The 60,948-nt window shown below is 46.4% G+C and overlaps 1 protein-coding gene across 1 annotated transcript; it reads right to left on the reverse strand.

Annotated features, from left to right (window-relative positions):
• Positions 1-8,090: 8,090 nt before the first annotated feature.
• Diras2 (DIRAS family GTPase 2) lies at positions 8,091-36,315 on the reverse strand. The gene is made up of 2 exons (XM_021643583.2): positions 35,851-36,315; positions 8,091-11,981 (listed from the first exon to the last, which is right to left on the reverse strand). The coding sequence occupies exon 2, from the start codon at positions 11,943-11,945 to the stop codon at positions 11,346-11,348; it is 600 nt and encodes a 199-aa protein (XP_021499258.1). The 5' UTR covers positions 11,946-11,981; positions 35,851-36,315; the 3' UTR covers positions 8,091-11,345.
• Between the last annotated feature and the right edge of the window lie 24,633 nt (positions 36,316-60,948).

The raw sequence follows: 60,948 nt of genomic DNA on the forward strand, positions 1-60,948 counted from the left end.
TGCTTAGGAATATATCTATGTATCAATAATATCTAGATAGTAATATAATATATAATATTAATATATAATACATAATATTAATATATAATAAGTGATATAATATAATTATAATATATAGTATATATTAATAGCTAGATATTATTGATATATAGATAAATACCAGTAAAAAAGAGGCCATGAATTTGAAAGATAGTGAGGGAGAGTGGGGAGGAGTATATGGAAGAGGTTGGAGGGGAAGAAAGGTAAGGGAGAAATGTAATTAAATTGTAATCTCAAAAATTAAATGTGATGTAGGCAGGGCCTGAAGCACTATAGTTAAGAAGCAATTGCCTCATAACAAGATATTGAGCGAAAAGTATCTTTGAATATGGAGTCAAAGCTTGACCTTAAGAAAAGAGAAATAAAATTCTTATTCAGAAGTAGGACTTAGCTTGACTTTTGATTTGCTTTGTTAAAGGGTTTTAGTTTCCTACAACATCCTGGTGATATGATAGGCGTCAAATACTGCAGCCATTTAAAGAAACAATTCATAATTCAGTGAACTGCACCCTTCTGGAAAGTAACATTTTTAAATATAGTAAAATAGAGTAGATCATTTAGAAGTAGAATAAGACTTTTGGAGGCAGGGCACAGTGGTGAAATTTTGATATGACACAATGAAAGTATATCATTTAAATTTATAAAGTATGTTAACTTCTAAAGATGTCAAATACATAAGAATTTAAAATGGTCATTTTTCTTCAACTAGTCTTTTCCTTCCGTGTTTATGATAGACAGGCTATTTTTCCCCTTTACATGAATAATACTTCAATTCTCTTTCCTTTTTATCATCTGGGAGGTGTGGTAATTCTTGGGAAATGTTACTTCCTTCTCTAACAACCTGAAGAAGTGACAGGGTTCACTCTTAGTCTTTAGTCAGATGGTTAACACTCAGAATAGTTCATGAAAGATCTCTCTTCTGTTTTCTGGGAAATAGTACAACTCCCTTAAGAAGCCAGGAAATCGCAAGCCAGCCGCAACCCATCCACGCAGCCTGGGGCACGAGGATCTTAGAGAAGTTTTCATACCTCAGGGTTAGAGAGCCCTTGCCATCCGCCTGATGACCTGGTTTAATCCTTAGACCCAACTTCCACCTCTGCATGCACTCCACAGCACACACGCGCTTTCCTGAAAAATAACCTTCAGGAAGTGAATGTTCCCGTGTGCCACTGATACCAGATCTGGTTAATGTGCAGGTGGGACTCTACATGAAGTACGGGATTTTCATCTCCATTCATGGTCCTGAAAGGGCTTTCCCCTCCTGCCTCAGAAGGTCAGTGAAGTTCTTTGAATGAGAATGGACCCCATGGTCTCATATGTTCAAATACTTGGTTTCCAGTTAGTGGAATTGTTTGGGAAGGATTACGTGATGTGGCCTTTTTTAGAGGAGGTGTGTTCCTGGGAGCAATCTTTGAGGTTTCAAAAGTTACCATTTCTAAGGCATGCTCTCTCTGTCTCTGTCTCTCTCTCTCTCACTCCTCTTTCTCTGTCTCCTTCCTTCCCTCTGTCTCTCCCTACTTGCATATCAAGATGTGAACTCTCAGCGTTCCTGCTACCATGTCTTTGCTCTGCCATCATGTATACTAATGCTCTGAAACTGTAAGTCCAATTAAATTCTTTTTTTGTATAAATGGTTTTGGTCGTGGTGTTTTATCACAGCAATAGAAAAGTCACTAGTGTTGAAGGGATGAGAAGAGAATTCAAAGAGAGAAATGGGATTTGATTCTGAAATAGGAATGGATGCAAATGACTTTTCAGGGATGGAACTGGCACCCCCTCGGTCCCAAGCACAGAACACAAGTAAGATCTCACATTTTGTGAACCACCGTTGCTTTGCCTCTGTAGCTTGTGTCGGATCTGTAGAGGGTCTCACTGTCCAAATGATCTTGCCTCCCACTTCAAACCCGTCTCAGATGAAGAGTCCTCTTGAAAAAGGAGGCATCACCATTGGCTCCTATACTTTAGATGGCTAGAACTGAAGTCTTTGTGTTTGTTTGTTTCGATTGGTTTTTATATGTGTTGGTGGTAGAGGGATCATGTTTGTAGTAATGCTCCAGAAAATATAGGAATCCTTAGTCACTACCCTCCATCACGACTTAGCACCCAGCACCTTCTGGTGACATCCTTCACTCTCCCTAGTCACTGATGCAGTTGTGTCTTCTTGTATTTCCTCCATAACACACATTGTCCTCTATGAACCACCATGTGTGCCAATAAACAGCACACATGGTGGCTGCTGATAATCATCACCTTGAAGGAGTCTGGAATCTTCTGGGAGACAGGCTTCTAAGGGTGCCTGTGGAGAATCATTTTGTTAAAGTTGCTTAAGGTAGGGAGAATCACCACCTTCCCTGTCTCGGATCCTAAAAAGGAAAACAGCCCAGTGTGGGTTCACTGGCCTCTGCGTCTTACTGTGGGCACAACATGAGCAGCTGCTTCACGCTCAGATGCCTTGACTTCCCCCCATGATGGACCCTTGATCTGTAATTAAAATAAACCTTTTATCCCCTAAGCTGCCTTTGCCAGAGTATTTTATCACAGTCCACAAAAAGACACTAAGATACTATGGAATGAAGATACGCCCAGTAGCTCCTGTTTACCACCTAGGCCCACAGAACTTCGTAAAGATTCAAAGTATACTAGCAGCATCCTACCCGCTCACTTTTGGGTTTCTATTCTGTTTGTGGGTGCCTATGCCTTTATTATTTTTACTTACCACTGACTGAAATAGCAAAGATGCTCACTCTGTATTATTGTTAAAAATCCACTTCCAATACAACTAGGGCCCGTTGAGGCTGCCTAATTTGTAGCTTAAGATTTTCAGTTTCTATTGTAGCTTCCTCAAGAAACTGTCATGTTATGACCACATTCTGTAAAGAACCATAAGGAATAAACTGTGTCTAGTCAGAAACTCAGGACAGTGTAGTTCATGCTGCTTTGTAGTTCATGCGTCCAACTTTGGAGTTGGAAGTCATGTTGGGAGTATTTATCCATTCAACATAGCTGGTGCATAGAAACATGAAGAATCATGGAGTTCACAAAAGTTCCCTCCTTTGAGACTCAGGAAGTGAACAAATGTCAAATGTCTAGGAATACTAACAGAATTTATAGGGACCCCTCCTGAGATGGTAGAAGAAACAAACACCGGCTGGCAAAGGAGACTGGCTGGCTGCCTTTCAGAGGTGTTCCACCTGTTGAAACTCCAGGCAGACTAGACAGAAGGTTTCATGCTGGGGTGGGGTTTTCTGGGCTGCAGCTGGCTGCCCCTCAGCCTTACTCCTGTAAGTAACTCTAGCAAACTCAGGGGTCCACCAAGTTAAACTGTGGTGTGACTGTTACTTTGACCTGTTCGGGATTCCCTTTCATGGATGAGTAGCTGTGTTTGTGTATGATGCAGTTAAAGTCTCACATACAGCATAGGTCATATTCAAATATCGTAAATCCTTGGTTCCTAGTCTCTTGATTTATAAAAGTCTTGTGTGTGTGTCTCTGGAGTTTGCTTCTTTTGTAATTTGATGTGAAATGTTCCTTTATTGGAGCTGGTCTCTGGCTGCTGGTGCTGAATTGGGAGTTTGTAGAACGTTTAGGAGATGAAGCCTAACTGGAGGAAGTAGGTTTGATAGTTTGGACCCCACTTCCCGTGTGCATTCTCTTTCTAACTTCAGATGGAATGAAACCAACTTCTCATAAGCCTGTGATTGTACCTTCCATGATATGATACACTGTATCACCTCAAGCTAGACTCTCACCACTTGTATTGTTTCTTGCCAAGGATTTGGTCACAACGATGGCAATAATACAGTGTTCCCTCAGTTTTCCACTCCTATGTTTTTGTTTTTTTTTTTTCTTTTTGCCTTTGGGAAAGAAGTAGACATCAAAACTTTGCCAGATTTTGACAAAGTACCCATGGCTGCTAACCTGGCCCATGTTTTTCCCATGTCTCATAATGAAACAGATATTATAAACAAAACTTTAAGCGGCATTTAATTACACTTCCTTAATTACACTAGATGATGTGGAAGCTGAATGTCTAATTCCTCCACATGATCTAGGACCCTTCTTTTGAGAAATGGCCTCACCATCCTGACTAATTGCCATGGCAACACGTTTTAATATTTAGAATCCCTCTCTGCTCTTGAGCACTATTTCAGCATTGGCTACCCCAGCAATTCTTAGATGAACCTACCTCATCTTTCCCACCTTTTCCCTGACTTTTCTGCTTTTTATTATTGTTCTGAAACAGGCCGCTGTCCATTTCAAACTGGCCTTCAACTCCTTAGGCATCAGAGGATGACCTTGGGTTCCTGATCCTCCTGAGTGTTGGGGTTACAGACAGGCATCACCCCACCCAGTTTATTAGTTTAAACACTAAGCAAGCACCCTATTGACTGTGCTATAGCCCTGCTCCATCACTCCTTTTCATTAACAAGAAACTACACTACTTTTCTTCTACTTGCTGGGTAGGCATTCTCTTGCTGCCAAAACCTCTGGCAAGCCTCTCCCATGAGATTTTGACCTTCTGTTTGACCACAGCAATGGGAACTGTGTGAAAACTGGACATAACTGAGACCTAGGGACCATACAATGTGCCGGGATGGGAGGAGTGACTGGCACACGGGCACCACCCTGTCATACCATGTGGGATCCCGTGTCTCACACCCCATGGTGCCCTGCATCCTGCTCTGCACAGACTTGTGACCCTCCTCTATACAGGGATATCTCAGTGAAAATTATGGATTCCAGGTGGGTAGACCCTCCCAGAAAAACAGTTTGAGTTTCCAGCCCCGATGACATTTTGACAGGATTCAGGGATGCTGCAAGGCTTGAGAAGGCAGTCCTCTGGATGTGCCTGTAAGGATGCTTTCGGAAGACACTGGCACGGAGATGGAAGCACTGGATACACAGGAGACACTTCTAGTCAGGCAGCACTGTCCACTTAGGAGGGAGTCCGATGGAACACACATGCAGGTCTCTCTGCCCATGTCTCTCTCCTCCTTCCTCCCTCTCTGGTTGGATTTTGTTGGGGGTGTATTTGGTTGGGTTTTGAGATGTGGTCTCATTCTGTAGCTCATGCTGGCCACCAGTTTATGATCCTCTTGCCTCAGCCCCTCTACCCTGCCCAAGCAGTAGGATTCCAGGTGTGTGTCACTGTGACTAGATTTTGTATTAAATACTTTTATTCCAGCATACAGGACTTGCAAATGAGGAGGAAGTGGGGTGCACATGCACAGATGCTGGGTGGACAGTCAGCCATGAGACATTGACTTCTACCTGTGGCTCCCCTTTTCCAGCAGATGAGGTGGCCACGTTAATGCCAGACAATGTAGTATAAGGGCAGGCCATTTCCCAGGGATTCTCCCATATGGAGTAATGACCTAGCCAGCATTTGTTCTTCTCCTTATTACCTGCTGCCTGTGGGCTGTCTGCTGTGACTGCCATTACCTGTACCTAGCTGGGAAAACACAGAGAAAAATCCCCAGGTCTCCCGGCCTGCCACATAACTCAGCTAGAAGACCTTACCCCAGCCCCTTGTCTTGGAGATTTCTGCTGCACAAACCTAGCTCGGGCCTTCTAGGGGATGGCACTCATTGCTGCTTACAGCCTCTGCTGCTGATGACGAGGAAAAAAGACCTTCAGGAAGACTCCACTCCTCAGCTGTGTCCACTGGTCCTGGCTGACCCAGCACTAGCGCTAGGGGCTTTTTGACATCAAGGGGTCTGCCCTGCACTGGGAGCCCACCACAGCCACCTCCACAGGGAACTCAGAATGAAGGCTTCTTTAATGGGAAGGTAAAGGGCAGCCTCAAGCTTCCTATATTTAGGCCTTCCTGAGGAGCAGCTATTTTGGGCTATGTGTGAATGGAAGCGGGCAGACTGGATTGGGAGTGTAGAAAGAAGCAGTGAGAATGTGACCTAAAAAAGACAGATCCCAGCAGAGCAATCCCAGACCACGTGTTTGAGACAAGTCCTCGCTGATTAGTGGAAAGCCCAGCCTTGCAGCCAGAAATGGAAAAGAAGGCCTGGGTTTTGACGCTGGCTGGCTGGCTGGCTGGCTGGCTGGGTGCCATCTCCACTTCTGGTCTGGAGCAGCTCTTTCTCAGGAGAACAGTGCCTATGCAGGGCTTAGTCTAGGACAACACAGCGCTGTTGTCTAAGTATTCGTGGGCTCACTCAATCCGGAGAAATGCTTACTAGCTTCCAACCACGGCTGAGGGAAGTGGAAGATCATTCCACACCAGCACAGCCCTGATTATTCCCTCTCAGAAGTCTGCACTACCTCCAATAAAAGCAGTAGACCTGCTCCAAAGACACTGCAAGGCTCATTTATCCAGAGGCGGTTAGGGAAAAAAATCTCAATTAGGAGGAGTCTTCAATTCTTTGAGTGTTCTGGATAATTGAATTCCCTTCTTGGCCTAATTAAGCCCTACCCAGTAAAACTTTTCCATTAAAAGTATATATTTTGTGTATGTATACACACATATATATTCTTGATTTTCTAAATCCAATTTAAGTTTTCTCTGATTAAGTCACCAATGGTGTCTAGAGATGACTGGTGTGAAAATACTGTTTTGCCTTCTGGGACACACAGAGCTCCATGCTGCCAGGTGTGTGTGTGGTGTTCTACTAATTAAGGTTGTAAGGACATCTCCTGCTGCTGGAGGGGATGGTCCTTAGTCTCGAGACCTTTGTAATACTTCATCTGCCCAAGGAAGTATGGGGAACCAATGGGACCTGCTCTTTGTGGCTGCCTCAATAGACAGAAAAGGCTGGAGAGAGTTGCAATGATCATGAGATGGGGAGTGGGATTGCAAAGCAGGAACTGAAAAGCATGGTGTGCAGTCAGCATGGCCAGAACAGCTGTCCAAAGGGACTTCTAAAATGGGCAGGGTTCTGTGGTTTTATATTTGCACAGATCGAATTTTGCACTGAAGACCTTCCAAAGAGTGTGTAGCCCTCAGCAGGGTTTTGCCTGCTTCTACCGAAGGCTCGGATGTGGCAAGCCAGCCAGCAGAGCTCTCTGTACACCATTCAGTGGACTCCATGCCCACCCTGCAGATTCTGGCAAACCCCATTCTGCTGGAGCACAGAGAATGTAAACCAGCCACGGCGACTCAGTCAGTACTAGAGTCAGGACTATCGGTTCTGCTCTGTTTCCTAGTTTTAAAAAGATGGGCTTTGTTTTACAGTCTGTGGAGTAAGAATGAAGAGGAGGCAAGAACCAAGCCCAGGAGCAAATGCTAGGGGCTTTGTCCTCATTTAATTACCTGAAGTCAGGGAGTGTGCAGAACTGAAAAGGAAAGAAAGAAAAAGACTTTGTGTTCCTTGCTATTTGGTCTCTGTGTTAGGACCCTTCCCTCTCCCCTGGTCCTTGCCTGAGGCATCTGCCTCGTTTCCACCCAGCTACATGGTGACAATGAGGAGAATACCCTAGGACCCCCTCCCCAGGTAGGCTTGTTTCTACTCAAGACATGATTGAGGGCAGAGCAGCTGGTCCACACCATGCCAACCAGAAATCAGAACCTGGTCTGGGCAGATGGCTCAGTCAGCAAAATGTAAAGATCCAGAGTTCTAATCCTTAGACACCCACATAAAAACCCAGACATGCATGGTACAACCTGGCTTTGTAGCTCTCTATGTCACAGCGCATGTGGCTTGAGTGTTTCTGGTATATGCACACATACACACATAATTGTGTATATATAAAACATTAACTTAAATGTTCTGTTTTAAAAACAGAGATTTGGGGCAGAAGGGATAGCTTACTTGTTAATATGGGTGCTATGGAAACCTGAGACTCTGAATCTGGACTCAGAAGCCATTTTGTTTTTGTTTTTTTAAAAAAATCTGGCCTGAGTAATAGGGAGGTGGAGACAGGCTGATCCTTGGGGCTCTCTAGCCAGCCATCCTAGTGCGATCAGCAACCCTAGGTCCCAGTGATAAACATTGTCTCAAAAAACAAGGTGGTTGGCTCCTGAGACTTAGCACCTGAGGTTGATCTCTGACCTCCAGGGGCACACACACACACACACACACACACAATGAAAAGCCAAGTGTGGTAACTGAGCTTTATTGTAACTGGTTCAATGGGCCGGGGCCATCCTGCAACTAGAACCTGTGAGAGGTTATCTTTATAACCATAAAGTACATCAGACATAACCGAGAATGGAACCGGAACAGCAAGTGCCTGAACCGGGAGCATGTGCCAGTGCATCTCACATGCCAGTGATCACTCTCTGCAGATATCTGATTGACACAAAGTCGTTGTGGGTAACTGAATCCCAGGATGGGGCTTGTAGGAGTTCCACGTGCCCCTTTGGCTTTGGATGTTTCCAGACAGCTTGTGTAGGAGCGACACTTTACAAACTCAGGGCAGGGAGGAATATCACAGAGCAATTTTAAAATATTTAATACATTTGTTTTGTTCTACAAAGAATGAGCAATTCTCAAGTATTACAAACAGTGAAACAGATATACTAGCGTATGGATATATAGAGATAGATATGTACAATTTACTACTTTATACTTCAAAAGTGCAGGAAGGTAAATTACATAATATATATATATAATTTTGGATCTATTGGACAATTGGATATTGCTCTTGTGTTGGACTTGATGCATTGGATGCGTGCCCATGGCTTGTCACTGAATGGAGAGGGGACCAGTGGGGATTAGGGAACTCATGGAGCCCCGTGCTTAACCCCAGAGTGCCATCTTCAAAGCAATATTTCAAGTTTTATAACGAGCTGGGGCTGGGTCACAAGTGTCCAGTCCCATGTGCAGTGTAGGATGTCACCAAGAACCTCAGCTTCGTGACATGGGGTGGGACCAAAGCCAAGCTGAAAGCCATTGGCCCAGTAGTACTGTGTACTCAGCCCCTGAGTCAGAGGGAAGTTTGCGAGTGTGGAGCCTCATCTACAGAAGGAGTGTCTGAAGGAAGCCAGGGAGGAAGGCTTCCTGACCTCCCACCCCCTCAGTGCACAGGCAGAACAGAAAGGAACAAAGACTGTGAACGGTGCCTGCAAGATGCTCATGTCAATGGAGACCAAAACAACAAAGGGCTGAAGGAGCCCTGACGTGTGGTCACCAGGAGCAGGGAAGCTTGTAGAAACGCTCACGTCTAAAGCCTGGCTACACTTGCTGTGATAAACAGGATTTTACTTCACGAGAAGGGATCGCCACAAACTTATATCATATATATGGATATATACATGCGATATATATGATATATATCATATCAGCCAGAGAGTCGTGTCTTTCCTTCACTATTTCTGCACCTAAATGACAAGGTGATAATTTTCTCTGAGAACAGAAATAGAAATAAATGGAACAGCAAATTAAAGACATTCCAGAAAATTCCACAACTCAATCTTACTGTGCTAGAGAATGGCCTTTGGGAACAGAAGGAGCTGATAGAAGAGGCTCAGAGAGGGTCTGGAATGGGCACAAGTAATTTCAGCTCTTGGCTGGCTCCTGGGCTTCCTCATTTCTCTTTGGGCCTGCTTACCCAGGTAGCGCCAAGGCTTTTGTTCTAGAAGTCCCTGGGGATGGCAAGATCACTGAGCCATACAAATTTCTGAGGGACCTCCCTGGCCCTCCACATATCACCAGGGTACGTTATAACTGACAGAGCAGAGGGGGCCAGACCAGACAAGGCAACTGAAGGAAATGAGGGTGTCTGAACACAGTGTGCTTCGGAGACATTGATGGAGCAAGAGGGCTACCACACCACACCAGCACAGGGACCTCTGCCCAGTGGTCATTAGACAACTGTATAGACCCACAGCGCTGCAGCTTCCTCTCCCTGCTGACCGGTCAGTGGCAGGAGGGCTGAGAGAATGCTCCAGCACTGAGGCTAGCATGGGTTTGTCCTACTCGGTGAAACAGGAGTGCCTTCCTGTTGGCTGTGGAAGTAAGAACTCTCAAGAATCAAAACTCAGCCAGACTCCAGGAGAGCAAGCAAGTTAGACTAAGCTGGGGGCACTGTGCCCAGAAAGGAGAGACCAGGCTATCTGCAGCCACCTCAGTGGCTGACCCTCAAGCAGTGGCTATGGTTTGGTTCAGAAGATTCCAGGGTGCATGCACAGTCCTTGGGAGACGCTTGCTGCACTGAGGAACTCTTCAGGACGTTTAGCAAGGAGCCAGGAGAAAATTTACTAGTGATTAAATGCATTTCCTAGCAGTCTACTTCCAGTATAGAGAGATCCTTAAAAACACAGCAAACAGCGTCTGTTTCAAAGTATTCCATGAAGGTGCAACGCGTAGCACCTACACGCCCTTGTCACTTAGAAAAATGGATGTGCTTCTGGTTATCCGACGCTCCTGGTTGGCTGTTTCCCAGCTGGGTACACGTGGAGTTATTTAAGACAAGAAAACCATCTTGGGGGAGGGGGAGGGGGAAGTCTAAAAAATGCCTACTTTATTGGCTTTTATTTAAAAATCTGAGGGCTGGAGGAAGTGGCAACCCTCCAAGGTCAAAAGAAAGAAAATTCGAGTTTCTAGAACCTTCAAAGTATAACACACACACACACATACACACACACACATACACACACACACACACACACACACACACGGGCGTTATTGCGATGTTTGCATGATGTCACAATGTCCTGACTCAAAAAAACGAAAGAAGTGCTGACACAGCCTCATGCCACAAGTGGCCTTGGCATTGCGCAGGAAGTGTGTGTACCACTGACAGGCTGACACGGAACTTGCTAAGAAGGCTTTGAGGAAGTGTCAGCATCCCCCCTCCCCCAGTGTGTCAGTAGGAATGGCGTGAGGATCACTTGGAGGGGGCTATGGTGTTTTATCTTTAATGCCACTAAAATGCATCAACGGGAACCACTGAGGCACACAGGTCCACGCTGGACCGGCCAGTTTCTCGCCTCCTTTAACTGTCTGCTCCTCCCCTGAGATGTCAGCGGCTTCGGAACTAGGTTGCCTGATGTGGGATGGTACCAGTGGCTCTGGGCTAACCTGTTGTCACACGCACATGCTTTACCCACTACTCTCAACGTCTCCTGTGTCCGCAGCTCTGAGTCCCCTCGCCTTCCAATGGCTGGAGCCCGCTCAGGACCGGCCTCGGCTTCCTAGCACGCCGAGAGCATGGCGGACTCCGCACCTCCTGAGGGGTGGGCTGATGGGGTGCACGGAACGCCTCTTGAGGACATTGCAGGGTGTCACAGCCAAATGCAGTGTTTAACACGTGGGCATCAGACATGCTGCCCTGACAACGATGGGGTTCACGGGGGGGAGGGGCGGGGGGAGGGGCCCTAAGGGCAGCAGCTTCTTCCGTGCCAAGGCCCCTCACATGACCACACACTTGCCCTTGAGCTTCTCCTTCCGCTTCTGCTGCTTGCTCTTCTTGCCGTCGATCTGGAGGCTCACGGTCCTGCGCTTCTCCAGGTTGAGCAGCTCCTGGAAGAGCTCCTTGACGTTGTGGTTGAGCTTGGCCGACGTCTCCATGAAGGCGCACTTCCACGTGCGCGCCAGGGCCTCGGCCTCGCTGCTCTGCACCTCCCGGTTGGGGCTCTCATCACACTTGTTCCCCACCAGCATGATGGGGATGCTGTCCACATCCCCCTTGATCTCACAGATCTGCTCATAGATGGGCTTGAGTTCCTCCAGGGACTGCCGGCTGGTGATGGAGTAGACCAGGATGAAGGCGTGGCCCTTGGAGATGGAGAGCCGCTGCATGGCGGGGAACTGGTGGCTGCCGGTCGTGTCGGTGATCTGCAGCGTGCATATGCTCTTGTCACAGCTGATCACCTGCCGATAGGTGTCTTCCACAGTCGGGATGTAGCTCTCCCTGAAGGTCCCTTTCACAAACCTCAAAACCAGGGAGCTCTTGCCAACGCCACCTGCCCCGAACACGGCCACCCGGTAGTCATTGCTCTGTTCCGGCATGTTGCTTCAGAAGCTCCGCTAGTGACCACGAGGTGCCTAGCAAAGGAAGCAGACATTGAGAGAGTGCATTTGAAAACACCCAAAGCATGTTTTTTTGTTTGTTTTTGTTTTTGTTTTTTGGGGGGGAGGAGTCTTAGTCCACAAATAATATATAAAATGAGGTGATCACATTTGTGTTCACTACCGCCACAAAAAACACTCTGGATTCCATTTAGCTCCTTCCACAATTTGAAACCCAAATTCCCTTGACTAGTCCTCAGTTTCCCTTGAAGAAGTCGATGCACTTTGTAGCTAACTGAAATCAGTCCATTTTCCCTGTTGACCGTGACCCTGAGCCTGTTTGCCCAGGAAGAAGATAAGGGGCCATCCCGAGACAGACAGAAGGAAGGCACAGACAGGAACATGAACAACTGTGAGAACAAAGTCCTCACAGCATCGCCTGTGCTATTACATACACAGTATCCTGGGCCCAAGAAAAAGGTGTGATCGTGTGGGGAAGATGGCTCAGTGTGTAAATGCTTTCTGCTCAAACACGGGAACCTGAATTCAGATGTCCAGTCCCATGCAGAAGCCAGGCACAGTGGCATACTTCTGTAAGCCCAGCACTGGGTGAGGGGGTTGGGGAGACAGGCAGATCCATGAAAGGTCACTGACCATATAAGCCTAGCTAGATGTGTGAGCTCCAGGTTCAGTGAGACACTGAGAGAGAGACAGAGAGAGGAGGAGGAGGAGAAATGGGAAGGAAAGAGAAGATAAGGGAAGATAAGGGAAAAGAAGGAAAGAGAAGAGGGAGAGGGAGAGGGAGAGGGAGAGGGAGAGGGAGAGGGAGAGGGAGAGGGAGAGGGAGAGGGAGAGGGAGAGGGAGAGGGAGAGGGAGAGGGAGAGGGAGAGGGAGAGGGAGAGGGAGAGGGAGAGGGAGAGGGAGAGGGAGAGGGAGAGGGAGAGGGAGAGGGAGAGGGAGAGGGAGAGGGAGAGGGAGAGCAGCTCACAAGTGCTTGCCACTCCAACTCCAGGGGATCTGATGCCCACTTCCTGACCCCATGGATTTCCAAAATTACATGCATATATCCAGACATAGACACACATAAACACACATATCCAAAAACACGTAATCAAAATTAAAGTATTTTCAACTGAACTTCCTTCATTTACAAACCATCAAATACCTTTCCTCTATACCTTCTTAGACAAAGAAAGGCACATCTCCCACGATCCTGTGGAAAATGAAACTACACCCACATTTTTTTAAACTAAAATCGACATTAGATATGTGCGTGTGAAGCATGGAGTCTGTCGCTTTGTGCAGGCAAACAGCATGCTAACTTTTTGCTTTCTCTGTTCTTGTAACCATGGAGCAGCAGCAAGCATCACTGACTGAAATCATTTTCAGGGCACAGTAATATAGGCAGGGGATGAGTCTGTGCCCCAGAACCTCAGACCCCAGGTGCCCAATGGCCCTCTTCTGACTAAGTCCTGCACACTTGCTTACAAACTGACTCTGCTATGTTTTTGGTGTTCTGGAATGTGCTGGAACATACCAAACAACTGATTCCATTAAGTTGTCAGTTTTTAAGGATACACTGGAACTTATCATACAACTGACTAATTATCAGTGCTAAAATAGAACAGGAAGCTGTCAGGTCATTAATTAATGGAAATCTGTGCGGGAGTTTGACTAAGTCTATTAGATGTTTATGAGATAATGAAGACCAAGCTAGGCATGCAGCATTATGACAAATTGTCCTGCAATTCAGATTTAAAAACAAAAGCAATGTTGAATCTGATTGGATTCAACATTTTCCAGGCTTATCATGGGAAGCCCTCACAGCTGGGCCTGTGTCCTCACTCTCTCTTAGATAGTGTCCTAACTACTAGCTCTGGCTTGAATGGAAGGACCCAGTTATAAGGTAACATGTCATTACATCTGAACCTTAGCATTGACAAAAGACTCTTGGTCCACATCATAGGAGTTTGAAGAATTTGCTAGCACATGGTTGCTTGTGTTGCACTACCTCCATAGTTCAAGTGGGCGCAGGAACAATGTGAAACCTACTAGTACCCGTGGCTACCAATGTTTATCTATGTAAAGAAATATCTGCTATGCTTTGGCTAGAGTCCAGGCTGGCAACAGGGCAAGAAGCCACTCTGCCTGCAAGAACTTGAGACAGGGTCTTGCTTGTCTCATGGAACTCAGAAAGAAATAGAGAACCCCACAAATTTTCAGTAAATTACAAGTGTTTCCTTGATGAAAGAGCGAGATCTGAAGGAGCTGAATAAAGGGTGGACTGAGAGGAGCTGTTTTCCTCCTGTAGTGCAGGCATGAACCTGGAAGAAGAGCAGGAGTCAGGCACTTAAAGGGTGTGAAATTTGATGTACAGTTCAATGGAAGAGTGTTACAAAGCTGTAATCCTATATCCAGCTTCAAACATAAGGGCTCCCACCTGAGCTGGGAGCAACAGTGCTCCACCTCAGAACCTTTTATCTATTTCATATCTATAAAATACCCCATAGGCACTGCAAAGTCAGTGTTTACCCAAAAGGGTCCTAGAGCAGTCTAGGGCCAAAAGGCACAGAGTGAATTCATTATGACCCATGTAGCATCTGCTGTTACACAATGACAGAAAAGGGCAGGGGGGTCTGCTGGAGCTTATGACTCTGCCTGGAGCCCAAGGAACATCTCATGGAGGACTGGGGTTGACCAGATGGCACTGGATGAAAGGCTTGTTGGTCCCAAAGCAGGGCCATATGGAAAGAAGAAAAGGCAAGAAAAACAGGAAATTTGTGTTTTCTGGCATCTGGGGGTTGCTGTGAGGAACTGTGTGAATACTAGCAGGGTGAAAGTGGGAGGGGGTGGGGGTACATATTTAAGGTGGAATTGAATAAAGAATAAAGAATCTAAAAAAACAAAGCAAAACTCAAAATTGGTTCATTTAAAATACAAGTAATTTCTCTTTAGCTAAGATAGCTATACAAACAGGTGGGGATACTTGAATTACTAAAATCAGAAATGAAATGGGAAACAAAATGACTAGGCTTACAAAAATAAAAAGACTCTAAGGAATATGAAGGGCTCCTGGTCCCTCATGTGCCAACAGAGCATATAACATAGAGAAAATATATTCAAATTGAAAACACTGACTCAAAAAAAAATGTAAGTATCCCCCTAAGGTATTAAATCAGTAGCCAGAAGGTCCCTTCAAACAAAGTCCCAGGTCTAGATAACTTTACCAGTGAGTTCCACAAACCCTTAAAAACCAAAAGTATCAATTCTTCCTAAACTCCTACCAAAAAGTTAAAGAAGAAATACTATTCCTGTTCTTTCTTCAGTCTAATATATTACTTTGATTTAAAAAAAAAAAAAAAAAACAGATGCTATGAGAAAACAATGTACCAGTATCTTATGATGATAGAAAAATCCTCAGCCAAGTATTAGGCACATGAAACCCTTGATTATAAATAAATTGTACGACATAAACAAGGGGGGTTTATATCAAGAAAGCATGTTACTTCATCCTTGAAAATTAACTAATATAATAGGGGTCAGAAGATGGTTTAGCAGGTAAAAGCTCCTTCTTTTAAAACTGATGGCCGGAGTTCAGTCATTCAGTCCCTGGGATCTACATAGTGGAAGGAGAGACCTAACTCCTGTCAAGGATTACCACCAAGTATGTGTCACAGTAAGCAATGCACATATGCATGCACAAGCACAGAAATACACCAAACCCACCAAATCATACATTTTAAGTTGGTGAATTATTCCTCTGTGGAGCTGTCACTTAAGAAAGGCTCTGAGAGAAGCAGTAATGGTCTGTGTGTCTGCTGGCCCTGAGTACGGAGAAAGAGCAATGGGCCCTTTGTGAAAACAACACGTGAACTACAGCAGGCTAGATCGTGTGCCTAATGGACAGATAATGGGGTCGACCTGAACACTCAAAATGAAGGGCCTGCTGTGAGAAGCCACACGCAGAGCAAACACATTCCTACAGAGAGCAGAAGAGCTAGAGAGAGTGCGCAGGCCACAGCCTGATTAAACTTGACAGTTGCCTGCTGGGGAAGGAGAGTGGAACATGTTGGCATGGGGGGTGGTGAGACTGACGGTAACACTGTGCCATTATGTAAGGTGGTTATCCAGATCATTCTCAACGGCATTTTTATTCTTTCTTATTCTTAAAATTAGCGCGGAATGGAAACCTGAAGTTTTAAAAGGATTCATGAAGTTCTAGAGAATCCAGCAGGAACTGCTGTCTGACCCTGGGGTTGAAGGCTGGTTGTGCTGCGAAAGGGGGAAGGCGAGGCTTTGAGTTTGGAAAACTGGGAGTTCAGTGATGACAAAGTGAGCCTCACTCTGGAGATGCCCTGGTGAAAGTGAATGGCAGAGGACACCATCATGTGCAGGAGCGTACGGGCAGAGGGAATATGGAAGAGAGAGCTGCAGGCCAGACGAGGAATGGAGATTTCTCATTAAAGAAATGTAGCAGCTAAGGAAATGGGAAAGAAGAGTGCAGAGTCATATAGGGCTCAGAGGAGTGGGAGACAATGTATACAGATTTGGTGTTAGAAAAACCATCTGGGTGGGTCCAGGGGTCCCCTGAATCCATTATGAAGGAGGCAGGGCTGTCTTTACTCCTAGGAAGGACCAGGGGAAGGGAGAGATGATAGATACGTAAGTAGACGGACAGAAGATACATTGGTTATAGATAGATAGATAGATAGATAGATACATACATACATACATACATACATAGATACATAGATAGATACATAGATAGATACATAAATAGATACATAGATGATGGATCATAGATAAGAGTTAGATAGACCCTAGTATTTAAATTCTCTAACATCATTTGCAATTTGTTCTAAACTTTCAAGTCTGTTCCTTTTTTTGTCTTTGGGTTTTTCCAGCCCCTGTCAATAAACACCCTGGGCAGGATTTCACACAGGAGTAGACAACAGGACAGACCATCTGTGCAGGAAAGGACACCTGTTCCCATCACACTTTGCTGACTGAGTATTAATTTTGCAGTTTGCAACATTTGGAATTTCTTGGATTTCTTCCCTAAGTTGCTCTCAGTTGCCATTTTTTTTTAAAAAAAATGAAGTTTATCTGCTTCCTTGAATACACTGCATATTTGGGGTATAAACATGACTGGTAGGTTGTTGTATACAGGGCTGTGGCTCAGTGTGATTTCAGTGTCCCTTGGGTTTAATCCCAGTGCTGAGGAGTTGACAAGGCAAAACCTCATCATGGCTCTAGTGTGTATAGATGGGAATTTGGAAAACTGGTTCTGTGAAAATCAAGGTTGCCCTCCATACTGTATCTGGTGGTCTATACACTTTCCCTGCACTACTTGGGCTGCTACCATCAAGAAGGCTGTCACCAAAAGTGCCTGTCTGTCATGTGCCTCAAGACCCAGGAGCTAACATAAAGTAGCCTGCCTCAGGCTCTTCATCACGGTAACAAAACTTTGGCCAACAGTGACGGTTTCTGAATGTTTGTGCCGAAACCCTCTCACCTGACTGAATGCCCACCTCTCACACAGTGGCTCCTGTCTGTCAAGACTGCACAGCAGGCCTCCACAGCTTCTCCATCCCTGGATTCAACCTACCCTAGTCCAAAGATGTCAGGAAAGTGGTTGTCTATGTTTAACATGTATCACGTGCACGCTCATTTATTTGTCATTCTTCCATAAGCAACACGATTTAGCAATAATTTATCTATAGTTGACATCCTATTGAGCATAGAGCTTAAAGTCTATAGGGAGGTATGTGGAAGTCCCAGCCAAACACTCTCCATTTTAGAATTGGGGCCTGAGTAACCTGCGATGCTGTATTATGGGGAAGGGTGTCTTCTGGGACACAAGAATATCAAGGATGAGTTGAAACTAAAGATAAATGAAAGAGCAGAGGAATTCTGCTCTTTATGGGCACCATTTGAAAACACCCAATAACTCGGTTTCTCTCCCTGCAGACAACACCCACATCCTGAGCTCAGAGGTTGTCATGTCTCCTGCAGGACACAAACACCATCCCTGAGAAGTAGTCACCTTGTTCTACCATAGAACTTGTCCCCCATTGTAACACCAAACCATTATTCCCATTCTTATTTTGTTTTCCGTGGCAGGGTCTCCCTATATAGTGTTGGTGGGCCTGGAACACTGTGTAGACCAGGCTAGCTTCAAATGCACAGCTTCAAATCCACTTGCCTCTGCCCCCTGAATACCAGGACTAAAGGTATCCCAAGCCAAGCTCATTGTTCCCTGTAAATGTTTCCCACACTTGGGAGCACACCTCGACTATCCATAGAAGGCAAATGGACAGAGACTGTCTGTAACTGATACTACCATTCAGAAAAGGGTGGTTTTACAAGAAATGTAAAAACACATATACCAATTTTCTGGGTAAGCCACAGTATGTTAGATTATGATATGGATATGGACAAAGAAAATTTTGTGGAGCCCAGGCTGGACTCATACTCATGATCTCCCTGCCTCAGACTTTCAAATGCTAAGACTATTAGCAGGTAATCCCAGAAAGGTGGGCCACCACACCCATCCAACCCCAAGGTATACATCCATAGTTTTTTAGACTCTTCATGCAAGTAATGGATTGTTTTATGTTTCAGGTACCTTTCTAGTTTGCTAGAGCATCTAATACATTTATTTGATGGTGGGAAATGTTTCCCCGGTCGTCAAAGAGTCAACCATCCAAGCCTTGTCTTTCTCCAAAGTGCAAAGCCCTTTCGGTTGTTTTCTGTGGGGTGGAGACACCTGACTGGAAATGCTATGGCAGACCAGCAGAAAGGTGTGAGGTGCTCCTCATGACGTGCACAGTATCTGCCTGAGTGAAACAAGCAGAGAGAATAGGTCACTAGGAATGGAGGAAGTGGGAGGAATTGGTTTTGTGAGGCAAATAAACTCACAACTTAAGCTTGGCCCAAGCTCCTAAAGCATTTGCCTTTGGGGAAAGCAGGATGTCAGGAGCCAATGCATAAAAGTACCTTTTATTCACATGGTTCAATTGTTGTCTGGGAGGCTTACTGCCTCTTGCTGCTTACAGAGGCCTAGTCCTGGAAGCTTCTAGCCTCCATAATCTAACCTCGGCCTAGAATGTTTTCAGCCTCTGAGATTTGCTGCTGAATAAACTCACTCTTTCTTGTTCTTTATGGGCTCTGGGCTGGCTGGTTCAACTCAGCTGTTCTCACTCAAACTCCTCTCCCAGCTGACTTATTCAAGTTGGCTTCTCTCTCAGCTCCTGAATTGCTCCGAAGAGGTTAAAAGTAACAGGGCTAACTCCATTTTGTTTCTCAGACTCCATCTTAACTTGACTGTCTTTAGAGTAACTTGGCCCCCACCCTTGAGTTTCAGGAAAGGCCGCAGAATGTTCTCAGCAGCTTGCAGCTAGACACAGCAACTGAGGCTAGCCAATAATGACAGGGATGGTCAAGGAAAACATGAGTTTCTCCCAGGTCAAGATACCCCTTTTGGACTGTTTTTCTCTGTGATTTGACCAGATGCAATTGACCAATTTATTTACAGTGCATTGCATTCCTTTGCCCCTTTGTCCAATCATCAAAAACCCTATCTCACCAGGCCTCAGGGTCACTCTCCCAACCTGCTGTGTCAGGAGGTTTGTGACCCAAGCTTTAGCTTGAAAAAAGACTCTTGTGTGTTTTGCATTGGACACATGTTTCTGGCGGTCTCTTGGGGGTCCTGTGATCTTGGCATAACATTTGGAGGCCCTAGTGAGATCCCCAGAGCTCCAGGACCCTGACCTGGAGGGGTTTGTGCCAGCCAGTAAGTGCCTCTGTGAAGTGGCTGTATTTGTGTTTACTCTTGGTTCTGAAAAGCCTCGAGGCTTCTGTACAAGTGACAAGATGTGGATAGGAGTGGACATGCTAGAGTCACAGCCACAGGGGTCAGGGAGATGTCCCTGTCCCTAGCCAAGGGGTGGTTGAAGGAGAGCCCACCTACCAGTTGGAGAGATTTTTGGTCGAGGACGAAGAGCCTCACCATCAGCGACTCTCCTCTCTATGCTGCTTTTGGATTCCACAGCTGGAGAAACCAAGATTTTGGATCTACTTCTGTTTCTAGCTGTGCAGTGGCTACTTTGTTTGTATTTGTCTTTCTATTTTGTTCCTTGTGTTTGTGTATCTTTGTTTGTATTAGACTGTGACAGACACTATCGGACTGACTGCTTAACTCCCTAGACTTAACTCTTGCCCATTTCTGGGAGGCCCTGTTCTGGCAGGTTTCTGCCAATGCTCTGGTCTCTGCCACTGCTCGGGTCTCTGGAGGAGAGGTCTTTCCAGAGTAGGGTTTCTTGAGAATGCAGCCTGCCCTGCAGAGGGGCTTCAGTTCAGGTAGGCAACTCTTAATGGGGCCACAGCAGCTTCTCAGGTAAGAAAACTACAAGCCTCTGTGGTCATAAGAATTGCATTCAATAGGTAGCAAGATGTTCCTCCCTTGAAATTACAGCTAAAAGAAATAAAAATAAGTTTTGTCTGTCTGTTTTTAATATATAAGTTTACTATGTTTTGTATGTCTTTGTTACAGATTATTGGTGTTTGGGTATATTAAAAATCTCTAACAAAAAGTTAATTTAAACTTGTAATTTAGGGTTGGAGCCATTCTGAACAGCAAATGGCATGAGACCACTGAAAAACAAGTCTCCAAAGGTAATATAAGTTGGGATAAGATTTTACATAATTTTCGTTCTGTGTTAAAAACCAGGTTTATAAAAAATAACATTTGAAACTCTTTATATGAGATATTAGATCTGCACCTCTGTGTGTTTGTATATAACTTTTCTTGCTGGCAGCCAAAGTTTATAACATGAAAATAATACACTTGGTATTGATTTTAGAGGCATTGAAGTGTTTACAAAGATAAAATTTGGTATTGACTTCTAGAAACTATCGTTATGCTCTATGACTTCACTCTTAAAAAGGTACTTTATTTAATGCTGCAAAACAGGTTTTGAAGAATGTTTAAATGTTTAAGGCTATAAAAGATTTTAAAGTTTATCAAGCATTTTAAAATAATGACCTTGGTCAGTCTAACAAAGAACTTGGAACAGTTTCTTAACCCTTTGGGGGAGGTCAAAAGACCCTGGTATTTATTTTATTAATTTTACCAAATGAAACCAAGCCATACTGTTTGAGCCAAATTAAGAAAACTGTAGTTTTTACAGTATATCATGTCAGGATGGTAAAAACCTGTAGAATGAGTTAGTAAAGAAATGATGAGAAGGATTTTGATGGAAGTTTTCATGTTGTCTGAAGAGCAAGTGAGAAAACAAGAGACTGGAGTAATAAAGGAAAGGAAAGGAAAGGAAAGGAAAGGAAAGGAAAGGAAAGGAAAGGAAAGGAAAGGAAAGGAAAGGAAAGGAAAGGAAAGGAAAGGAAAGGAAAGACTAGCTTTTCTAAAAGCCTAACCTGAAGTTGTATAGAATGTTATGGAAGGACAGGGTATGTATAAAAAGCCAGAGGGCATATGAACTGTATTTGCTTTGCTTTTTCATACTTGCAAATATGCTTTGAAAGGACACTGTAAAGTATGTTGAAATTTGACCATATTAGATTGATTCTGGTTGGTTTTCTAAATTTAAAAGTCTGGTGATTCTTCAATGCAAAATGTTTGCTTATGGAGTGTTAGTCAGTCTCTTGTTTGTTTTTAAGGTTAGGCCTAGAATGAGTAACTACAAAGTTTGCCTATGTAGAGCTACTTGAAATAGATATGGTTCAAAAACAGTTATCTAAGGATAGACAAAAAGTAACTCATATGCTGGCCCTCAAGCTTGTCAGAGATCTGTGGAATATGACATTTTAACATGTGTAAGCTTATTATGACAGAGAGTCCCAAAATTCTGGCAGTAGCTCCTCAAGTCTTTGAGAAGATATGGGCACAATGATAGATGACTCCAACTCTGGATTATGGTATGCTAATCACTGGGCAAGACTGCCCCAGCTGGCCCACCGCTAGGGCCCAGCCTAAGCTGCAGACACCTGGAGAGTCATTGTTTCACATTACTGAAGGCGAGGTGAGATCAGTCTCTCATGTTCTTCTTTTTCACAGAAACAATCTCTCATCTTCTGTGGCTGATGACCAGACTGCCTCTACTGATGATGCTATGAGATCACCGGAGCCAGGGACAGCTGCCTAGGTGATGGACTGACTAGTTATCTCTGTCATTTTGATTGGTACACTTATTTAGCTTATACTTTATCCTTCTCAGGACTCTGATCACACTGATGGTTAAGCTAAGCTAATGGTAGCTTTACAGCGAAAGAGCAGACAGTTAGATCCACTGTCAGTTCATTGGTCAATTTATTAGCTAGTTAGAAATACTAGGTACTAGATCTCCTATTTAGAAAGGTAAAGAGGTTTGCCTTGCTCACAGGCTTCATGTTAATTGCCTTTGTCTTATGGTGAATAACTGGATAGAAAGACACAAAATTTATGTGAGGACTGAGGATATGAAAGTTTAAATTATGAGACTATAAAAAAATTGTGGGTCTAGAAAAATGTTTAAAAGTTGAAAAATGAAAGGAAGATTGGAGGGTCTAAATAGATTTTTTAAGATATATGACAATAAATTATAATTATCTAAAATAATTTAAAACATATTAAAAATGGGAGATACTTTAGATCTCTTCCCCTTCTATGCTATTGATCAGTAGAGTCCTGATAAGCTGATAGAGCACTGACATCTTATTATCTAGTCACAAGCTCAAGATTTTAATTCCACTTTGGTTGTCTTCTGGAGATAGACTTAAAGGAGCTTCTAATTATGTTAAAAACATCTCTGTCTAATATATATATATATATTTATAATATATATATATTAGATATATAGATCTGACCCAAAAGCCATAGCTTTTACTAGATCTTACTGGCATGATTCTACTTCTGCTGTCTTGTAGACACCTGTTACCTGCTTTTTCTAACGTATGGATCTCAATACAATGGTGATACTAATATACTTCCTTTTGTAAACTAAAATTCATGAGTTTCAGGAAATCAAAAACGTCAGAAGACCTGGATCTGCCACAGTCCAAATGGACCCCAGATGAATTTTCCCCTTGGTCTTGGGATTCTTCACTTTCCCCAGTTACTAGATAAATTTTAACTTCTGTCGCTAGTCTGAATTTGTCTCAGCAGATTTTCACCTGGCTGACAACTCTATCCAGGGATAAGCTGTGGACTGCAAGCTGAAATCTGGACTTGCTGAAAGCTGATGTGGTGTCTCTATGTCCAGCCAATGTGGTGGCTCTATGTCTCTTCAACCAGATGACTAAATAGAGGGTACCCTGTTGCCTAGCTTTTGACTAGCCTTTCAGCCTTCCTGGGTCCCTGATATCTCCACCCCATGTCACCCGGAAGAAGCTACAGAAGAAGAGAAATTCATCGGCTGTTATCCTACCTAACAGGCTGAAATGCTAAGTCAAAAGGGGCTCCCTGACATTAGCCACTACCTTGGGGACCTGTTTAGCTGGAGCAGGAACTGGTATTGCAGTGCTGGGCGTACAAGGCCAGAATTATAACAGCTTAAAGGCAGAGACTGATAAAAATATCCAATGCCTTGAGAACTCAATCACCCATTTAGAAAAGAGTGTTGATTCCCTGGCAGGAGTAGCAGAACAGAAGGGGCTTGGATCTGTTGTCTTTACAGCAGGGCGTGCTGTGTGCAGCCTTTAGAGAGAAATGTTGTTCTTATGTAAACCACTCAGGAGTGATTAGGAAATCCTTAGCAAAAATAACAAAAAGCCTGGAGAGACCCTGGAAGGAGAGGATTCCAGAGGATGGATTAAATCCTGGTATAATAGTCTTCCGTGGCTTACTTCCCTTATATCCACCCTTCTTATTTTACTATTGCTTTTAACTTTTGGCCCCTGCATTCTCAATAAGTTATTACAGTATATGAAGCAAAGGTTGGGAACTGTTCAGTTAACTATTCAGTAATGAGGTCCCAATATCAACAACTTAATACCCAATTATCAGATCTCTGGGGAGCCCAAGACTGGCCTCTGTAATTACTAGACGAGCAGGGAATGAAGAGGTTAAAAGTAATAAGGCTAACTCCATTTTGTTTCTCAGACTCCATCTTAACTTGACTGTCCTTAGTGACTTGGCCCCACTCTTGAGTTCCAGGAAAGGCTGCAGAATGTCCTCAGCAGCTTACAGCTAGACACAGCAACTGAGGCTAACTGATAATGACAGGGATGGTCAAGGAAAACGTGAGTTTCTCCCAGGTCAAGATACCCCTTTTGGACTGTTTTTCTCTGTGGTTTGACCAGATTTGATTGACCAATTTATTTACATTGCATTGCATTCCTTTGCCCCTTTGTCCAGTCATGTAATGCCAAGGCTTGGGAGTCCCTTCATATGGTTTTCCCTTTAAAAACCCTGTCTCCCCAGACCTCCGGTTCACTCTCCCAACCTGCTGTGTCAGGAGGGATTGCAACCCAAGCTGTAGCTTGAATAAAGATCCTTGTGTGTTTTGCATCAGACTCATGTTCCTCGTGGTCTCTTGGGGGTCTTGTGATCTAGGCATAACATTCTGCTTGGCCTCAAACTAACTCCAGCAATCTGCTTTAATCTGCTGGCTCTTTCTATTTTCTGGGTCATTCAGTCTTCACCTGAGTTCCCTCTCGGCAAGTCTCTATTACTGTAAAACTACCTCTTTCCCTTTCTTTATTGCCCCTTAAGTAGTTTCCTTTTCTTCTCTCTTTTCCTGAACATTGGGCATTTCCTATTCTGTCAACTCTTTTGCTGATTCATCACTCCCCGCCCCCCACCCCCCCAATTAGACATCACTTTCAAACATGGGTGCTTTTTTTTTTACAAACTAACTTTACCTTCATTGTTTGGGATTAAAGGCATGTACCACCACACCTGGACCTAAGCTTTCTTTACCTGAAACTTTCTCTATATCAGGCTGGCCTTGAACTCAGATCTGCTTGCCTCTGTCTCCTAGATTACAGGAGTGTTTGTCGTCTCGTCTAGCCGGATCACACAGACCTAGAAAGTCTTTGGATGTGATCTCCTTTCCAGAGCAGTCATGTTCTAAATTAATATTCCTCTACAGCAATGGAGGGCTCTCAGGGCATTGTCAAGATAGGCCAGATTCTGGCTGCATTTGGAGGGTCTTTATTTGTTTCTTTACTTTCATGTTGGTAAGAGCAGTGAACAGGAAAACTACATAAATAATGACACTGTCTCCTGGTCAAAGGACCAGCTATCAGTGTTCAGTGCAGCATGCTGACCCCTGGGGCATGGGGCTCTGTACATCTGGAACAAGGCAGTGAGGCATGGGGTGATGTTGATCTGAGGGCCTCACTCACTGTCAGAGATGAGAGCACAAGGCTGCCCAAGCATACAAGGTCAAACCCCTTCCTACGATAGCCAAATAAAATCCACCAAGTTGGTAAGAGATAGAAAGGGAGTTTAGAATTGTCTGCTATTCTGTAGTGCATTGTTTGGTTCTGTATCTGAGAATTCATCACCAAATGCAAGGTCATGGAGATTTCCCATGTATCTTTTAAGTTCTGTGGTTTTAGCTTTTATTGCTGATCCACAATGAACTAATTCTCAGACAAGGTACAGGCTGTTTCAGGCTTCATTATCTTCCTTAGGTCCAAGTGTCCCCCCATCATTCGTTCTGCCCTCATTTGTACCCAACTTTTCCAATTGACAGTGCAGGGCCCTTGTTAAAAATAAATCAGCTGGGGGCTGAGGAAACAGAGAGGTCTACATTTTCACTTCTGCCCGTTGGTCCCCACCTGGACCTAGGTCTCTGCATATGCTAATGCTACATTGTTTTTACTCCTGTAACTTTGAGATAATTTTGTGACTAGGGAGTGTGAGTCCTCCAAGTGAATTCTCCTCTTCTGAGATCATTTTGAACCACTCAAGACTCCTTACCATCCCATGTAAGTAGATAAGTTAGGTTTCATTCAACCTTTGCCCTACAATGGATGTTACTGAGAAAGTCAAGAGGGAATCTGTAGAAAAGGTGCCAACAATCTCAAAAGGATCTAGCACCCTCAATATGAGAAGAATGTCTGCAATTGAGCAAGCAAAAGATGAACAAACAGAAGCACCGGCAAGGAACGTCTACACACATTTCTCTAAGGCAGGTGGAGAGGGTCTAACACCAGCCATTAGACACAGAAACCCAAACCACAGTGAAGGCTGCTCTACACTCACTCAAAATACTTGATGGTGATGATGGTGGTGGTGGTGGTGGTGGTGGTGGTGGTGGTGATGGTGGTGATGGTGAGGTCCAAAAAAGGGCTCAGAAGTTAAGAGTGTTTGCACCCAAGTTAGATAGCTCACAATCTCCTTGCAGCCCTGCCCCCCCATCACCCATCCTCACATGCACAGGCCCACCTACAGACACACAGATATGCACATCATTTTCCTTAAAGATAAAAACAAGTGATGGCAATAATGTAGAAAAATGGAAACATTTTCATTATGGTGGTCGAGCCAAAATATGGTGCTGCCTCTTTGGAGAAAGCTAAATATAGAATTACCGTGGGATCCACTATCTCCGCTTCCCAGAACATGAGCCACCAGATAGATTGCTGGTCCCCAAATGCTTGCAGCCACCATTATTCACAGTAGCCGGAAGGTGGCAGCCTTTCAGATCCCACTAGCAAATGAAGGGATAAACAAGATGCAATATATGTCCTTCAGCAGAGGAGTGAAAAAAATTCTGGCATCGCACACCAATCTAGAGGGTGGTGCGAGTAAGGTAAGTTGCAAAAAGATGCTGGGGTTGAGGAGATGGCTCACTGGTTCAGTTCCCAAGACACACTTAAAAAAAAAAAAGAAAAGAAAACCCAGGTGTGCTGACACTTAACTCAGCACTGGGGAGGTGGAGATGGAAGGAGACAGGGCACTTGCTGGCCTGATTGGAGAGTTCCAGACTAGTGGCAGACCCCGTGTCTTCAATACATGCATTCACGCGTGCACTGCATACACACCAACACAAAGAGCACATACACAGATCTGTGATCTCATCTGTGAGGAAATGAAGGACGATACAACTCGAGGAGAAAGAACACAGAACTGGATTGCAGAAAGTGGAGTCATTGAATGGGTGTGGAGTTTTGGTGTCGCAGGATAGAAGGCTCTGGAAATGAGGTTTGTTCAGGATCTGTGGGGTGCAGCTGTCCAACAACAGGACCGGACTGATGCTAACAAACTGCGCTTGGAAACGGTCAATGTGGCAGATTTTATACTGTGATGGGTTCCTCACAATGAAAACATGTCAGACTCTGTGTGTGAAGTTTTTTTTGTAATACTTCAGCAAGAAATGTCAGTAAAAGTGTTGATGTTAGCCAGGCAGACGCTCGTCTTCTGTCTTCTGTCGTCTGCACTACACAGCATAAACAGCAAAGATCTAATCTGCTCTGACAGCCACGTCCCCGATCTAATTTCTCCAGAAGACCAATGAAAAGGCACACCTGTCTCCCGGCTCTGATTCTATATTGTGTTAATGACTGTGAGAAACGTGGCTGTTGGTGACAGCACTTCCAGCCAAGCCAGCTCACGCTTTTAAACTTTCTGGCCACCAGCTACTGGGAACCCATCTGGGTTGTGTCAGAGCTGGGAGTACTTGGTTTGAATGCTTTTGACTCAGCTCACACACAGTCTGAGATTGATCACACGTTAACATGATGATGGTCCCATCCTTATTTTTACACATCTTGCAAGTGGTTCAGCAGGTAAAGGCAGTAGCTACCACAACTGAAGACCCACATGGAGGAAAGAGAGAAATTGCTCCAAGTGTCCGCTGACCTCCACACGTCACTGTGGCACACACACATACACATACACATCATCATCATCATCATCGCCCCAGCTATGCTCAGGGCAGGCTCACTGCCTCACACTCATTCAAAAGGGCAACTTACTAACCTGAGTTTCGACTCAGTTGCCAGAAGCACTCTCTCTGAAATGTGTGAATGGGAAGGAAGGGGAATAGTCAGCATGCAGGTTAACGGCTTAGGCAGACACTGGAGTCTAGAGCTGTGGTGAGGTAACAGTCGAGCGGGCTGCAGCTGGGCAGAGGTCAAGCAGAGGTGGGAGTTAAGGACAGATCTGAACACAGCGCCCGAGCTGTCCAGTGCTGGCCTGCCGAGAGACAGTTTGCTCACTATCAGATGCACACAAGTCCATGGTGGAGTCTTTTACTCAGTCAGGACCCTTTTTGTATAAATATCTCATCTTAAAAATCCTGTCTGTAGAGGAAAATCCCTTGTGCACTGGACCGCTAGGTTAAGGAACATGTTCAGTGGTCCTCGACCTTCCGAACACTGCCGCACTTTAACACAGCTCCTCATGCTGTGTGGACCCCAAACCTAACTTATCGGCATTGCTACTTCATAGCTGCCATTTTGCTACTGTTGTGACTCATGATGTAAATCTTTTTGGAGAGAGATGTTGGCCAAGGGGGTTGTGATAATCCATCTTAATCTCAGTACATTTGTGCTTTCTGATTCATAGTCACCACCAGTTTCTGTCCACCTCACACTCCATGGGTGTGAGGGTTTATTCCTCAAGCTTGCCTGAGACAGCATGTTATTGGATCATTTGTTCCTTTGTGATGGCCGAAGACGTCAGCTTCTGGCCCTTTCCACACATTAGAAGCAGCTGGGTTTGTATCTCTGGATGCTGTAGATCCTTGCCCTCTGTTTACATATTCTCCAGGAGAATATTGTATTATCTTTTGTGTTTTGAAGTGGGTCTCTGGGAGTTTGAGGCCAGCCTGGTCTACACGATGAGCTCCTCTCAAACTCCTCAGGGCCAAGCGGCGTCACCAGCATCCAGATCTTGAAACAGACCCCCTGAATCAGCAGTTCGGCGTTTTTGTCTGTCCGTCTGTCTGCCTGCCTGTCTGTCTCTTTATTTTTCTTTTGTAGTTCTGAGAATCAAACCCAGAGCCTCTTGCATGCATGTCAGCCAAGGGCTGTATCACCGAACTATATTTCAGCTCCAAGTCTTAGAGCTGTGAGCCTGGTAAACCCCTCAAGGGATTCTGATGAGTCTCAGCCACGAAAAGCCCCTCGCTAAGAAATCAAACTCAACTGAAAGAGGAGGTAAATATCCACTTTGATGTTGCCATTTGTATTTGTGCATAATTTGCATGAATCCAACTTAACAATTATTTTTTAGTACCTCAGTTTAGAAAAATCCCCCCTACTCTGAGATTATTCTGCATTCTCTCCCATATATACATTTGCATTCTGCTTAGTTATTTGTTCCAGCAACCTGATTCATTTCTTCCTCTGTCCTCAAATTACTGAAATTACTGTACTTGTATATGAAGGGATCCAAACCAACATTCAAAGGAATGGAAGGATAGGGAGGCAACTCCCCATTCCCTTTCTATTCTAAATCAAAACGCAAAAAACAAACAAACAAACAAAAACAAAAAACAAACAAACAAAACCTTGCTTGGTCATCATGATAATGTAGGTAATTTAGGAGCTTTTTAAAACTAGGTCACCCAGCCATTTCCACCCTCCAGTAATTCCACACTCCTCTTTGCTCACAAGCGCTCAGACAGCCCTTACTACCATGGTCACGTGGGGTTCATGTGGGGCACACACATCCTCCTTCCATTCATTGTTTTTAATTGAATTCTAAATGCATGCATGAGAGGGTGAGTATGCAAGTTCGTGTGTGCACAGCTGAACCTGTGCGCACATGGAGGCAGATACACATCACCCTCAGAAATGCCCTCCACTACCTTGACATGAGGTCTCCCCTTGGCCTGGCAGCCACCTATTAGACTGGAATGGTTGCTCACTGAGTCCCAGGCATCCACCTGCCCCATCCCCTCAGCACTGGGGCTGCAAGCTCATGCCACCGCACTGCATTTTTCCTTTTTTACTTGCATTCTGGAGCTCAAACACAGACCCTCCTACCTGTGCATCGAGCATCTTCTGAAGCTGTCACCCTAGTTCATCCTTTTAAAATTGTAATTAAATCTTATTTCAATTATATATAAAAATAACAGTTACAAACACACGCACATACATGTTGCATGTTGATACTTGTAGATGTTGTGTAAATTAAGCGAAGCATGTCTCTCTCCTCAGATGTTGTCTCCAGTTCTTGCTTGCTGCTGTTTGCTTATTGCTATCTGAGGCTGCTGGTGAGCCATCGCCCATCAGGGCACTTAGCTCCTAACAGCAAACATGTACCAGCTTCTCTCCATCTTCCACCCTAGTGTCCAGCAACCACCAGTGAAGTCCAAAGTGGCCCTATGAGGGAGGTCAAAACAAAGCAGCCAGGTGCTTGGCCAAGCCACTGAGCAGTGGAGGAGCATTGTAGCTACCTCTCTTTCAGTCCCAGGGAACCATCTTTTTCCTAGGAGATGAGAAGGTAGCCTACTGACCTCAGGCAAGTGTACATGGGGTGGCCAAGGCTAGGTGGTCACTCTGAGAAGGTGAATCCATGTTCATGGAGGTCCGGCCTTGAGCTGGACTATTCTCAGGGTTGGATTTCAATGTTATAGAGAGCTGAGCGATTTCTGCCTGGCTTTGCCCTGAATGAAGGAGTATGGGTTCTGATCCCAAACTCAAAAGTATCAAGCTTTTAGAGACCCTGCATCAAACACTGTTGTAACCTGCTTAAATTCTCTAGCCCCTCTGTTGAGATCTACTTTAGTTCTTAGGCTCTATTAACACCTGCTGTAGCCTTTAGCATATCAGAAGCCATTTTGCTTTCAAGTTTCCATTTTGATTATGTCTCTGTGGTTTCATTTCTCAAACTTTGTATGCTTTGTTACCTGGACACTCTATAAAGTACCCCAACTGCAGAACCAATCAAATTGAAGGTCAGTTAGAACCGCTTTGTCTAGCCAAAGTGATGTAATGTTGCTTTCTACACCTGGATACTTGGTTGCATATTTGTTACCTGGTTGTTACTTAGTTGCGGTTTGTTTCCTACACCTGGTTACAGTTTTGTTATCTAGTTGTTACCTGGTTATTTTGTTTCTTTATTTGTTTGTATAAAAAAAAAAAAACCTGCCTTAGGAGCAGATCAAAGTCATAGTCTGACTCCGGAGTCCAGATTGTGGCCCTGACTGGTCAGTTCCTGTTTAGCATTCACTAAACATCTGTTGAGCTCAGTCTGGTGTCTGAGTGGTCAGTGAGCGGCTACTCCTGAACCCGTAACAAGACACATACAAAAACCTGGAAATTAAAAATAACAGGCAGGAGGCTCCTCCCTCCCCAAAGGATTCTTAGAGCTTTAATCATGTCTGAACCTTACTCGATTGGAGGCATTAAAGAAAGAAGTGTGGTATGTACCTTTTAAGTGTGTGTGTTGTGTGTGTGTGTGTGGGTATGTGTATGCAGATGTGTGGATATGTTGAATGTATGAGTGTGCGTGTATGTAGAACTTCTGGTATGTGTGCATGTATGTGTGTATGTTGGGGGAGGTTGATATGTGGGTGTGCCTGTGAGTGAAAATGTGGATGTGTAGGTGTCTGGATGTGTGGTTGGTTGTGTGTGTGTGTGTGTATGGGGTAAGTGGACATGTGGATGGATGAGTGTGTGCAGATGTGTAGGTGTGTGGATATGTGGGTGGGTATTGAGGTGTGGATGTGTGAGTAGTCAAGAGTATGGGTATATGCAGGTTATATACGTGTGTGTATGTGTGGGGGTCATGGTGTGTGGAAATATGGCTATATGAGTTTGTGGGGGTGTGGAGTCGTAGGGCTGAGTATGTTTGGGTATGTGGGTGTGTGAGTGGATGTGTGTGGGTGTACAGGTGTGGGGGGTGTGCACTGTGTAAAGCCCCAATGGAGAGAGTTCCTGCCCCCCCTTTTTTCTCTAGGCATTAACTAGCCTTGGGAAAATTGCCCAAAATTCTTTGACACAAAATGCTGCTCTCTTTCAAAGTTGCCCATGATGAATTCTGAGCCAGAGAGCCCCAGGGCATCCACAGGCTCCTCCCCAGCCCCAAGCGACCTGAAGAGCCACCCTTCCATTCCAGGCAGGTTGCCTGAGTCAAGTGCAGAGAGTGACATTTCACACAAACCTTATTTAGTGACATAAAACAAGCAGATTGAAACGCTGATAACACTCATGCTGATGGCAGAGTACCCCAAGATCAGAGCTTCCACATCTAGCCACACGGCGAGTCACCTGCCCCATGTCCCTCTGCTCAGTAGTGGCTCTGCTGGCACTTTTTCCAGTAAAGGGACTTAAATGTGACATTTGACTGAGGCAAATCCAGGCCAGGACTCCATGGGACAGAAGTTAGTGCCTGGCCCTGCCTCCAGCAACAACAGACCTCTGGTCTCCAGGAAGACTAGACACAGACAGCTAATTCTCACAGAACCACAGCAATCATTGGAGCTGGTCCTCTTCATTTACTGGCAGAGAAGTAAATACGAGGTCCGGGCAGACAGCCTAGTGAGTATAGGGCTGCTGTGCAAACAGGGCCCGAGTCTGATGCCCAGCACTCATAAAATGCCAGAACATGGCGCACATTTGTAAGCCCGATGCTGAAGTGGGCACAGCTGGGGCCTTGGGCCTTAGTGGCCAGCTAGTCTAGACAGCCAGTTCTCCAGGCTCAGCAAGACACGCTGTCCCCCAAACAAGAACTCCTGGCATGGCCCTCTGGCCTCCACATACACATGTACCCACATGCACACGCACACATATGCACACACACACACATATTCACACATGTGCATGTGCACATGTGAAGGGAAATAAAGAGGCTCTGTTTTCTGCAAAGAAGGAAGAGGCAGGTTTTATATCAGTGTGACTCAATTGTCTATTCACTTGTAATGATCTTAAATTGACCCTGACATTTTAACTTTTATTATTATTTTATATTTATATTACATTTTATTTCTTTATTTTGCGTGCATGGGGAAATGTATGAAGGCGAATGTTGGGAGGTCAGAAGACAATCTGCAGGAATTGGTTCTCTCCTTCCACCAGGGATAGCCCAGGGTTGACCTCAGGTCGATAGGCTCGGTGGCAGGCATCTTACCACCAGGCCATTGCATGGGCCCCTTTTAGAGTGGAATAGCCACTGGGCACACAGAGCACCTGGTCTGTATTGCAATGTCTTATGGGTCTAAGATTTAGCATAGTGAAAGAAAAAGGGAAAAAGTACTAATGTTTATACTGACTATACCCTTAAGTGGTTATTTGTAGTGTGTGAAATAGTAAATTTGTAAATACTAACACTGATCTCATTTACTGCTTTACTCTTTTGATGTGATTGCTAGTGCAGTCTGAACTGTGCATGTAGCACTCCCATTCCTGGGCAGCACTGCCAGTTTGCTACCCCAGGGAGAAGAATGTAAGAAAACCGTTTTCAGAACTTGCCAGAAGCAACAGCAAAGAAAAGACAGAGGACGTCTGCACCCATCACTTCAAACACTTCTCACCAGGTCAAGGAAGAGACACTTGCCTGTCAAGTAATGAGAGACTGAACCATTATTTGAGAGAAGTTGGATAACGTCATGCTCTTGCCTAATTATGTATTCAGGCATTAGGAAACTTAACTTTTAAAAGAGCAGCAGGGCTGAAGAGATGGCTCAGTGCGTACAGCACTTGCCAAAGAAGGAAAGCCTGAGTTCATACCCATGACACCCACATACAAAAGCCAGGCACAGCAGGTCCTGTCTGTAAGCTGAGCACACAGAGTCGGGAGGGCCCCTGGAGCTCATTGGCCAGCAACTTACTCAAATCAGTGAGCTCCAGATTAGGCAAGAGTGCCACCAAAGAAGAGAGACCCTTGACAGTGATTCCTGGTCTCCATATTAATGAATGAACAGGCATGTACACGTGTGCCATGCACCCACATGGACTTGCGTGTGCGCACATACACAGAATATCGGTAATTTTGATAACATGAGAACCATCATCTTTATTTTTGATAGATCAGCTGTTTCCTGGAAAAATCATTACCAAAATCAATTAATGTCATAGAAATCAGTTTAGCCCTGAAAAGACATCTGTCCATGGCCACTGTGCTCCTGGCAGCACAGGTGATCAATAGGCAGTTTGGAGCCTCTGTGAGAGGAAGGACGGGATACTGGTTATCTGTATTGAAAAGTCAATGCTGAGTGATTTCAGCACACCTGTGACAACAACTCTCTCTCTGTCCAGGAGAAACTCCCTGATGCAAAAAGCGTGCTGCATTCATCTTGGACACATGATGAATTTTAATCTAAGGCCATCAACTGGTTTAACCTCCCTTGGACGTTAAGAATAAACAATATGTTTTTGACTACAAGAGGTACAATTTCTCTCTTCATAAAACAAGCCCCATTATTTTTTCAGAGATTTTGGTGGTGCTAGAATAAGCCGTTTCTAGTGAACTATAGGCTTGCGGGCGCTGCAGAGAATGGAATACAGATGTGAAGCTGGCAGCAAGGTCTCCAGCTGCCCTTCTCAGGATGAAATATTTTTGTTGACAGGCTGGTTGCTAACCAGCGGCTGGAGTCTCCCCCTTGCCCAGCTTGCCTTTCAGCCTGTGTGTCTGAAGCCTCAGCAGCATCCCGGCTAAAGCACTTAGGAGAATGACTTCTAGAGCTTTCTCTATACGCTGTAGCTGTACGTGGGTTCCCAACACAAGAGAACTGAGCGGTGAGCAAGGATTCCGTGGCTGACTGCAGAATCAGTGCTAGCCCTGGCCCCATCCACTCCTGCCCGTGTGCTCCAGGGGACAGCCACCAGCACTAAATGTAACGTCCTCAGTCAAATGTGCCTCTTTCCCATGCCATCTTCTGTTTCCCTGGTGCGGGGGTGAGAACTGTGGGGTGCTCTGTCTTCTTGTGCCCCAGCACAGGGGCCTCTCCATTAGGAAAGGCTGACACAGCTAAAACTGGACAGTTTGCAATTTCAGGCAACAATAAAAAAAAAAATAGTATGATTCCCATGCAAATCTGTTAAATTTATTCTAATTTTATTCTCCTCTTTTCTCTCCCGCCCACTCCACCACCTCGAATCCAAATGCCAGTGGGAAAGAGCACATAATATCTTTTTTTTTTTTTTAAGCAAACCACAAAACTTCTGCTGGGATAAATGAGCATGCACGGGGCCGATTTAAAGGTAAAAGGGACCAGACTGGAAAGAAAGCCCTAAGCAAGGCCAGCTGGGCAGAAATTCCTGCACCCCCGCTACACTGTGATCCACCTCTGAAGGCATGGGACAACCGAGGCGCGGGGCGTCCAGTTCCAAAGACTGCCCCAACCCCAAAGAACCCGAACTGGGGCTGAAACCGCAAAACTGGGTGGAGATGTCCAACCCTCGGGCAGACAGCCGTCATTGTCCTCTGATGGAGACCCACGATCCTGCACCTAGGACGAGATGCGGATCCTGCTTGGGGCTCCCAGCCCCCGCCCCCGGGAGAAGGGGAGTCCCGCGGATACCCCAAGCCTGCTCTTTAAAATGGAGACGTTAAGGCGGGTCTCTTTCCAGAATGTTAAGTCTAGAGGCCGGGTCCGAGCGTGACCAGCCCCCGGCGGTCTCTCCCGGGCTCTGAACGTTTCTTTCTCTCGCTGTACCTCTTTCTGAGACTTTTCCTAAATCCATGGAATCGGCTTCCGCATTCATGACAACACCTGCAGTCTAAGAATTTTCCCAACCGCAACTCCTGTTAGGACGGGATCCCTCATCTTGCTCTTTCCAAGCAATGTTAGATGCTCAGTCTAACGTTCTCCCAACTGAGCTAAGGCTTCGTGCTCAACCTCCCTCCTGGAAGGATGCAGGAGGAAGCTAGCTGGTCCCCCTTTCCTAGTCTGGGATGCGTACTGATGTTCACACTCAGAGAGTAACCCGGCTCCCGGTACCTGCCCAAAGCGCCGGGCACGCGCGAGCTGCACCCAGCTCCAGCCGAGGGCCGCGGCTGCTTACCTGGGGAGAGCCGGCTCCGCGCGGCACGTCTCCAGGCGCTGCTCCGGACCCGCTGAGCGCGGCGATGCGGTGGCTGGCGAGGCGGAGCGCGCGCTGCTCCCGCCCGGTGACGCCGTCAGCTGCCCTGCGCCCCGCACCGCCCCTATGCACCGCCCCCAGCCCTGCACCCCCCGTGCAATGCCCAGAGCCCTGCACCTCCCGTGCACCGCCCAGTGCACCGCCCTGCGCCCCGCTCTGCCCCTCGCTGCCTCGCGCACCCGCCAGGGCTCTACGCAGCCTTGCAACCGGCAGCACCGCGTCCCGCACGGCCGGTGCACCGCCTGCACCCTCGCCCGGCCCTGCGCGATCCTCCCACGCGGTGCTCCTGGGCTCGGGCCTCGCTGCCTCCGGCTCCGCCCTCCTCAAGCTCTGGCTTTGGAGAGGCACCGTCGCTGCGGTGGCCACCGGGGATCCAATGGCGCCTGCTTTTCGCCAAGAGCCTTCAGCCGCCCTCTACCGAAAGCTTCTGGAATAGGTGGCAAGAGACTAGAATTTTCTGAGAATTAAATGAATCAAGAATTATTTCGTGGAAAGGACACTGGACCCTGGCGTTTAAAGCTGTGCGCCTACCCCAGTAGTCGGTCAGCGCTTACCGTACACTAAGCCTCACTCTGTTGCCGGACAGTGTCTTAGTTTCCGTTCCAAAAACATATCAACCTAAGGAAAATGGCTTTGTTCTGGCTCATAGGTCATGGTAGGGAGCCAGGGCAGCAAAAGCCTGAAGCACTTGGTCACAGCGCATCCGTAAGCCGACTCAGAAGGGTGTGGAAGCATGCTGCTGCTTCCCAGATGGAGTCGTATGGTCCGGGGGAAGGGTCTGGCACACAGTCAAGGTCCTGACACATCAGTTAAGTCATCAAGATAGTCTCTCCACTCACGTGCCAGATCCCTCTGCAGGTGAGCCTAGACCTGTCAGGGTGATGGTGTCAATCACGTGTGCTAAATGACACGACAACCTGCCACTTAGAGGTCCCAAGGAACGCCCTAAGTAGTCGCCAGCCATGCAGCGTGAATCAATGCGCTCTAACAGAACAGGACTCCGACAAAACCACCGTAGGTATGCTCGGGTCGCCACCTTTCTGCCCAGCAGCTTTCCGTGTGCATTTCAAAAATTAGTCATCTTTGCTTTCTTACACTGACAAATAATTTTGTCAAAGACCCAGAACTGGGAGAGAGAGAGGGAGAGAGAATACTGCAGTGTCATTTTGAAAATGTTGAGCAAGAGCGGGGAGCCACATCACTTTTGCACTCTGGGGCTGGGGGAAAGCCTTTTTTCAGCCTTACTTTGTTTGTCTTTTGGTGATGTGGTAAGAAAGCTACAAAATTAAGATTTTCTTCTCTGAATTTGGCTTAGCTTATAGAGTTTATAAGCTGTAATATTGAAAGTTCCTTTTCTGCTTTGGTGAGTTTCGGGGGTCCTCTAATTTCAGATGACATTGTCTTTTGAAATTGATTTCTGAAGTAAATCTCTGCCATGCTAGTCATAGAAAACACATTTTTTTTTGAATCTTACTCAAAGTATATTTTCACCATTTATAGTTAGGACAATGTCTTCGTTTCTGAGTTTAGCCTGATTCTGGACATGAAGCATGGCCACAAAAATATGAAAATAGTAGAGCACTTTGAAAAAGACATTTGGGCGTAGCCTCCACCAATATAGCCCTACTTCAATCATGTCTGTGAGAATGGCGTCCAGTGTCCAGTCTCTTCACCGGGAAGGGCTGTGTGGGGCTGGGGGATGGCTCAGTTGCTAGTGTTTGGTGACCACCGTGAGAACCTGAGTTTGAGCCACGGAAAACAGTTAACATCTTGACATTGTTGTAATCCAGAGTAGTAGAGCCAGAGGCTGTGTTAAGGGCCAGCTGACTCCACTTTTCTTCCTGTTCCTGGTTAAACATAATGGTAGAATTTGACTTATTTCTATATTATTTCTTAATGGTGTTTTTCTCCAAGCATGCCCTAAGCTGAAGGCCACGTTGGTTGTTTTTTTTTTTCTTGTTCTTCCTCTATAACCTTTTGATTTACACATCATAAATTGTTTCCGTTATTTCATGATATGTTCTAAGACTTGACCAACCATAAGCTCTTTCATGGTATGTTCTCATTATAAATCCACAACATGTGTTTTCCCCATGACCATAAAAATAGCTGCAAAACTCCGCTTTGTAGTTACTTGCTTGAGTGTCATAAAAAGGCCCTCCTGCTCTTAGTCTAGGCTGCTTTCTTCTCCCATTCTCTATGAGACTCTAAGTTTGGCCCAGCTGTAAAAACAAGTACCTTGCAACATCTGGGTGTTAGCTCCCGGTTTTTGACACCATAACAACAGGAGAATTCCTGTTTAGCCATCCTAAACAAAAAGCTGTGTTCCAGGTCAATGAGAGCCTTATGTGAAAAAAAATCTGTTTGACACCTGAGGTACAAAGCTAATGGCTGATCTGAATATGCTTACCCTCTTGTGCACACAAACACACTAAGGAGAGAAGAAAGGAAGGAATGAAGGAAGAATGGATATCTGTGACATTGGGGAAACTGACCCAGAGGAGGGAAGCCATGCTTTGGTAGGCTGCTGCTGAGTCTAAAATCTGAGAAAACACCCAGGCTGACAAGTTAGGTTGCTGCTTGCCATGACAATCAAAATGTACATTATCAGGTTAAATGATGAAATGAAACCTGAAATGTAAACAAGAGAGTAGAAAGCCTGAAGAGGGAGAGACCCTGGAGGCCAAAGCCTGATCCACCTTCTAAGCTGGAGCACAGTCTCTCTGAAGGGCCTGTGATCAGCCATAGGACATCACCCTTCCCTCTGAGAATTTGTCATAGGGGCCAGATGCCCCAGCTTATGGAGGAGCAACCAAAATAGGACCCTCATCTCTTCATTTGTCATGAGCCCCCGGCCCCGCAGGCTAGTCTAAGTTTCCTGTGAGTTGAAAATCAGAAACCCCACAAGAGCCTTTGCCTCAAAGGTTGCCAACATAAAACCCATAGTCCTTTTCTATGGAGAAGAGTGTTAAAACAGCCATCAACCATGTCCCAGCCCCAAACCTACATGCCCTTGAAGGTAGCCTTCCTCTTTTCTCAGACACTTCCAGGGGCCTTACAGATGTAAGCAAACCTTGGTTGACAGTAGAGGACCCTGACTTTCCTGCAAAATGATGGCATGGGGTCTTCCCTAAAGCACGGATACCGTCCAGCACCTGGGACTCCTCCTGTGATCTTACTTGAATTCCTCAGCAAGCCTTGAGGTTTGCCTCCAGAAGCCACAGAAAGCGCTGTTGGTGGCAACCGCCAAGATTCTCCACGGTGACTCTCTCGAGCAGGCCACACTGGTGCTCGGGAGTGTGGTGTGCAACACTCCTTTCCGCTAACTCTGGCTCTCAAATCCGTTTAAAATGAGGCTGGAGGCCGCACGGAGCAGAGCGGGGTCTTTCCTTGCTGCTCCGGCCCTGCCACTTCCTCTGATGTCCTAAAGGCCTGTCCCAGTTGCCTCTGGACTGCTTTCCCTGGTCTGTCTGCATGTTCTGAGCACCAGGGCAGCCATAAACACCTCTTAAAACAAGACTGCAGTCCAGCAGCGTGAGCTCAAGAAAGCAGCACGTGCTCCTGAAGCAGGTCTATGCTGTTAGGCCACATCGCCCAGAGTTCATTTAGATCACATGACCCCACCTCAGAACTGCAGCATCAGAATCTCCCTTTGATTTAGACACCCTCATCCCCCCCCCTCGCAAAAAAAAAACATGCCTATGAGAGGAGATGCCAGCCACAGACTTCTGAGTACTGGCGAGCATCAGACAAGCATCAGGCGAGCATCAGAATTACTGGAGGGGAAAGGGAGCCTGTTAAATGCCACAAGCTCGGAGTCTTTAATTTAACTAAACCTGACATAGGATTCCGGGTAACAGGGCTGGTGTTCAGGCCAGGGATCTCTAAAAGGGGTGTCCCAGTGTTATGCAGAGCCATGTGGCAGGTGATGGTGGGCTTCTCAGTGCTGGGAAGGAAGAAACTGTTCCTCTCTCTTTCTTTCTCTCTCCCTTTCTCTCTCTCTCAATGGCAAGGGAAAAACTAGCAGAGCCTGCCAATCCAGTGTCAATCATTTTGAGAAAGGCCAGTCCTTCTTCACAGACTTGCTGCGGAGCTTTGGGGTATATATGAAAAGAGGCTCCATACCTCGTCCTCATTTTGCCCTCACAACTTGGGAGCCTGCAAGTTTACCCATGGCCAATCCTCAAATTTATGGAAAGCACAGTTTCTCCCACCACAGAACATGCATGGCTTATGGGAAGGAGGGCTCCGGGCAGGGGTAGGCCCATCCAGACATCTAGGCTGAGGAAGGCCTCCTCCAAGCCATCTCAGTCCCACTACTGCCCTCTTCTGGTCATCTTTGTGTTCTGTACAAACTACACCTCTCAAAGCTGTCCTGCAAACTTGCTTCCCCATCAGTCTGTATGAGAGCCGTCAACTAACCCCAGGCAGGACCTGGGTCTATAACATGCTAGTAACTGAACAACAAGAAGTCATGCTCAGTTCTAACGGAGGGGAATAAACTGCTGTAGGCAAGAGAGCCATGGGCTGCTGAACAGGCACACTAGTGGGTAATGAGAGCGGGTACCTCTGATGGCCTTCTTTAGAGTTTGTCCTCTTTTTGTAACTAGTTTTTACGACAGGGCTTCTAGGGCCAGCAGCCTTGGGAACTGCAGGAAACTGTTAGAATTGTACACGCAGGGTTTTCTCTGTGGCTGAGTGCTCGCCACATACACAAAGTTCCATCCCAACACCACGTAAACTGAGCATGATGACATGCACCAGTCAACCCAGATCTGGAGGGGTAGAGGCAGGAGAATCAAAAGGTCAAGGTCATTTTTAGTCAAATACTGAGACTGAAGCCAGTCCATGCTACATGAGATCTTGGGGGCCAGCGGGTAACAGGAATGAAAGAGAAGGGGAGGAAAGTTGGAAGGGAAGGAGGAAAGGTGGCAGGGAGGGAGAGAGGCAGGCAGGAAGGTGGGCATATTCCAGCTTCACCTCAGATACACTGAAGGTTTCACTCCATACCCTGAGGCTTGGGGCAGCCTTCTTACCTAACAATCCCAGAGCTCCTGATGCATAGCAGAATTTTAAATACATTGAACTAGAACATATCTTTTCAAAACTCTATCTCTCCACAGATTCATGTTAGCGTGTCTCCCTAAAAGCTGCTGCAAGGCACCATCTTGAGAGAATGTGCTCAGGGCAGCCACACCTCATACCCTGGTGATGTGTCTGGCAGGAAGAACTCAGCAGATTCTCACAGTAGCTGGCGGCTGTTCCTGCAGCCCACCCTGCTAAGGTTCCACCACACACGAGCTGAGGGTTCTGCTTCTCAGAAAACAGAGCAGCTCTTCGAAATCCTTCTGGACTGGCCCTGGTGCCTTTGGATGGCAGATGTTGAGCTCATGACAGCTGTTAAGGGTGATTGGTAGAAGACACTAGCTACAGAGGAATGGTTTCTGTGGTGGGTCTCTCTGTGGAGAATAAAAGGGGTTAGTCCTGGCTCTGTATTTTTAATTATCCCTTTGGGCTCAGTCCAACCACACTGGATGCTTTTAAGTCTAATGAGAGCTCTGGCTGCCCTGGCCTGATCCTCCTTGGATATTATGTGTGTTCCATTAAGGATGAGGCATCACACTGGCACTCTGTTCTTAATCTTTGCCGTTTCCTCAAGCTCCATAGTGCTAAAGCTGACATCTGTTGTCTGTAATCTGGAGGCGCTTCTTGTCCCAACCCCGTGTGTGATTGACCTGGCAGCTATCCAGGTCCGCCTGAAAGGCAGGCAGAAACACAGTCAAGATCATATTCGTCTACGGTGGCTAATCTTGACTGTCAAGTGGAAGGAACTTAGAATTACCATGGAAACAAGCCTCTGTGGGTATCTGTAAGGGTTCTCTAGATTAGGCTAATGAAGGTGAAAAGACCCACCCTGAACATGCTTGGCCACTGAACAGGTCCTGCGATGAGTAAAAAGGAGAAAGTGACCTGCTCACCAATATTGATCTCTTCCTGCTTCCTCCATAGAGACACACTGTGGCCAGCTGCCTCACAGGCCTGCTCTCACAGCTTCCTGGGCATGGCAGGCTGTACTAGCGAACTAGGAGCCAAAATAAACCCTTCCCTCAGTTGCTTTTTATCAGGCATCTTGTCACAGCAACAAGACAAGTAACACACACACACTCATGTGCACACACATGTGCACACATGGATATAGCAAGCCTCACTTGACTGCCTTGTGTAAGCCGGAGCCACTTCCAGCTTTGAGCAGAACCATGACAGCTTTGGTCTTCCATCTCTGCCTCATGATGCTTTTAGGAAGGAGATGTATTCCACTCACAGTTTCAAAGGTTTCGGTCCATCTCGACAGCCAAGGCATTTAGAAGCATCTCAACTCCTGTTAGACAGGAAGCACCACTGTCTTCCTGCACTCTCCAGGACTCACCCCTATTTCCTGTTTTATTTCATGTGTGCCTATGGGATGGGTCTACCCACATTTAGGGGTAGGGAGACCTTCCCCATGAAGCCATATCACAAACAGCAAAGTATCTGCCAATACAGAGAGACCTGAGTCCCTGTTTGAAGGATTCATAGATGCACCCACAGTGCATAATCTTCTATGTGCTTCTCAGTCTAATCAGGCTGAAGACCAAGATTGTCCATCCTCACATCCCAGAAGAGATAGTGAAGTAGTGACTCAAATGGGCTTTATCTGGCCGGCATTGTGGGTTCAGTTGGAGGAGGGCACACAGACAGTGAGTGGGCCTTCACTTTGGATCCAGAGTATTGCTTCCAGACACCTGCCTGTAGTTCACAAGGAGGAAGTAGGGAAAGAGATCCGATTTTCACATACAGGCAAACTCAAAAACCAGCAAGTACAGACCCTTCTTCTTTGAGAGGGAACCCCAAAACCCAGGCAAAACCTAGGACAGCTGTGATGAGAACAGCAGTGATGGAGCGTGAGCTGCAGTGTGCAAGAACCATGGTTCTAGGAAGATGTGTGCATACTGCCAAACTGCTCAGACAACAGTAAGCAGGAGAGGAAATGGCAACATTCTGAGGCTCTTTCCTCATCTCAACCGTTGGGTCGGGAAGACTTGCTAGACATCCTGACTTGCAACTCCTGAAGCTGAGGAGGTGGGAGGGCTGGCTCACCATGTGACTTCACTCGTTCTAGCAGGCAGGCAGCTGGAGGTAGCCCAGGCCCTCTTCTGGTCTCTGGGAGCATCACACTTCCCATACCCCACACCATACACATAATTAAAAACAAGGATAATTCTTAAAAGAGAGAAATTAAGGCTTACATCCTTTTTAAATAAAGCCAGCCAAGCAGCCAAAGGAAAGATTCAAATTTTTCCAAAAGAAACCAGACACAAACAAGCAGCCAGAAGCATGTGGTGCACACACATCAAAGAGCAGGAAAACAAGCTCTCAAACGGAAGCCTAAGCCGCCGGTGGGACGGTAGCGTGCCTCTGGTATCGGTAAGTGAAAACACAGTGAATAAAGCAGGAAGACAAGTAACTCTTGCCTTGGAAACATTTTTTTGGGTCAGGCACGTTGCTGAGTGGAGGCCCAAGGTAAAGAGCGCTGAGGCCGGGGCAGCACAGTGCTCATGCAGGCATCAGAGAACAGATGTGCTGCATGAAGCAGAGCGCAGCAGTCAGCCAAAACAGGTGTGGAGTAAGACAGAAAAGAGGATGCATACATCCTTCAGGGTACCCACCTGTGGTACAGAGATTCAAGCCTTTAATTCAGGAATCACCATTGGGTGCGCTAAGGGAGCCTGGCAGGATAGAGGAAACCCAGAAGGTAGTCTCAAGGGAACTTTGGAGAATGCTGAGGAGTCAGAGTGATGATGGTTGGTTCATTCTCTTTGCCAGGACCCACATCCCCCAGAAAGAGACTCCTGCCCACCATTCCGCCCGAAGCTTCTTTGAGCATCTGTTGGTCAGAAAGGTAAACAGGGAGAAACTGCTGGTTTCAGACCAGCTTGGGCATGCAGGGATCCACTGTGCCCCTTTGCTCCAGGTTCATGCCCTGAATCAGCATCACAGGTGTGGAGGCTGTGCACAGAGGCAAGCCGCCAGGCCAGCTTTAGCCATTTATAGAGCTGATGGCTTGGAAACATTGTATGAGAACTAGCCCCAAGATGGCCAATGAAGCAGACCCCCTGGGATGGTACAGGGTGAGAGGCAAAGGCTGAGATGGTGGGTAGGCAGAGGATAATGAGTTTAAGGCTATCACCAGCTACATCTTTACCAGGGTGTGGTGGCCCATGGTTGTAATCCCAGCATTTGGGAGGTTGGAGGCAGGAGGAACAGGAGTTCAAGGGCATCCTTGACCATCTAGTGCATTCAAGGACAGCCTAGTTGTCTGAAACACTGTCTCCAAAAGGAAGAAAGAAAGGTAAAAAAAAAAAAAAAAGAAAAGAAAAGGAGAGAAAAGAAAAGAAAAGAAAAGGTAGACAGCCAAAAAATTCTTTGGAGGGCTTCCAAGAAGAGCTGTGGTCCTGAGTGACAGAAAGACCAGGGAAGTACTTCTGAAGAGGACAGGGCGGAGAGGTGCCACACCACCCCAACCAGCCTGCAAGCTGGCTTGCAACAACCTCTGAAAACTCCGCTGTACTAAAGCAGCTCCCAGCACAAAGGCTGATATCCAGAAACAGCTGAGCAGGCGAGCAGGACCTAGACTCAGGGAGCCTGAGATGGTCAAGCTTCAAGCTGACTCTCCTAACTCGCCAGCACCCTCACTGGCCTCAGGCACCTCTGGCTCCGTGTAGAGAACATGCCCAGTGTTCTGTGCGGGGTGAGTGTTTGGCGAATGTTGGGATGTGGTCAACCTTTAGCAAGGTAGGCTAGTCAGAATCTAACTGTGGGCATTAGGCAGCACCCTACACTGCACAGGCAGGCTTCTGGGGCTCTGAGGGTGATCTAGCTCACCCCCACTTACTGAGGACAGAAGAGAGCTGCTTTCCCCAAGTCCACTGACTCACAGAGGAGAGCCAGATGGGCAAGGTCCGAGTGGCAGAAATCATGTGTGTAGAATCACAACTACAGGAGAACACATTCACACAACATACACATATGCATATCTATCCATATGGACAGACAAACTACACATACATACACACATGCATACATGCACACATACCTACATATACACACATATAGAACCATATGCACAGAGACAAATGAAGGCACACATACATACATACATGACACAGTTACATACACATATCCATATAAATACATGTACACATACACACGAAAACACCTAACGTACACAGGTACATATACACATGAACAAACACATACATTCACATCCATACATGCGTATATCCATGCAGACATATGCACACATAAACACCTACACGTGCACATATACACACAGTCACATGCATGCATATCCACATAGGCACACATCCATACACACACATGCACACAATACACACTCAGTATGGCAAGGCCACGGAATCACCGCTGTGCCGTGGACACACTGGATTGCTTTTGCCTTGTGCGTGATTAATGGTCTGTGGAACAACCACTGCCTTCCTGATCTCCACAGAAAGACAGAAAATGCGCTCAGCAACTGTGTCCTCCGGGCTGGAGAAACGCTGCTGTGCCTCTTCCCGTGGGAGATCCACACCAGTCACCCCTCCTGGTCTGTGCCTCGGAGGAGACCCGGGTGATGGTAAGCCTTGTTGCTGCTCCGAGATCAAAGATTCGAGCCAAGGAATGCCAGCTGCACACTGGGCAGCTCAGCACAGGGCTCTGGCTGTGAGTGGGGCTGTGCTGGCCTGGCACCACTGTCTCGGGTACCAGCTGGTGCCTCCCGTTAGCTGGCTTGTGCCGTCCCTAGCCACAGCCTGCCCAGCATGTCCGCTTCCAGCCAGGCCTTATCTTTTGATCTCCTTTGCCATCATCGCCAGGGGCTTTGCATACAGAGAGCCCCTTCACCAACTTGTTAATAGCCCATGCTGAATCCTTTGTTTTATTGATGTTGTTTTGAAACTCTGATTTGAGTAACAGGAAAAAAATTTAAAAGCTGATTAGCATCCAAAATCTGCACCAGTGGAAATAACTAGACACACAGAAGAAGACAGCCATCTGCGTGGCTGGGGGACAGAGGCCTGCAGCCGCTCTGGCTGCTATTCCATTGGCTGCAGAAGCTGAAGGACTGGCCTTGCTCTGTTTTTCCCCTGTCTCTATTTTTCCTGTGCACTTGCAGACAGGCGTGGGTGCCCACCATTTTCTAGCAGTCGATTTTACATGTGGAAGCTTGTTTTGTCCCAGGACCTCTCTGTTTGGCAGGAGGCTTTGGACAGCTTAACTGTCCTGGGCTGTGTGAAAGAGTCCACCTTGTGCCAATGCTCCCAGCCAGAGTTCAGATGACAGAAGCAGGGGCCCCTGCCCTCCTCCTCTCCAGTGCCCTGATGGTGTGGGGTGCCTGCCTCTTGCTACCTACACTAGTTTTGGGCATCCATACAGCAGCTGAAGACGCCATGGCAAGAGCCCCTGGCAACTGCTTCAGCTAGCTCTTCTTGGCAGTTAGCAAAGAGGATGAAAAGGAGTGTTGAGGCCTGTTCCTTGTTGCTTTGCTTGGGCATTGTTTTGACATGTTGAGTACTTTGATGGAATTTCATGATGCAGCTGCATGTAGGAGGCTACCAATGACATCTCTTTTTACTAGCATGAATGCCAGGAACAGAGAGATGAAGGAATTTGTCCCAAAGCCTCCCAACTTGCAAACGTGGGGCTTAACCATCGAATGAAAGAAACCTTCAGGGTGCACTGATACTACTTTGGCACGACTGGCATTCAAAAACCAATTTCCCTAGTCCCCTCTGCCACCCAATAGCTCCAAGACAGAGAGCAGAACTTGAGGAGGTCTGTAGCTGCAAGGGTCCAGGCAGACGTGTGGGCATTATGAGGGTTTCATGAGGCAGGCGGGAGGCTCTAGACGTCTCTTCTAGGCTCCAGGAAAGAGTGTTAACCTGACCCTTCCCTAAGTGCAGGTTGTAAAGAGACCCAGGAAGAATGTAGAGTATTTGCCTGAGTGGAGCTGAAGCTATTTCTGCCCATTTGTCAGTCCCACTCTTCACTGTTTAAAATGGCACATCTTTAAGTGATCTCAAAGCCTTGCTGCCAAGCAGCCCATGCTGAAAATGCTTAGCCACACTCCCCTGTGTCCGCAGCCTGGGCCGCACATCCAGGAAACAGGAGCAGTCTCACTTCAGAAAATGGAAGTAACATTGGGTGTGAAAAGCCCCATTTTAGTAGGCCAAGTGCAGATGCAGAGGCAGACAAAGATGGCAAATCCCTCCCACACACACCCCAGCCATACACACAAACACACACACACACACACACACACACACACCCCTAGCATTAGCACTGCTGTGCACACAGCTGGATGCCAGGGCCAGGGCAGAAGTTATCACCTAAAGAGGCGTGCAGAGCACTCCCCTGCCACGGTTCCCCACTCTCACTGTATGTTACCGTGAACCCGGGACATAGCACAGTTGGTAGAATTTTTGGCAGCCATGCACAGAGGTCTAGGCTTGATCCCCAGCACCGCAAAAACCGGATATGGTGGTGCATGCCCACCATCCCAGCACTGAAGAGAATCAGGAGGATGAGAAGTGCAGGGTCTTCCTCTGCTTCCTGTGGAGTTCAATACCAGCCTAGGATCTGTGAGGTCTTATTGCAATAAGAAAAAAGGAAAGAAAGAAGGAAGGAGGGAGAGAGGCAGGGAGGCAGGAAGGAAGGAAGGAAAGAAGGAAGGAAGGAAGGAAGGAAGGAAGGAAGGAAGGAAGGAAGGAAGGAAAAAAAAAGAGGTAAGGATTGAGGGGGAAAGGGAGAGAAAGAAAGAAGAAAGACAGGAAAGTAGAATAAGAAAAAAAAGATGCTGTCTATGACAAATCCTTTTGACTAAGAATTAGAAGACTGGAGTGTCAGGTGGAGCCCCTGGGACCACGGATGGGAGAAGGCAGACAGTTTCTGCTGGACTGTGCACCACGCTTCGGAGCAGAAGGGACTGATTTTACTCTGAGCTAAAACGGGTGGAACCAGCATCTGAAAAATCAAGATGTTCTGTCACAGGCCATGCCTGCTGTTCTTTTGACCTACTTTCAAAATATCGATACATTTTAATATTTCCACATTAAAGCTGAGCTATCCTCACAGGCAAAGGGAGAAGCTAAAAGTAAAAATAAGGAGTCGTCTATGGCAGATTACCATTTTATCTCCTAGAGGAGTAATTGTTTGGGTTAGGAGGCTTACATTGTGCTATCTTGGCATGCATGTGTATTAGAGATGATTAAGACAATTTCATCATCGCCATGTCACTTCATATGTGAGCCATGTGTGTGTGCTTAATTATATTCCATGTACCACACATTAAATATTAACTGTCATCATCCTAATGTCCCACAAATTGGAATTGCCCTGGCATGTGGCTGTCACTTTATTAAAGAAATTTCCAAATGCAGGACTGTTCCATTCTACCAGATCTGTACACATACATACATACACACACACACACACACACACACACACACACAAATGTGCATCTATGAGCTGTAGTTACAGGTGGCTGTGAACCAACCACCTGATATAAATGCTGGGACTTGAACCCAGGCCCTCTGCAAGCCATCTCGTCACTAATGTATTGACTATAAGTTTTCTTGGGCTGGAGAGATGGCTCAGCAGTTAAAAGCACTGGCTCTTCTTCCGGAAGACCTGGGTTCAAGTCCCAGCACCCACATGGCAGATCACAACTGTCTGTAACTCCAGTTCCAAGGGGATCTGGCACCTTCACACACAGAGACATGCATACAGGTAAAACATCAATGCACATAAAATAAAAATAAATTTAAAAAATTCTTTGTTCTGTTGCTATAAGAACTTCAGGAAAACATTGCCATATACACAAGCACACATTCACGTGCTCATGTGTTTTTTCATTTAAAATAATGATAGAAAATAAACATTTGCTGTCTCCTTTTGTTGGCATGAAACATCATCACTAAGCAACGTAGCCTGTGTAGTGTAAGATGCCTTTCTAAATAGTAATTTATTTCCTCCAGTTACACAGCTACAGTAAGACACTGACAATCCATCTCCATGGAACTGTTTTATTAACTGGGTCAACTTCTTCTCCTGAGCTACAGTTCACTAAACAAAATTCTGCCCTCATCCTAGGGACCGGGCAAGGGGCTTGTAAAGCATCAGACATGTGCACGGAATAGCATGTTTTGAAGATTGTGCCTCAGTGATTGCTGCAATCACTGAGAATAGTCACTGCAGCCAGATCATTCCATTTATTGAGAGTATATTGTTTATGTTTAAAAAACTGGTTTTTAGGTATGTTATGTCCCTATCTCTCTCTGTCTCTCTCTCGCTCTCTCTGTGTGTGTGTGTGTGTGTGTGTGTGTGTGTGCATGCCATCAGAGGCCAGAAAAGGCATGAGATTTCCCTACATACAACATATGTGTCTTGTGTCACACATGTGTAGTATGTAGGGAGTGGCTGCCGTGTGACTTTTTCTGGGGAGACGTGCACAAACATCTATTCTAAGAAACGATGACAGTCTCAGGTACGGACCCCACTGGAGTCCATCGTGGCAGACCAGCCAGCTCCCTGAGGTAATGTACGGAGCATGGAGGAGTTACCTACAGAAAAGACAGGGCTGCCTATAGAAGCATGGGTGAGTCAGCGGCAGCTCCACCCAGCCTGGATGTTGACCCACACAGCCTGCACCCCAGATCTCCTGCACGATGTGGAGGATGAGAGAGTCCTGTCTCTTGATTGCCTCAGACTGAGAATCACTTTACTTTCTGAGTCCCCTGAGTGTCTCCCCTCCATGCCTCGGGGTGGAGGAAATCCACACACAGCGGTAGTGTATATGAGGTTCATTATGTATGTGTGGTGTGTGCACACTTGTGTTTGTGCAGGGTGAGTGAGGGAATGTTTCCTCCGTTCATATTCCTCCTACTTCCTCCCTTCAGAAAAACACCACTTCAGCCCATTAAATCTGGATAGATACATGCACATATCAGATTGGGTTTTAAAGCAGGACAAATACGTGGCTCATAGCCCATGTTTAAATTCACTTTGAAGGGCTGTACCCATGGCTGGCTCTGGGTAGGCGCTGACGTGGATTAAAGCCCATTAGGTGAGGAGTAGTGGCATGTTTGGTTCCTCTGCTTCTGACCCCTTTCCTGGAAGCCTGAAGAGCGCCATGGAGGCTGTGAGCACTTACCAGAAGGACCACACTGGCAGATTCTAGCTCTCCCAAAGTAAGCCAAATGCATATAAAATTCTGGTGGTAATAATTTTCTTCCTAAATATCAAGTGACATCTAATCCAGTTCCTTTACTGCAGACACTTGGATGGTTGACATTTCGCTGTACTTAATCGTTTTAAAATGACTCAACATTTCTTCCCGAAATTAATATGCCGTCCTGGCATATTTGGAGATAAGAAATGAAGCTCAGGGCATTTTAAGAAGGAAGATGTGATGGTTATTGAAAAATCACCATACTGGGGGAGGGATGCTGGGTAGAGCTGCTCATTTTCCAGCAGGGTGGATTATCCAGAGCACAGGGCTTCCACATAGCTGAAAGGCTATCTCAACACTCAGTGCTCTTAGTCACAATCAAAAACAGTTTTGAGGACAGCTTTTCTAGGCCCTCAAGTCTCTCACTATGAGAGAAAATGGCTGGACCTGGGCCCCTTTCTCCTAAATCTCCAGTCAGAAATCTCTCCAGTCAAATGAAAAGTGAAAGGCAGGCAAAATAGAAACGTCAGTGAACACGTGTGGAAGGCAGAGGGAAGGTCCTACATAAGGGCAGGTGCTCCAGAAAAAGCAAAAGTGAAGACGGAAAGGGGAAATGTGAGCGGTTTGTGAGCACTTGCCTGGCTGTGAGCTTGGACGCTGGCTGGCTCTGGGGACCTGGCTGGGAGGGAGGCTGCTGTAGAGGGGCTGGAAGCAGAGAGGCCAGGCTGCAGCTTCTCCAGAGGAGTGAGGAGGGAAGCCCTCAGTGCCTGTTGTGAAGCCACAAAAGCAGCTGCACCCTTAGTTCCCAGTACACCCAGGCCAGCCACGTTTGTTATGGAAATACTGTTTTTGTGAATGGAAGGCATAGTGGCTAATCAATACACTTGCATTTCCTCTGTGCTTCTCTGCTTTCTCTGGAGATGGAGGAGCTGACCACAGCTCTGTGGAGGTGAGACCAGACCGGCAATGTGAGCTAACTTCTGGCAGTGAGGACCAGAGAGGCAGGCCCAGCTCCTCTGGACACACTGACCCAAGAGGAGGCAGCTCAGGGGCACAGAGTCCCACACCAACTCCAGCTGGCTCCCAGGAGGCAACTTCTCCTGATGATGGCCTATGGTTGGTTCACTTTCTCACTTCACCTGCAGGAAACTGAGCCTTTTCTCCCTTTCAAGGTTGTGTTTGCTTTGATCCATCCTCTTGCCATTGAGAGTCACCCTGTCACCCAGATACCTCTGCCCATTAGCGGCAGCCTCTTCCCAAGAGAGCAGACCCGTGGTTACCCCCCACCAGCACAATTCCTCTGCCTCAGGTCTTCCAGGAGCACAGTGTCTACCCTAGGCTATCCCCAAGGGCACACTTACATTAAGTCTTAGGATCCCCACATTCTCTGCTCTTTTTCCTCTGCTGTAATGGTTAATTTTGTGCCTAGCTTTGAGCAGGCCACAGGATGTTCTGACCTTTGGCCAAAAATTATTCTGAGAATGTTTGGGACAGAGTGTTGGGGCAGACTGAGTAGACAGGTGGTCCTTCCTAGTGGTGGGGCCTCATGTCCTCCATGAAAGGCCTGAAAGAACCAAAGATTGGCCCTTCCCGGGGTGGCAGAGACCGTCTCCTGCCTGGAGGCCTCTGAACTAGGGCCCTGCCATTTTCACATCAGTAGATTTGAACAAGAATGTGTGTGCTTCCATCAGTGGAGCCTGCCACCCTGGGTAGAAGCTGCGTCAACCAGAGACGGTCCGGCCTGCAGGTTAATCCTGCTCATGCTAATGAACAAACTAACAGGTGAGTGAATGAGGGAATAAACCTCTGTTGGTTCTGCTTCTCTGGAGAACACTGGAGGCCACCATAGGCTGTGGGAGAAGGGTGTGCAGGTGAGTACAGCCTGGTCTCTCTGCTTCCTCATGGTGAGCCTGGTGAGTGCAGAATTATGCTAGGTGTGTGTGTGTGCGCGCGCACGCGTGCGCGCACACACACACACCTAGCATAATTCTGTGAGAACACCAAGCCCTTCAGAGTGGACAGAAGAGGCTCAGTCCCTTCCTAGAGATCAGTGATGATGTCTGCACAGCATCAGGGAGAGGGCTTCTCGCTTCTTTCTACACTCAAGTCCCAGCAAAGTCACACAGATACTGCACCAGTGAGTAGGAAGGATGACCCAGCTCAAAAGAGGTAGAGGCTGGGGCTACAGCTCAGAGACAAAGCAGTTGCCTAAAACTTGAGATTTTGGATCCAGTTCCTGGAATAGCAAACAGAATTCTACCCTCAAGGCAGGGTATCCAGGACCTTAGACCCCAATCGGCTCAGAGAGAAACAAGGGGAGACAGCTTCCTTTTGCTGGGAGCCTGAGTGCTCCAGTCACTGTTTGTCGCCAGATCTTGCAGGACGGCGGCCAGGTGCCTTGCCTGGGCCTCGGACACTCTCAAATTAAGAGATCTTGAATGGCAGTTGGCTCCTTACTGAAGCAAGCAGACGCAGCTGAGTGTGCTGTCTATTTCTTATTTAAACAGCCGAGGAAAATGTGGTCTGCGGAAATGAAGGAAGGAGAAATCACTGCGCTTGAATAATTAATTGCTTCCCCTTCTCTTGAAGAACAGGATCATTATCTCCAATGGCAGTGCTTCTCCTCTCATCACCCCGTGTCTGTGTGACAATAAGAAAGATGTGCTCCAGCTCTGAATCGCCTCTGGCTTCTTTAGACCTCTCCTCTGTATGATGATGGAGAGACATTTTCCATCACAGCTGGGTTAAGGAGGCCACTCGAGCACACACCCAGCCCCAAAGCCTGTCCCCCTCAGTGAACCCCACGCAGTTAGAACGGCCATCTGACACAGAGGAGCTTTGCTTAGCATTTTATATTTTTACTATCAATTACATTTTTATTCATTTGTTCACCAGAAAGGAAGAAAGAAAGAAAGAAAGAAAGAAAGAAAGAAAGAAAGAAAGAAAGAAAAAGAGAAGTAAGAAAAGAATGAAGCAAACAAGGAAGGAAGGGGAATCTACGACTGAGCTAAAGCTAGGAGAAGAGAAACGTGTTCATGTCCTCTCATGCCCCATACCCTTTGCCTGCATTGCCTCCTCCTTCACCACCTGACACTACCATCTCTCTGTCTTCTTTCTAAATGTTACACTATACACACACTTACACTTCTTTACGTATACACACTAGAGGCCAGAATCTGCAGCTGAGTCTGGGTCACCTTTCTTCATATTATACTTTCCATGTCTATCTTCTTTCTGTAAGTTTTGTGATTTCAATTCTTACAACTATATAGTATTCCATTTTAAAATATATATACGGTTTCACTATCTGGGCATGTGTTGATCTAAGTTGGCTCACTTTCTTTGGTATCATAAATAGAGCAGCAATGAACGTGCCTGGACATGCTAATATCAAGACAGAGAGACTTCTTGAGGGGATCCTTTCGGATGAGCATGAGCCCGCAGGAACAGACATCCTCATTCCCTTGCCCTGTTGCTCTGTCATGGTGGCTGAACCTAGCTACTATAGAGAAAGTGACTGGGGAATTAAATAGGCCTCCATCCTTTCTATTTTTCAAAGGCAGAAGTTCTCGCTGAGATGAGAAAATCACCTGAAACCAATGAAGGCATGACATCAGTGCAGTAGGTGCCTCTCCTGACTCACTTTCATACTCTCAGCATTTTCCACACATCTATTCTCAACAGTCATAGACTGCATGGTACGAAATCCCATGTGATGCCCATGAGAGCCTGTGCTTTCCCACTCCTCCCTTACCACCACACTGTGGTAGATCTGCCGAACCAAGCCAGGCATCATGGAGGTTCCCACACCATCATTTTTACACATGTTCTTTCTTCTCTGATGTACTTCTTTCTGTGTATAAAAGCCAGAGTGACTAGTGTGCACATGAAAAGCATCCTTCCCCTGGTTAAGGCCTGGGGTGATACCCAGCAACCTAGGTCCTTCTGCAGCATCCCTGTGGCTCAGGAAGTCTCCATCCTCTGTCTGTACATAGACTGGTGAGTCAGGAGGGAGGTCTAGGGTTTGTCATGATCAGTGGGGGAACAGCACGCCCTTTATTTAGCAAAGAAAAGCCCGGGAGCAGAGTCCAGAAGGGAAGCTTGAGCAAGGTCCTGCTGGCTTGTCCTCCAGGACAAGTTAGGTTGGAGATTACCAGCAGCCAGAGTGTGGGAGATGACAGGTATATAGGTGACCTTGTAAGCTCAGATAATAAAAAGGCACAGCTGCAGGGTTCCTGCGTGATGAGAAGATGGAGTTCTAGGGATTAAGGAGTTGATTTAATGCCACAGATAAACTGACAAGATCATAGTGGTGGCTTTAAGTACAGTTCACGTCCTGGCACCAGAGACAGCATGGCAGGGGCCCTGAAGCTGAACGCACCCTGTGTGGCATAGTTGGGGTGTCTACAGCTTTGTGGGGATGGGGTAGTCTGAGTTTCTATTGGTAGTCAAAACACCATGACACAAAGCAACTTGGGGAAAAAGGGGCTAATTTCATCCTACAACTGTCAGGTCATATTTGATTATGGAGGGAAGTGGGGAACACACTGGGGGAGACAACACCCCCCCACACACAACCCCTCGAAACCCCTCAAGTCCAGGAAGGAAACTGTTTACTTCCTAACTCCCTTGGGCTTGTTCAGTTTGGTTTGTTCTATATCACACACAATGGCCTGGGCCCTCCCACATTAAGCGTTAATCAAGAAAATGCCCCGTAGGCTTATCTGCAGGCCTCCTCTCATGTGGCTTTAGTTGTGTCAAGTTGACAAAAACAAAACAAACAATCAAACAAGCAGCCACCACAGAGGTGTTTTCATATAGCATAAGCCTTCAGCCAGGCTTTCTGATCCCCAAGTGGGAGACAGGGAAAGGGTGGGGAGCAGGAAATGTGGCCCCCAGTACCTCTGATGCAAACTCACTTCCCCAGGTGAGATATGGAGGCACCTACAATGTGTGAGCACAAGCAGTCACAGTGAAGGAGGCCCGTCATTCCCTGTGAGAGGGGAGGGGCAGCTACCAACACCATGGCCTGGAAGCAGCTGAGTTCTGACATCACGTTCTTACCAGGATGTGCTCAGGAAATACCATCAGAATATCCCAACCTCCCTGCAGTGGGACCCCATGAACTCACTCAGGCCTAGGCAGGGCCAAGACAATTGTACCCTAGGATGTTGCTGGCAGCCAGAGGTAAGAAGAAAAGCCAGCTGTATCACATATGCTCTGAGAAGGATGCTGCAGAGGGAAGAAGTGGGGAAGCCGGTGGCTGTGGCAGATACTGAAGTGCTGGAGAGTTAGCCATTGGCCTTGAGAATAAGTGACTGGCTTTAGCTGGTGCAGAGGAGCTTTGAGGACCAGAACCCAAGGCAGCCCCGGAGGAAACCCGAATAGAAGAATAGGGTGAGAGCTGGCCATGGGCTAGAGCTCAGGGAGGTGACTATAGATGCTCTCATAAGCCCCTCCCAGGTGACCCCAAAAGGGTTAGTGTGTAGCATGAATGGGGAGACCAGCAGAGAACCTCAGCTGTTGTTTCTCAGGCACCATCCACTTTGTTTGGTTTGGTCTCTTACATACTTGTGTGTGTGAGTGTGTCGGAATGCATGTGCCACAGCATGCGTCCGGAGGGGAGAGGACAGACGGCAGGAGTTGGTTCTCTCCTTCTGCTGTATGGGACCAGTGGGTCATACTCAAACCACAAGGTTTGGTGGCTCAATGCCTTGTTTTCTGAGACAAGCTTCCCTGGGTTTGTCTTTTCTACAAAGACAGGGTTGGGTACTCTTGAGCTTCCCCACATGGGTAAGAGGCTGGTGAGATTCAAGTTTATGGTGTTAAAATGTGACAGGGGACGGTCCCTATAGGACATTGACAGAAGTGTGTTTTTTAAAAAAACATAATTATTTTTATTTGTATGTGTGTGTGTGTGCACATTGTATTTCACAGGAGCACAGGTGCCCGTGGAGGCCAGAAGAGGGTGCCAGATCCCCCAGGTGGATTGTGAACCATCTGATGTGGGTGCCGAGAACTGGACTTGGGTCCTCTGCAAGGGCAGTGGGCACTCCTGACCACCGGGGCCCCTCCAGCCCCAGCCATGGTTCTTGCCTTGGGGCTCTTGACCTGAGTCAGATGGCCCACACGTGAGTTTCACGGCTCACTTGCTCCCCTAATGCTTCAGCATCCCTCTCAGCTGGCGGTGGCTGGTAGGTGTGCTTGAGCAGATAAGCACTTGCCCTCCTCTGTGACGGCCTCACCCTAGGGTGTGAGGAAGGGGAAATGGGAAAGAATGACCCACAGTAACCTCTGAGCCATCTGAGGAGTGTCCCCCGCATGAGCCACCTCTGCTCAGCTGCCAGCCTCTTGGGGTTACCTATCAGGGATCACAGGCACAGACGGCCACTAGTGCATGCAACCTGATTTGTCCATATGAACACACTCAAGACTCAGAGCTTAGGTTCTCTTGAGGCCTCCTCTAAACCCTACTCCTTAGAATTGCATCGCATTAGTTTCAAACATTACATAAAATGTTAGCTAAAGAAAGTAGAGATCTCTTCCCTCCAAAAAATGTGGCATGAGTTAAATTTAAATTTGTAGTTCACAGGGCTGGTGAGTGAGGGGAGTGAGTAAGATCACTTGCTGTGGAAGTTCAAATCCCCAGGCAGGGAGATTCTAGGAGCTTGCTAGCCAGGCTAGGCAAAGCTTCAGGTTCAGTGAGAGACCCTGAGACAAAGTGATAGAGGAGGATGCGGCCGCTCTTCTCTGGCCCCCAGGCATTTGCACAGGTGCACACACTCTACGTGCTTATGAATACACCACACACAAACACACTCACTCGTGCATTCCTGCACACACACGTGTGCCACAGACACAAAATAATTTGTATTTTAATGGTTCATAAGGCAGCGGAGGCCTGTGCTCTGTGCCTCCTTATCTGCGCATAGCCTCTCGTCTTTTGTCAATTTTCCACAGAGCACTTCCTCTTTCTTGGTGCTTTAAAAGAGTGTCTGATGTATTTGGTGGCAGTGTTTCTCTGTGCTGCAACCTGGGTTGTACTTTTTAATGGTCTAGAACTTTTCAAACTCACACTTTAAGATGGGCATGTCAGTGTCTTGCATATGGTATTCTATGATCTTTTGAAATTACTAAAATATTACTTTCTACATGTCATTAATTGACTTTATTGCCAGAGCCCTCTGGCATGGTCAAACAGTGCCTGAGTGGGGAGTGAGGATTAAAAGAAAAATAAAAAACAAAAAACAAAAAAAAAAAAAAAAAAAACAAAAAACAAAAAAAAAACCACACACTACCCATGGGATTGTTTAGAGAGGGCTGCCAGTAGAAACTGTTCCACCTGGTTTATTCCATAATACCTTTTCTTTAGTCAGAGCAAAGCACAATGAAGGGGTTCATGGAGAAGTCAAACTTGTTTACCTCAACCACCTGTCTGTGTGATCCTCACACAAACAAAAGGAAGGAACTTGGCAAAACATCCTGCCTATCCCTGTCTCCAGGTGAAGGCCAGGGTGAAAACATGTTTTTTTGCTGAAAACTCAGTAACAAAGCAGCCTGATGAACAAGCAGCTCTCCACACCCTGACATTACCCTTCCCTTGATTAACCACTGCACCAACTTTTGCTGCTAAAACCAAAGGCCATCTTGTCACAGGTAGGCTTCCATGTTCCTGGTATGTTTCTGTACCAACAGCTCCCCTCCACCCTACTGCACCCCTGTAGCTAGCCTTGAGGAACAGCAGGTCAAGAGTTCCCTTCCCACTCCCAGGAGTTTGTGTTCTGAACACTTACATTCACATAGAAGACTAGAATTTATTCAAAGAACCCTGCCACCATGTTAATGGGATGCCCAGAAATAAACTACAGGTCCATTCAGGGCAGAAATACTATCTCCACCATCCCAGGTGTTCCTCCCGGCAAAGGTGCATATGCAGTTTTTCTTCAAATCTTTCAGTAAAGCTTCAGAATTTCAGAGTATCGAGACCTATCAAATGTACTCCATTATAACTTATATAATTCTGAGAAGCCATGTTCGTATGTATGAGTCATAATTTAGTGTTATAAATATCAATTTATGAGGGCATGTTGACATATAGAATGTAAGTATGTATTTGGCATGTTTGATAATCATTGCACCTAGAAGCATGACATCTAACCAAAAGTCTTTCGTGCAAATGTCCCACCACGCTTCTGTTTAAATCGTCCTTAGTTTCTTTTATTATTCACTTTATACTGTTAACCATTATGTTTAGTAACTGTTGCATTTTAAACAGGTGGGCTACAATCAAGAGAGTCAACTTACTCAGCAAATTATGTTTTTCATTTCATAACTTGTCAACTCATTCACTGGGTTCTAATTGTTAGAAGTTACATTAAACATGCATAATGAGACTCTGCTCTTCCAGCCCGACTGTCACTCACTTAATCTGGATCCTTTAAAACAAAGTTCTAGGCAGTACAGCCCAGGGAAGCCTCTATCTCACTATAGAGCCAAACATGTTGGTGAATGTCTGACCGACCTGCTTCTTTTCCCGAGCTCTGGGATGCCAGGTGTGCCAGGTTCCAGCTTGTGCTTCGGGCAGAACCCAGGGTCTTGGGTAGCTGAGGCAAGTCCTCTGCCAGGTGAGCTTCTGTGTAACTATCTTTCCTGAACTTTCTGTTGCTGTGACAGAGGAACCGTCACCAAAAGCAGCTTACAGAAGAAAGAGCTTCTTTTGGCCTAGGGTTCCAGATGAGAATCCATAACAACTAGGGAGAAGTGGAAGGAAGAAGCCAGAGCTGAAAGATCTCCACCTATATGCAGAATGCAAAGAGCGCAAACTGGAAGTGAGATGAGGCTATAGACTCTGAAAACCTTCGCTGGGTGTATGTCCTCCTTCAAGGCTGTACCTCCTAAAGATCACACACACACACACACACACACACACACACACACACAGAGTTTCACCAGCTGGAGACCAGGTGTTCAAACCCAGGAGTCTGTGGGGGACATGTCCCCTTCGAACCACCATACCTAAACAGTACTTCCCCTCGTGTTTCCAACAAGTGGTGATCTTCCCACACACAGTTATATCCTTTCGCTGGGGCCATCTTATTTCACACTTTCTGCATATTGCTTTTTCCTCCTCTCTTCTTTTTCCTTTTCTCCCTCTGGATAGGTGGCCCTGCGCCCTCTCATTCCACCTTTCTCCTCCCCAGGCTGGTTTGGAGTTTCTAAGTGCCTGTCTCTTCAGGGAGTTGTCCACAGTCCACCAATATCTCCACTCTCCCAAACAGCCATGGAGGGCAGATTGTTGGTTTGTCCTCTGTCTCGGTTTCTTTATCTACTTTAATTGGCATGCATTGAACAGAGTTCGTGTTCATTTTTCTGTGCTGTGTGTTTATTACTCTCTTTGGCACCCACTCCTCTTTACCTTCCAAATCTTCATCAGAGCCATTGGTGTGTTCAGCTGCATCTAATTGGGTCTTCTCTCCCTGGCTGGTTCTTGTGGTCTCTCTTTGTGATTTTGTGCGTGTGGTGTACATGCTTGTGTGTGTGCAGGTCTGTGTATATATGTGAGCATGTATGTGTGGAGGTCAGAGAAAATCTCAGGTGTCATTCCTGGGTGGCTATTCACATTAGCTTTTTTGAGACAGTGTCCCTAACTGGCCTGGGCCTCACCCATCAGGCTTGGCTAGTAGTCCCCCCCTCCTTCCCACAGGGGTCCACCTGCCTCCTCCTTCCCAAGAGGATTACACACGCTTGCCTCCATGCCTGCCATTTTGTGAGGTTCCTGGGAACATCATATTTTGTGTGGTGAGCACAATTTCCCATGTGCTCCTTCTGTAATTTTAAACCCACGCCATTGCATTTCACACTCAGCCCTTCCAGCACCTGGTCTCATGTCTGAGCCACCAAGCTGATCCCTCCCCAGCATGCCTCCCTTCCCCAGCGCTGTTGTTTTCTGATCTGTGCCCTCTGCCATAGGGAGCTCTGGGGGCTGGGATTCTTCAAGGCTTGAGTTGAAATCCGTTCTTCTAATGAGTGTATCACTTGTTGCTAGGCACCTTGAATACCAGAAACTTTACTGTAATCACTTTTTGTTTCCTCTGAGATTTTTCAGGCAAACCTGAAAAGGCAAGCCCCACCCCCACACAGAGAGCTTGTATCAGGAGCCCTCAAACATAGCTCTTGTTCCCTGCCTCCTTTGGTGCAGAGTCGAGGCGGGCATGTCACACTGACACCTATAGCTCCCAAGTAGGGCAGGGCATCATGTATTCACCTGGGAAAATCTCACCGCAGGAGCTTTCCATCTGTGGGTCAACTGACCCTCCCAGTGCTCGTGAACACAGGAGATGGTTTACATCCCTACTTACAACAATGCCCTCAACAGCTTAATTCCATCACCCAAAGGAACTAGGAACACACATCTCTCTACAAACAATGCACCTAGCACCTAGCACCCTCAGAACCTCCACACCTTCAGTTAGACATACACACCTTTCTTCTGAGCACTAGTATAGATGTCTCCGCCCCTAGCAACAACCAAATTTGGACAGTTTTAATCCAAGTGTATTCTTAATATATCTGGAAGTACAGAAGAGAAACGTTGATCCAGTCTGAACCGGTTTGGGGTGGATATGCAGTAAGACAAAACCGTTCTTCAAGAAAACTTTAAGGATGACCTTTGTGCTTACACAATTCAGCATGCATATGATTAAAATTAGATGCGTTGTGGAAAAGGACATTCGCAGTTAGAAAAATGAATATACAGT

Source organism: Meriones unguiculatus, chromosome 19 (assembly GCF_030254825.1).
Source record: "Meriones unguiculatus strain TT.TT164.6M chromosome 19, Bangor_MerUng_6.1, whole genome shotgun sequence".
Lineage (NCBI taxonomy): Eukaryota > Metazoa > Chordata > Mammalia > Rodentia > Muridae > Meriones > Meriones unguiculatus.

Coding starts and splice junctions, on each gene's coding strand:
- Diras2 (XM_021643583.2), bottom strand. CDS start 11,945: ATGCCGGAACAGAGCAATGACTACCGGGTGGCCGTGTTCGGGGCAGGT.